This window comes from Cuculus canorus, chromosome 7, assembly GCF_017976375.1.
Source record: "Cuculus canorus isolate bCucCan1 chromosome 7, bCucCan1.pri, whole genome shotgun sequence".
NCBI classification, from domain to species: domain Eukaryota; kingdom Metazoa; phylum Chordata; class Aves; order Cuculiformes; family Cuculidae; genus Cuculus; species Cuculus canorus.
The window spans coordinates 18,558,803-18,630,891 of NC_071407.1; positions in this window are offsets into that span (position 1 = coordinate 18,558,803).

Here is a 72,089-nt window from a genome sequence, read left to right on the forward strand (position 1 = left end):
TCAGCAGCTGAGCCCAAGACATTTTTTTGTTTCAGGTCGACTCAAAAAGTGTCTTTGCCACAAACAAAGAATTTTATTGCATTTTTCAAATTTCCTTTGAGAAGTTTTAAAAAAGTTGTGATTGTCAGAAAAAAACACTGTAGGAGAAAACCCCCTTGTCTGAATATTTTATTTCCCTGATGTTAGTTTCTTTTGTAACCTATTGTCTGAGTTAGAGCAAGGTCCAAGAATAGCTTCCATCCTTTCAAAGCTGTCCCCATTCTTTTTTTCTTTTTTTCCCCTGCTTTCACTGATCATTAAAAATATTTTGCCCTGTTTTATGGCTGCTGCATCTGCCAGCTGTATGCCCACATACATTCTCTGAGAGCAAGGACCAGACATTCCTGGCAAACCTGAAAGCACCACAAGAGCTTACAGCTCCAGGAGCTGAAGAGCCTTGGAGCCCTGTCACCCTGTGCCTCAAGTCAGTCTGCACAGAGGGGCTGCCCTGGCATAAAGTAACTTAAAGCCAAAATCTGCCCACAGTGTAGCTGTTTCCAGACTCAAGACCCCAGATTCAGATGTGAGCCTCACTTCTGCTTGACCTTCCACCAGTCTCCCAGCCCCTAGTTTGGCAATTGCTGCTGTAGTTCGTCGAAAGTTTGTCAAAACCCATACAATTCCACAAACCCCATAGTTTCAACAAATCAGCAGTTTTCTGCTGAAACCTGTTCTGCTGGAAATTTCCCAACCCAGTTCTACAGAGAGCCATTATTTCTGAAATGCTTTTGTAAACATTTATTGCAGGGGTTTTCTTAATGACAGCAGCCACAGACTCTGGCTCAGCTTAATTTGGCAATTTGCAAATCTCATTCCTTTTTTGTGTTTGGGCCAGTAGGAGGAAAGGAAAAATTTTTTGTGTCTTTCAACACCACCACTGTGGCTTGGCTGCAATATGTGCTACAAAATATTTCCTGGAGATGTCCCTGCCTGACACAGCAAGACTGTCACACTCGGGGCATTGGTGCAGATAGCAGCAAAATGCTCCATATTTGTGTAGCATCCTTCTCTTACAAATCTTCACTGTAAGGGAAGGTTTCCCAGTGGATAGAGAATTTCAAGTAGGCAGGAAGAATGTCAGCCTGCGCTCGCTTCATAAATTTCCTTTGGTCTTTACTAGGGAAAGGACACCAAGGCTCACCCCAGGGAAAGAGGGGAGATCAGATCCTGCAGGCACTCACTGTTGCTCAAGCCTTTTCCAGAGCGACCATGAGCTTCACAGTTGTTACCATCTCCCTGTAGAGTCTTGCTTTCTACCCAAAACACCCTAGAAACCCCTCAGTCTGGCACACAAACCATAAGCATGTTTTGTAAGACCCTGGCAAGGCCTTGTTTGTGGGAGATGGCAGACGGAACAAGGGTAGGGGGAGAATCCACCTGTAGGATTTGCACCAGGACTGGAGGTGATGTTTCTTGTATGAATACCTAGGAGTGGGGGAGGGTGGTCCCAAAGGGCTGCTCCTTCTCCCTGAGAAGCTGGGCAGGGGACCCCTAAGACCCCAATCCATCCCCTCTCTGCCTGGGCAGGAGAGGCAGCCCAGCTTTCACAGCCAGATATGTTCATCGGTGCAGACTTTGCTGACTGGTGTTTCTGTCATAGAGAGGTGACCAGCAGGATACAGCCAGTCTGGAGATGATTTCATTAGCACTGCTTTGTGGGCTGGAGTGATGCTGCTGGTTTTCACATCATTCCTGGTTTGCAGCTGGGATGTGGAGGGAAAAGTTCAGCCTGCAGCCCTGGCTGGGGTATTGTGATCTGCTGTTCCTGTTAAACATCCACCTTCCCTTGCCCTCAAGACCCCTTTCCACACTGGTTCTCTCTGTGCCAGAATGTGGATTTGCTCTTTGTGATCATTACATTCAAGCCTCCTCCCCCTCAGGTTTGGGTTACCCTGATTTGTGTTCCTGAGCTCTTGACTCAGTATCTAGCACACCTCTGGGATTTGTTTACTCTAAATGTGGCCCCCATTGAAGATAAATCCTCACTGGTACATTGCTCATCCATTTGGCTGTATGTTCTTGAATTCGTCCACCAAGCTCCTCAACAGCCATTTGATCAGTCCCTTTGCAGTGCAAGAGGCCGTCTTCTACCAGTGAGTGACTTCCGGAGCATTTGGTTTCTTCCTACTGCCGGATCACGCTTTGAGCAGATCAATGTGGCAGAAAAAAAACATGCAGGGTTTTTATAACCTTGCTGTTCTTTCAGCATGATGGTTTAGTGACTCTAACACGTTACAAAGAACAGAAGCATCCTTAAAGCATAAGATATGCCCAGCGCAAAGCTTGTCAGTGCTTGGCCAGGCAGATGGGTCAGAGCTGTCAGGCTATCATGAGAGGGGAGGGATAGCCCCCTAGGCAGCTCAGCCACACCAGCATTGCCTCTCCAGACAGCAATCTCCAAACCACATTCTCATCATTTTGGCCTATGCACTGTATGGGATAATTGTCCTTCCCCTGTATGGGATCACACTCTGCACCGAGGGACAGGTCCCCAGCAGGGCCAAGCACGTGCAGCTGCACTTGAGAAGCTCTCATCAATTTACACTGAGCTTCTCATGCAATGTTGTGCTGAGGCTTCTCTCTGCCATCAGAGGACCTGTCCCCCATCCTTCTGTTGATCCTCTGAAGCTTGCAGTGGGGTCAAAGCGTTTCTGTCAGGCTCTTCAAGCTCCAGAAGAAAACCACAATGACATCTTTAAAAATGAGCCCCATTTCCCAGCCACCCACAAGGAAAGCTCTACAGCATTAAGATTGCCTTTCACTGTGAAAATCACACATAATGTACTTCTGTGCTGGAGCAGAAAGTTCAAGTATACTCAGAAAATTCCCAAAGCCTTTCACAGATGGGTGGGTTATGGCTTGTCCTTGTACTGCTATATAGGAGTCAGGACAGATGGAAGAAGTCTCATCTCTGCAGGGGTCCCTGTGTGTGTGCTGAGTTGGTTTCTAATTCATGCCTTTCTGAGTGCTGAGGCTGCTCTGCAGAGTGAGACGAAGTGCTCCAATCCAGCCCTTGTAAAGCTCACTTCAGGACTCCTTAACAGGTCCAGTTGCATTTAATATAAACACCCAAGTGAAAATAAGCAACACGTTTGTATGTTTAGGGCAGCAAACAGAAGAAGCAACAATGTTTTTAATCAGGTGCTTCTAATTTGTCCGTTTTTTCTGTTCCTTACTGTATTTATAACACTGAATTACAGTCCAGAACACACTCCCCTCTGAAACTGCTCTTTAGTGGTAGCAGAAACCACACAAAGCAGAACTTCATAACCCTCTCTCCTCCTTAAATAATTTCATATTTCTCAGGTCCTACAGAATGCTTTGCAGTTCAGGAGAACAGTCGCTCTGGAACACCACACATCCCATTTTAAATAATAGCCCAAGTGTTGCCTGGAGGAATATTAGTAATGTTTGCCAATTTTAAAAAGGTTTGTAAAGGAATTTCCCATTACAGGATTTCACAAAGCAGCCATTTCAGTATCATTTATGTCTTGTTATGTTTCAACATCTCTCTAAGTTTATATGTAATTTCTAAAATAAGAAAACACTTCCTCCAGTACCGACCTTCTAATTACCTCTGCAGAAAAGATTTTCTTCCAAGTGAGAATACTGTGGGGTTTCTGGCACCTTTGTTTGGATCCAGCTCTTTGGTCCTAAAGAATCATTATCATACTCCAAAGAGTGTCAGGACAGCTGCCTGTGTGGCTCACAGCAGGCAGGCCAGAAGGTTAGCAGTGAGGAGGGCTTGTTAAGCAGCTGCTATGAGATGCTTTGGTCTCCTGGGATGTATTCATGACTTACAAGGCAATGAGGTGGACCGCCATCAACAAATTGCAGGAAGAGCTATGAGCTCAACCAAGCTGAGACTGGTACCAGTTTTGGCACTGTGAATCCATGGCTGAAGGATGTTTCCTCTTGCACAATCACTTCAGGTGAGTGACAGACACCACAGACACCAGCTCTGGTAGCTGTAATGCAGCCATGGCATGGAGGAGAAGCCATGGACCCACTCTAAACACTGCATTGCTACGGTGTGGAGACAGAGGAGGATGCTGTCGTGGTTAGTCCAGCCTTGTCTTTGTCCTTGCCCTTGGTTAGGTGATTGGCTTCTGGATGTTTTGTCTTTCTTTTCCTTCCTCTGTTCTGTCCGCTCTTTCAAGCTGGCAGCATCGAGACTGGAGTTCTGCCTCCCAGCAGCTGCTGGCAGCAGTGGGCAGGGCAGACGAGGAGTGAAGCAGGAAGGCCCCAGATGGCTTTGTTGATGCACAGCTGGATTTGCAATTCTGGAAGGTGTAAACATCAGCACTCAGCTTATAGCAGGAGTGGAAGTAAGACAGCAGAAGTCCGGATGAAAACATTGATCTTCTTTGCAGAGGCTCTCAAAATGTTTCAGGTTAGAGTCACTAACATTGAACACCTGTACAAAACACGCTTTAAAACAGCTTCTGAGCGCACTCCAGGCTAGAGGGTGCTGCAAGTTCGAGTCCTCTCAGGCTGAAGAGGAATTCAAATTCAGGGGTCTCAACTCTTTCTCTGTTCATTTTCCATGTATATAAATGAAGGGGAAGAGGATGGCTCTTTTCTTCTCTGAAAAAATGGTAAACATAACATAATATTTGGAGTGTGAATATTTGGTGTGAAGTGTTCTCCAAGCATGCTTTGCCTCTTCTGGGATTCAAGAGAACAGCCTCTCGTTTAGGATCCTCCTCAGTAAGAAATAAGTGGATCAGACTGTGGGAATGCAGGCTTTGCTGAGAAGTGGAAATCTTGGCACTGAGGGACTATAAAGCCAAGGAGTAGAAAAGGTCTAACACATTAATTTGCCTTTACTGGAGAACACTGTCCTCTGTCAGTCAGCCAAACTCAATGTGTCCACGTCTCAGTGCTTCTGATTTGCAGCCGTGGTGTAAACCCACCTCTGTTGGGTGTTAAACCAAGGTACCAGTCTAACCACTGGAGCAGCTGTGGTACAAGCATGCTCTGTGCAGCTGTCTGGGGCCCGTAACCTTTAGTGCTGAGGCAAGGTAGAAAGCCATGGACAGTGACATTTTTGGCTGCTTTATGGAGCTTTTTCAGAGTTAATTTGTCAGAGCCTAGAAGTCTTTAAGTGAACATAATCTTTCCTGAGCAGAGCATCAGTGCTCAATGAAAACAATATATACTGAAGAGTATAACCACAACTTACAGTATAGAGAGCAGAGATGTCCTTCTGTACACAAAACAGTTGAATCTTCCATATTCTCCCAATGACCCAGACGTTTGAACCCTACAAGGGGGCTCCAAGAGCTTGGGGTGTTATCACCTGCATGCTTTCACCCTGCATCAAGCATAAGATACTGGGGCAGAAAGTGAGGGTGAGCATAATTGAGGTGGAGGGGAGTGAGTGGAGTGGACATCACTGCAATTACTTGGCAAAATCACTTCATGGTAACCATGCATCTAACTTACAAGCAACTTGACAATATAAGTACAGTAGTCAACACTTGGAACGAGCTGAAATGGCTATCAGGAAAGGTGACTGCAGGGGACTATGTGCTTTAGCGCTGGTACTGACTGTGTGTGTGATCTTGGCAGAAGCTGTGCCTTGGTTTCTTGTACTATGAGATGGAGAATAGTATATCCTTATCTCATAGTACTCCTGTAAATTTTTATTATGTTCCTAAATTACTGTGAGAGCTCAAGTAGCACGATCCATTTATGGTCGAGCTGAAAACAATATAATAATTTTTTTTCTTTTTAATAAAGCACAGCACAAGGTAAATATTTTGCAAGTGACACTTTAATTGTAATTTTGAAGATAAAATAGCCTAAAGAGCCTAATATTGAAACAAAGTGTTAGTTAATCACAGAAGGGCTTTCCATGTCCAAAGCTGGATCTGCAACTTGTGAACTCACAGCCTAGAGGCATGATGGCTTTCTATCAAATCTTCTACTTATTGGAATGAAATACCAATGACTACAATCCCAGGGAAGAACACAAAGATTACAATAGACCTAAATGAGAAGAAAGTGGGCAGCAGTGTACTCTGTGTCTAGGAAATGTTTACTTGATAAATATTTAGCAAGCTATGGAGATATTTTTGAGAAAAAAAATAGCACGGGTTCATGTTGATGAATGTTTTGCTACTGATTAAATCTGAGCCTATATAAACTGTGCAGTGACGAAGAAACCTGAGACTGTAGTGAGGAAACAGTTGGGTAGGATGTGAGAGATTGAAACCACAGATATTGCCATCCCCAGGAGAAATACCTTATTCTAAGGAGTGGAAATTAGTTTGGAACTATTGGATTCCATTCAAGGAATAAGTCCTATTATGTACAATATCTCCTAATCTTTACCCCAGAAATTGCCTTGAAAAGCCAAATCTTGTATTTCAATAATTAAAGGAAAACATATGTGAAACAAGACGTCTATTTCTTGTCTGGACTTTCATTAGGTCGTCCAGCATAAAACATTACTGTGTCTCCAGTCAGTACAGATCAACTTCCCTCTGTACGTCCCCAGATGGAAAATGGCTTTGAACATTTTATGAACACAGGATTCCCAAGGCACTCAATTTTGGTTGTGCAACCTGGTCTCATCCTTCAATATTTGTTTACTTATGCAGTTAACCTTGGTGCAGCAGTCCCACTAATTTCACTGAGACATTGTATTAAAGCAAGTCTCAAAGTTGGTATTGAAAGATATTGTTTGGTATGTTACTTTTTAACATAGAGGCCAGAAGTTTTGAAAACTGGTAACCTAAAAATGAGTTCCCTGGCTTCTGGCTTAGACCTATATTAAAGCAACACTGGAGGGGTGATGCTTCTGGACATTATGCTGCTAATATAATAGGTGCAGAAAACGTCAAAGCTAACTTAGCTTTGAAAATTTCTGTCTATGTGTAACGAAAAAAAGAAGAAATGACTTGTTGCAATACATTTATATCTTTCCAGAGTAAAGTCTGCCATACCTTGAGTAATTTCCCTTTGACATTAATAAACATTTTATTGCAACACACTTAAGCTATGTTGTATATCCCTGCTCAGCAATATTGACACCCAGAGGTCAAGACTGAGTGAAATGGCCTAGATCCCATGAAAATACAAATCGGATTTGTGGTCAACCAAAATTTGAGTTTCATACAGGCACAGACATAATTGACCATTAGAGTTTTGTGAGTATTTCCTTGCAAAGGCTTAATTTGTAGCTCTGGTGGGGGCTGCAAAATTCTGTTCTTCGTAAGAAAAAAAAATCAGCTATACTGATGTCATAAATGCTCAGTATGCAACAGGTGAGACTATGGTGGGTACAGCTAGAGCAGGGCAGGCTCTGCCCAGGCACAACCCTATTTGACAGTAAAGAATCCCAGGTAACCTGCATCACCTCCTTAGGGCCAGAGCAGAGGAGCGAGTTGACTGTCAGTAAAACTCTTCCTGCCCCTTTTGCATGAGTTGGAAACCCCATAAGGAGAAGAAATTGATGGTCAGAGACATTTCTAATGGTGCCCAAACATCTTCCTGATGGAATTTTAAATGACGGAAAAGAGCTGAATTGTCCAGGTTAAAACAGAAGCATAGCTGGGAAAGTTATGAGTTCAGAGGGGAGCTTTTTGGACTCAGTCCCTTCCTGTTTATGCTCAGCTCTCTCTCTTCTCATCACATCTGACATTTTTGAGCCTGTAAATGCAGATTACATTAGAGGGTGGGAATTGTGCTGCTGTTGATGCAGAAACATGTTCATTCGTTCCACAGTTATTTTTTTAAAAATGCTGTAAAATCTCCTGGTTTGTACAGATAGTCTGGACAACCACTATGTCTTATGCAGACCAAGGATTTGATTCAGATACTGGGACCTTTTCAGTGAACATAGGTGAGATTTACAACCAATTCCTTCAAATTATGGTGTGATATTGAAATGTTTTAGTTTTCCTCCTTTCCTCATCTGGGAAGTCTGTATTTCTGAAGTTACTCAGGGTAAAGTCTGAAATTTAAAAATAGACCAGTCCCCAAAAGGGAATGAGAATTGTTCAGCCAAGCCAGGCTGTTAGGTAAGGCTTTTGTAGGCATTTGCTGTTACGAGGAAAGGGTTGGATCCACATGCTATGCCATGACTAATGACCCTGAATCATTCCTCAGTCCCTTGCTAAAAATTTGTGCTATGCATAGAACAGTTTGGCCAAGGAGCAAAGCTTTAATTCCTCGTGTTTCTAAGTGCTCTAAAATCCACTTGTGTATTTCAGAAACTTTTTCAGAGGGGAAAACAAAAAGGAGCTAAATGGCTTTAACACACTTAAAAGCATTATAGGAATAATGGGGTGGACTGAGAGAGTGGTAAATATAGGTATGGATTATTGACTCAGGCCCAGAGTTGTAACAAAACCCACACTGTTTGGTGGGTTTTATTTTTCATTTAAAGGCAAAATCAAAACATTCAAAATGTAATATAAAAATCAAATTTTAAAAAATATCCCTTTTTAGGTTTGTTTCATTGTGTATCATTTGAAATGTTCCCTGAAATCAAATTTCATTTCAATGTTTTGTTTCGTCCCATTTTCAAATATATTTAAATGAAAGTAGAAACAACTCATAGTTGTCTTGAAAGAAATGGTAGTTTTGTCTGGAAAATGGAAAAAATGAAGCAGCTGGACCTCATTGAAGTTTTTCCTATTTCTATTTTTTTCTTTAATTTGTCATATATTTTTATTCCATGAAAATGACAGTATTGGTGGATATTTAAAGGGACACTAACTGCCTTTATAACACTGTTGTTCCACCTTAGCTCCACTGACATCCTTAGTCCTGCTTCCTGGGGTTCTTTGCTCAGGATGTTCCTCAGGCCTCATTATAGCAAGAAGCTGACTTTAATAATCAGACTTCTCTCAAGGCATGTGCCCAGGGAATTTGTCTTCAGAGCTGGTAGGACCTGGGGCAGACCTGGGAATGCAAACTTGGGATAATGTGATTACCTATTTGCAGGGATAAAGCAATCCCTCAAACAAACAAGGGTTTCATGTTAAAAAAAATAAAATTAAAAAAAAACCCCAAAAACACAGAAAGACCCCCAAAACAAAACAACAACAAAAAAAAAACACAAAAAAAAATACTCCAAACAATAAAAACAAACAAACAAAAACAAAACAGATTAAAATTGTTTGGTCCAAGTAGGCTGCTTCAGAAGCAATTATGATTAAGCTAGAATAGAGCTTGCAGTACAGGTCCTCAGCCATTACATGAACAGTTCCTCAAGGCAGAGCCTCTTTTCTCTACCGAGCCCAGGGACAGACAGCTCATAAGGCTACTTATCTTCCCTGAGTATTCAGACAACATAGAGCATCTTTGGTCTTTCTCTGCCCTACAAGTTATCCGGGGTACACAACTCAACAGAAAATCTCCAACAGTCATGGTTTACACAACTGGAATCTGTCAGAGACTGAGGATTATAAGAGAGCTATGCTTTGCACAATTGCTACCTCAGCTGCATCCAGACAACCTCGTCTATCCTCCCAAAACATCCCTCTTGATTTTGGTGAAAAACAGAAAACTGGAAAAGTTTGATATGTGCTAAATTTTTCAGGAAAAATGCTGACCAAAATGTGCTTAATCTGTGGCAGCTGCTAGAGAATCTGCAGACATGAACAGTGGAAAACATAGCAGTCTGTGTTGCTACAAGTTAAAACTCCAACCCTCCAGCAGCCAGAATCTCCCAGGAACAATCTAACCCTGTGCAGAGTGCTGCCTGCTGCAGGGTGCTCAGCTCTCTGTACTTCCACAGGCTGTTTTGAGCCTCAAGTACCTCCCATGAAGAGGCATGGAAATGGTGCTGAAGCCCTGAAACGTAAGGTATTCTGCTCACATTCCCGTCTATTTAGTTAGGAAAGTGGTAAACACTGCAAAGATTAACCTTGTAACCTCAGCTAATTCACATTAAGTTAGTAAAATGGAGCAGAATCTAGAAACAATCAGCATTTGTGGCTTTCTGGGCATTTTAAGCTGATTTCTCTGCAATGCAAACCTACCTCTCCAATGATTTGTTAGGTTTTCGGTCCTCTGAATTCCAAGCTTTTATGTTATTACAACTTCCTTTTACTGACTGTGTCTGTGCCAGCAGGTGCATGAACTGGGAAGCTCTTTGCAATGTGCATTTTATTACTTCCAAACAGACCAATTTTTTTTCTGATTCTTACAAGCTCTGGAGCCGTTACTTGATATTTGGCTCTTAAGGTTACAAGAGCAGAGATGACTCACTTATGAGCCTGTAACTGCCACTATCAAAAAGGCTACTGTATTTGAAATGTGTATGCCAGCTGGGAAAGCTGCACATGCGGAAAAATACCCATGTAAGTTTCTAAAAAGACATAATAAAAGCTGCTAAGAACAAGCAAAAGGTTTCAAACAGGATTTTTGTTTGTGTCAAAAGAAAACCATTCCACTGTATTAATAAATTAACCTCATCAGACCCTACACACTAGAGGTCCTGGGATGAGGAAGCTCCAGGCAGTGTCCTGAACCTGTCATTCAGCAAGGAGTGCACTTCTCTCCATCGGCTCCCAAGTAGCATTCCCTGTTGCTCACAAGGTGTTTGCTCTCCATGATGCTGCCTGCTGTTCCTGCCTGTTTTCAGTTACATGCTCTGATTTATCTCAGGTAGGAAATTACATGAGGGGATGGCTACAGCCAGTCAGACAGGGTCTCTGAAAGAGGGAATTCAAACTCTGGTAACATCATGAAAAAAACATAATAGAATCATAGAATCATTTGGGTTGGAAAGGACATTAAAGATCATCCAGTTCTAACCCCCCTGCCGTGGGCAGGGACATCTGCCACCAGACCAGGCTGCCCAAGGCCCCATCCAACCTGGCCTTGGACACTTGCCAGGAGGGGGCATCCACAACTTCCCTGGACAATCTGTTTCAGTGTCTCACTTCCCTCATTATGAAGAATTTCTCCCTAATGTCTAAGCTAAATCTTCTCCCTTTCAATTTAAAGCAATTCCTCCTCATCCTACCACTGCATGCCCTGGTAAAAAGTCCCTCCACAGCTTTCTTGTAGGCTCCCTTCAGGTACTGGAAGGCTGCTCTAAGGTGTCCCCAGAACCTTCGCTTCTCCAGGCTGAACAACCTCAACTCTCTCAGCCTGTCCTCACAGCGGAGGTGCTCCAGCCCTCTGATCATCTTTGTGGCCCTTTTCTGGACCTGTTCCTTCTTATCTGGTGGGAGGTGTCCCTGCCCATGACAAGGGTGTTGGAACTAGATGACCTTTAAGGTTCCTTTCAACCCAAACCATTCTCTGATTCTATGATTCTATGTTCAGCATTTCAGAACTGGACAAAGTACTTCAGGTATGGTCTCATGAGAGTGGAGTAGAAGGGGAGAATCACCTCCCTTGACCTGCTGCCCACGCTTGTTTTGATTCAGGATATGGTTGGCCTGGGCTATGAGTGCACATTGTCGGCTCACGTTGAGCGTCTCTTCAACCAGCCCTCTCAAGTCATTCTCTTCAGGGCTGCTCTCAACCATGTCGTCCCGCAGCCTGTATTGAAACCGCAGATTGCCCCGACTCAAGTGCAAGACCTTGCACTTGGCCTCGCTGATCCTCCTGAGGTTCACACAGGCACACTTCTTCAGCTTGTCCAGGTCCCTCTAGAAAACATCCCATCCTTCTGGCACGACAGACAACTGCACCACTCAGATTGGTGTAATCTGCAAACTGAGGTTGCTGAAGGTGCACTCAACTCTCACTGTCCATATCATTGATGAAAATATTAAACAACACTGGTCCCAGTATGAACCCCTGACGGACACCACTTGTCACAGATCCCCACCCAGACATTGAGCCATTGACCACTACCCTCTGGATGCGACCGTCCAACCAATTCCTTATTCACCGAACAGTCCACCCATCAAATCCGTATCTCTCCAATTTAGAGAGGAGGATATTGTGGGGGACTGCGTCAAAGGCTTTATGGAAGTCCAGATAGATCACATCCATTGCTTTTTCTTTGTCCACTGATGTAGTCATCTCATCAGAGAAAGCCACTCGGTTGGTCAGGCAGGACTTGATTTGCCCTTGGTGAAGCCATGCTGGCAGTCTCAAATCACCTCCCCATCCTCCATGTGCCTCAGCACAGTTTCTACGAGGATCTGTTCCATGATCTTCCCAGGCACAGAGGTGAGGCTGATAGGTCTGTAGTTCCCAGGGTCATCATTTTAAAGATTCCAATTTCCTCAGGACTCTGGGATGCATCTCATCAGGTCTCATGGACTTATATATGTTCAGGCTTCTCAGGATGACTCAGTTGTGTTGTCATTAATCTGTGTACACAGCCCTACTCAGAACTATTTCTGGTTTCTATTTAAACATTCCAAGAGCAGTGGAAGTCCATTTGCAGGAAATCACATAGCAGACAATAGGGACCTACCTCAGCAGGAAAAGGCACAGGCTTTTATTTACATGGAACTAATTCTTCCAAGCAAGGGGGAGTGACAGACACAGTGACAGACTCCCTTTCCCTTCCCAAATGGCTGCTAAAAGGGACAGACATTGCACTTTGTCAAAATGTTTACATATGACCTCCCCAAAAGCCAAACCTACTGTCACTGAGAGCCAGAAGTGAGCAATAAATAATACCGCTGACTTTCACCTTGCTGCAAAAGCTTTCATCTTGGAGGACAGGAAACCCTTTCCAACACATTTCACACCTTGAAAAAATGCCGTTGCATTAGTAGGTGGGAACTGAAATGACCTTCAAGAGAGGTGTTGATGCACAAGGGAACCTAATCCAGAGACCATTTCTGCATCCTTGCTCTGACAAAGGGTGAGGCTTGAGGAACTTGTTCCTTTAATAGCCTGCTCAGTCAGCCATTGCTTCTGCTTTTAGGAAGAGGAGGCTGTTAGGAAGAGAGCTGTGATTCTTTTTGTGCCTGCTTTTAAGGGAGTCTGGTGAAAAATAAATTTCATTTATCATGCATTAGTCCTTCCAAGCTATTAAAATTGCACAATTATAGTTGATGGTCTTGCTTACATTCACGTGGCTTTTGTAGCCTGTCAGTGCTCTTAGCAGGCTGAGAAGCTACAGGGTATTTACTGCAGGCACTTGTCCTCCACCAAACCTTCAAATAAAAGCGTTCTTACACCTACTTGTTCTTCTGACTCTCTCTGCAACAGCTCTCCTGCCTGCCTGCAGACTTTTATAGCCTGTGGTCTGTTTATGGGTTTAGCTTTATGGTCAGCCTAATTAGCCGCTCTGATAAGGATAATTAGATAATTGGGATAATTTGGATAGCACAGTATGAGGCTTTTCAAACCTCTTTTCTGAAGAGCTTTTTCTGCCACAGTGTAGGCAGTGACACTTATCTGGTGAATAGAACACAAAAATGTCCATGTATCTCTGAGCACAATTGATTGCTGAGAGTTAACATCCAAGCCAAAGAGCTAAGAATAAGTAGCCTTAAGACATACTATGTGAGGACAGAGCTGTAGCACTGAACTCGCACAGTCACAGCTGAAATACACATTCTGTGATAGTTCCTCCTACCTCATAGGTTACAAAATCAGGACCTGGATCTCTCTTCTTAACCTGCTGACTTTTGATAGAGTCGGTAATGAACCAGTAGAGAAATTATCAACAAAGTGAGGAATTCTCCCTCCATTAATATCTTTAAAGCCAACCTGGAAGATACACTGCAGCCGAATACAACTTATTAGCTTCGGAGTCAGGACAAATAGAGAGTCTGTCATTCCTCAGAGAGGGTAAGACTGCAAGGTCTCAAGCATCTCTTGCCTAAATGCCAATGAATTGATGGACTTTCTCTTATTCCCTTTTCCCTGTAGTTCCTAATCTAGCTGTTGTGAGTATGGAAGTAGGAATGGCAGAGGGATCATAACTGCAAAAATAACACCCTTTTCCTGATTCTTATTGTAATTGCTGATCAGTTTGCGTGAGGTTAGTATCCTGAATTGCTTCAAGAGGTGAAGTGTCATCGAAAGCTTAGGGAGGACTGAAAGGCAGCATATAACTGGGAATAAACAGGGAATTTGAAAAGAGCAAGGTGGGGAGAATGGACATCAAAAGTCTGGTTGAATTTTTAGCATTCGCTGGAAGTGAATATTGAGGAATTGATGGAGCCTAGGCTGAGAAGGAAGAAGGTGTTGGACCTATTAAACACACTGTATGCTCATGGGGAGAGGAAGAAATGCAAGTACTGATGACCGATGAAATTTCTAGGGCATGAAAAGACACAATGATTCAGCATGGAGAAAAGCAGCCAACTTAGCTCTGTTATTTACTGCTCTAAGTTGCCCACAAGAACTTTTCCCTCTGTGTCCACACTGAAATATGACAAAGCTGAGTAAGGAAAGCTGAAGGGAAGCAACTTTCACAACTGGAGCACCACATAGGTGTTCCCCGGGGGCTGGTAGAGATGCAGGTGCGGGACACTCCCCTTTACTGCACTGCAACAGGCAGAGCACATCTGGAGACAGAGCGGTGTGGACACCATCACAGCTGGCAGGTGAGACAAGTCTACGGAGCCCCTTGAGCACAGGGAGTTGGCCAGGGATCAGTCCTAACAGCTGAGCTATGAGAAAGGAACTGAAATGAAGCTGAAACACCAGAAAGTTCCATGAGAGCCTGCTATTCTTGTAATCCTGGGTTTGCCTGGGGGCATGGAGAGTAAAAAGCTTTCCTAACAAATTGGTTTACTGAAGTTTTTAACTGGAGACAAGTAAGGATCCAATCTATATAGAGAAAACATGCAAGATTCATGCCAAATGCAAACAGAATTATAAGAAACTATGTGCTGGAGATCCTCTAATTTTCAGCATATTAGACCTGAGGAGTCCAGGCAGCACTGGTGTGGTAGAAGTTTCCCAACTTCTTCATGAAGGCTGGTCTTGTCCAAGTGTCATTCCCGGAGGAGAAAAGGTTGCATGCTCTCTCACTCCTGCAAAGCAGATGAATCTATGGTTTCCTGGTTAGTAAGGACCGGATGTTCTTCAAGACCAGCAGAAATTGTTGGGCAAGGCTAAACGCCAAATCAGTTCTTAACTTCTTCCAGTGGTCTCCTGGGATCTTCAGAATTACTATTCTGTATAAATATATGCTGCAGTTAACTGGACTGATCGCCCAAACATCTATTGGCTATTGCAGTGCTTGCAGGCTTTCCAAAATAAAAGCCACTATCTGCTTCTGAATTGTAGTTCAGTGATTTGCACTATATTTCTAGTCTCAGATGTATGCCTCTAATCCATTCTTTCCATTAAATCACCCTTAGCTTTTAAGTGTAACCAAGGTTCACAAAAGACCTTACTCTTTATCAGTACTGAATAGAGCTGAGCAGCTCTAGTCCTAAGCAGGACATTTTTGCTGAAACCATTTTTCCCCCACAACATGTCGATTTGAGTAAACCGTTTTTCCCCCATAGCAGTCTGTAGTGATGATGACTTTTCTCATCAATATTTTTAACCTTTATTTTTTACAGAAAAGAAATATATATAGTGTATTTACTCATCTCTGGTTTTAGTTATTTGTTGACATTCCAGTGTCATTCAATCTTCCAACTGGCATGTCATAACCTATTGTAGAAGTGTTGTGGCAGTTATTATGTTTTAGGATGGAAGAGAAGGATGTGTGTACAGACAAGAAGCAAAGGGGAAAGTGGACATAAGCACATAGTGTGTTCAGCAAGTGAGATGATATATGACATAACAGATGGCACAGGATGTGATAGCTATGTTACAATACCTACTATACAGCCATTATTTTTCTCATTTATTATTGTACTGTTAAATAAATAAGGGCAGCTGCTACTCAGTAATATTTGTAACATCCCGTCTTTTCTGGATTATGTCTCCTACCAGTGTTAGTATATCCTAGCACTTGGAACAAAAAAGTACTCATAAATTGGACGAGCAACTATTGTTTAAAATATTTTAACATGATTTCCGTTGAAGAATGCATGACTATGTCTTCAGAAATGATGTAAAACTAATAAAAGTAACATAAGAATAAATCTATATGAGAACATTTCTTTTTTTTTTTCCCCAAATAGGATATTTTGTGTGAATGTGTAGGTTGCAGAGGAAAATATTTAGTGGGATTTTTTTCACTCTGGCTGAGAATGAAAGATTTTCAAATTTTGCATTGGTGAAAAAAAATACCTGTGCTCACATATAGAAGTGCCATGTCCAGATGGAAGTGCTATGATTTGCTGCTCCTTGGTGGCTCTTGTCCTGTTTGTGTATCCAAGGAAGTATTGCTATGGCAGCTCCTAGACTGAAGTAGACCTGTTATACTTGAGGTTCACATCCCCACTAACACCAGCACCTACTGCTGCTTTAGTAGTTGAGGTTCATCGTAAACCTTCTTTAGGGTTGAATGTTCCTTTCAAAATATATGTTAACCATATACATTATGGATTTAAGTATGATTGTTATTTCTATAAATGTCCTCTCTGTTTCTGAGTTCTTTGCCTCAGTGACATTGTCACTGCAACAAATTACAGTACTTAAAAATAAAATTAAAATGAAAAACATGTCCTTTTACTGGGTTTGAATTTGTTTCACTGAATTACCCTGTTTGTGGTTTTTTTGGGTTTTGATTTTTTTTTTCACATTATGAGCCAAGGGGAGCCCCCTCTCCCTTCCCTGACACTTTCGTAGCTCACACAGTTTTACCATGTTTCTCTTCTTGAAAAAAAGATGTTTAACAGTCTCTTCTCAGAGATTTCTCTTCTAGTTCCTTCATTACTTCATTACCATTCTCCAAGCTTTGTGTAAGGAGGATGCTTTTTGAGACAAATCAGCAGGAATGCACATTATAGCTTTGCTGTGTTTTCATCAGAATGATAGAAATTATTTTTTTAACTTTTGGTGAAAGATGCAACTATTTTTTAATTTGGAACGACTGAAAAATGTCAATGTCAAAATGTCAATAATTTCAAAAAAGTTCAAAAAGAAAGGGCTCCAAACAGGCATCAATCTCTGGTGGTTGGGCTGGGGCTGATGTTTCTCTCCAGCCTATGAGGACAAGCTGTAGGAAAGCTGTCTTATGCTGGGGGCAGCAGGGAGTGGACACCACCTGAAAAGCAAGCACAGTGCTCTTCTAAACCTAGGCAAAAATTTGTTTTGCCAGTTTTTGGCTATTAAATTGACATTATCCTGTTAAATACCTCAACAAGTCCAGCAAACACCTTGGTATTGAGACAGTTGACCTTGCAGCAATTAAATGATATTAATTTAAGTTGCAGACATTTCAGATAAAGCAACATGGGTGGGCAAATGGCACCATGAACTACATCAAAAAAAACAAGTCCCTGATGCTGTGAATTGTCAACTGTTCAAAGCTCCTACTAGTTTTGGAAGGAGGTAATTTTGTCCAGAGGCAACAACATTTGACCCAAATGGAGTATTTCAGAAGGTCAGACAGCCCTTGCCAAGCTGTTCTCCTTGAGCTGTCAGATAAATAGTGTTCCCCAGGTGTTATTAATGCTGAAAGCTTTTTGCTTGGACTAGCATGGAGAGATAGGGATGTCTCCTGGTAAGTTAAAAGGCTGCTTTGCACATAATAAAAGATGCTTTAATACCGTCCCATGGAGATTCATCTTGTTTCTAATCTATCAAAACTAATTTGTGCCACAAGGGCCTTTGGAACATTGCCCAAGTTGCCTTGCCCATCTCTCAAAGAAAGGAAAGTTTGGCAACATCGTTGTTTCATGAATGAAGTAGATAGATGTAAACAACACTGTAAGTTTAATGGGGTCTATACTTACAAGCATTAGTCCCACTCTGACCCCATACTCTAGACTCCTGCTGACCTGGGGGTTAGGCTTGTCTGAAGATAACATGAGTTTCTACACCAGTCCCCGGATTTCTTCAGGCTCATGTTGACTCTCAGCCTGTCTGCCTAAAATATACATGGGAAAGGACAGATTGCTTTCTGCACCAAGTGCTGTCTAAAGGAAATGTCTGCTGAGTTTTTGGTTCTGGGCCAAGTTTCCTGCTGTCTAGCATCAGGGCTTTGGCAAGGCACTCTGGGCCCTGTCAGAAAGAGAATCTATAAAAATGTTTTTTTCTTGTCATCACACATAATTAAAGACAACATTTTAATCAGGCTGCTCCCACTTAATTGCAGTGCTTTGCGCTAGCTACCCTGGACCTGCTCTTTTAAGTAGATCCAGTGCATTTGTCAGACTAGGTCAGGCTGGGAAGATGAAACCTCATCGGAGATATGGAGAAGCCCATTATTTTATAAGGAAGGAATGTGCTCATGTCATGGTGTGTTACAAAATAACAGCGGTTAAATGCAGGAGGGATTTGTTGCTGTGGTACTGGAAGCAGTCAGCTTTAAAGTCTGGTAGCTTGCTGTGGTTTGAAAGACCACGTGGAGAGCTGAAGGTATCGAAAACAAATCTTGGGACTGGACAGGCAATTTTGATGATTTGTTTTATTTTATTTAATAAACAGATCAATGAAAATAATTTGTAGATGCCTCCTTGCACATGAAAGTTAGCCCTAAAAACTCAAGACCTGTTTTTATTTAGAAAATAAAAGAAGAACTCAACCAGGAAGGCATGAACTATGACCTTTTGATCTTTTGCAGCTCAACTGCTCCAAAACATTTTTACCAAAGATTTTTTCGCAGAGTGCCTTAGAAGTCAGCAGTTTTAGACCCTGTCAGCTCAAGGCACAGGAAGGAAGAACATTTTCCAGCATCACAGAGACCTGCAAGAATGGCTGCCCACAACACTGTATCACAAAACAAACAGGACCATCAGACCTGCAGATGATGAAATATCTGCATGAACGTCTACATCAAGAGAAGCTTGTCTCCAGCAGTACCCTGTACCACAGTTTGTAGAGAGATGGAGATAAAGCAATTCACTGCTCTGCAGAGGGATGTTGGCAGCGTAACACATCACAACCTGGGTTTTTCAGACTACCATCTCGGGCATGCAATTAGCGGCTGTGGCATCTGCTGTTGTGTCCATTTTAGTCAGGTATAGATTACGTAGTAAAAAGGTGGTGGCATGATGACAGCTTGAGACTCTGTCCTACTTATTCATTAGCTCCCTCCTCCTGGTTCCCTGATATTGTCTGAGCACTCCTTCATGCTGTACAAAACAGGGGTTTCTGGGGGCCCAAATCTGGAGAGAAACAGTGGCACTGTGAAGCAGCCGGGAAGGAGAATATGCATGAATGTATGTTATAGCCTGCATAATATAGAACATACCCTGTGTCCCTTCCAACCACTGTGGGATCATCCAGCCCAACAGTGTGAGTGATGCAGCATGTCACATAGCCCTCTGTGGATGCAGGACCATACACCAAGCCCTACGATCCTCTTGCCTTTCACCTACAGCTGTTGCCTTTGGGTGCTCGCCAGTGCCTTTGTTCTCGTGGGATACAGTGTGCTGTGGCACACATACAGGTCTCCATGAAAGGAGCAAAAGATTGGCCCTCGCTGTGATCTTCCACATGGTACCTATTGAGGCCTCAGCAGTTTTTCAGAGGTTGGAGAGCTGGTGGGGAAGAGCTGCCAAGCTGACCTGTGTTCTGCCTGGTTTGACTGACAGTCCCCAGTGAGATTCTAGGCCATGGACTTCTTTCACATGAGCTCGCTCAGAATAGGCAGACCATGTCCAATGAGACCGCACCTTGAATACTGTGTTCAGTTCTGGACCCCTCACCACAAGAAGGATGTTGAGGCTCTGGAGCGTGTCCAGAGAAGAGCAACAAAGCTGGTGAGGGGGCTGGAGAACAAGTCTTACGAGGAGCGGCTGAGAGAGCTGGGGTTGTTTAGCCTGGAGAAGAGGAGGCTGAGGGGAGACCTTATTACTCTCTACAACTACCTGAAAGGAGGTTGTAGAGAGGAGGGAGCTGGCCTCTTCTCCCAAGTGACAGGGGACAGGACTAGAGGGAATGGCCTGAAGCTCCATCAGGGGAGGTTCAGGTTGGATATCAGAAAAAAATTCTTCACAGAAAGAGTCATTGGGTACTGGAACAGGCTGCCCAGGGAGGTGGTCGAGTCGCCTTCCCTGGAGGTGTTTAAGGAACGGGTGGATGAAGTGCTTAGGGACATGGTTTAGGGAGTGTTTGGAATGATTGGACTCGATGATCCAATGGGTCCTTTCCAACCCTGTGATTCTGTGATTCTGTGATTCTGTGATGGGACCTGCAGAAATTTCAGAAATGCACTGCTCTGGGATTTCTAATCCTCCCCTTGGTGGTCAGTTCAAATTATTAAAAGTCAAGCCTGCCAGCCATGTTGGTTTCTTGTCAATGATTTTGCCCATCACTCACTGGAAACTTCTTTCCAAATTCCTGCCCCAGCCACAGATATTCACAGGAGAGGAATAAATAACTGGATTGGCCAGAAATAGGAGACTGGGAAGTAAGCAATGGAAATCCCCTCTTGGCAACTGCTCTGTCTGTGAATAAATGCTGAAGGAGAACTGTGCAAAGGGAACATCGCTGTTGCCAGCAGTGGACCCCGCTGGACACTCTGTACTGGACTATATTTCAAGGACATTTGTAAGCACCATCCTTTTTCCCGCATGTCAAGTTCTTGACAGGACCACAGAGGATTTACATCTAAGCAACATAGGAAGGATCAGCTGAGGAGATAGTCGTCTTCATCCCAGGATTGAAGTCAGGCTTCCTGGAGGCTGACAAGTCTTACAGCCCAAGCATCCACAATTCCACATTCTCCTAATATTTTACAGCACGAAGTTCCCTGGTGCATGCATTATCTTTGCAAAGAAACTCAATGGAAGCATTTGCAAGAGATGTTGTTATATCTCACCAGCAGTGAAAATAACTCCCTGCAGTATTATCTCAGTAGAAGGAATGGACAGGTGGGCCAGTAACTTCTTATGCCACACCAGCTGTATCCTCAAAAGGACCTGACTTGGCTAGAAGCCTTGGATTTTGATGGAAACAACCTGCAGAAAATGCAGACAAGTATTCAAAATCCCAGGCAATACAGTCACAATTACTAAGGATGTTTGATTGCCTAAGTTATGTATCACTGGACATTTCCCATTGCCATGGAGTTCTTGAACTCAGGTCACAATAAGTTGTTCTGAAAGTGAACACCTGACTGCCGTGAGGACAGAGCAGTGACAAAAGCAGCTCCAACACCTAGAAGGAGATGGCCATAGACACAAGTGGTAAAACCAGCCACGTTCTGGTGAGGGACAGCTACTGCGGGAGATCACCCCTCTCATGCACATCCCTTGCACTGTGATCAGAATTCGTTTTTGCCAAACAGTAAACTGTAGGCAGAACTAACACCCCTGGAGAGAAGCACATAGTTGACACCACTGAAGCATGCTCCTGGTTTGTATAAAATGTGCACACTACAGAGCATGAGCTTATCTGCTGACACTGTGCCACCATGGTTTCCTGACACTATTGGAAGGCTTGGCTATGTGTCATTTCTATGTTGTCAGCAGTTCCTTGGGATTCCTTTTCTGATAGACAAAAACCTGTGCTTTAGAGGTAAAAGGATCAGTTCTATACCTGCTGGTCCCAAGAAGACCTTAATGGCTGTGATCGAGAGCAAAATCCCAACACAAATAAGCTGCCGAGCCACAGAGCACTAAAAGAATCAGCCTGGGTTGTCATGTTTCCCACTGCCATCTAACTCTTCAAGCCAACAGCTCATTTCTTGGCTTTGAAAACCTCTAAGGTTGTTCAGTATATAACTATCTCTTCAGATTTGTTTTTCTAACTGCAAGTCAAAATATGGTTTCAATTTCATCAGAAAAAGTCCTATTTATACAAGTGTTTGCAGTGGAGTTATATGGTCCTTTCCTAGTTGGATCAGACCATTACATTGCGTTCTGCCGAAGTTTGTGCCATGTGTGCTGGAGCTAATGCTGATGGGCTGTGAATGCACCTTACATTCAGCACATCACTCTTCGTTTTTCTTTTTATTATCACTGAGGGAAATGATTGGTAAAAAGCCAGCAAGACTCCTTAAGTCCTATTTCCAAGTTAGGACCTGGGACGTGGCCAGGTAGCTTTCAGTAACGTGTCAGGGAGCCAGTTTCCCACAAACCATTTCAAGAATGCACCCTTCGTCTTCACAGTCCAGTTTCATCACAAATACTGAGGATCCATGCACACACACACACAGAACAAAGCAGAAGAACACATGGCAAAGAAATCAAATATAAAATATGGGAGTTCTCGCATTTCATTTTGTCTCATTGTTTTGGATTCTTCCTTTAGAGAATTCATTTGCTTAAATGCATACAGTTGTTGTGTTACCTGCTATCATGGACAGTTTCAGCCTTTTATCAGCACATTGTTCTCTGCCTCTTATTTCTTATTTCTTTTTTCTTTCTTTTTTCTTTTTCTTTTCTTTTTTTCTTTCTTTTTTTTCTTCTGCTTGTCATGAGGATGGGCCTTTATTTATCCACCAGCTTGTGAGAAGGGAGTTTGCATCATGGCTCATCAATTACTCCCATCACTTCTCCAGTCCCTTTATCAGCAAACAAAAATAAATCAGAGGAGTTAAGCACAGGGAGAGAGAGACTGAATGTGCAAACACTAGTTTTGCTCAAGGGATTGTGTACAAGTCAATAACAGCAATATTTCTCTAAATGCAAAATCCTTTTTTTGCACCAAAGTGGTCTCCATATCTGTAGCACCACTTCAGTGCCCAGGTAACTAGCTGTTTACTGCAAATGCTTAGTCCTAAGTAAATCAAAGAAGATATTTCAAATTAAGATTGACAAATGCATTATGAGACACTTATTTTGTTAGAACATGGCCTCAAAAACAGACCAAATTCATCATCATAGTCTAGCCACAAAAAGTAACTTTCCCATCTCTTTTTCTCAGTGGAATGTCAACAAGAAGCTGTGCAGCAGAGTGTAAAATTGTACTTCGAAATTCAGCAGGTTAGTTCCTTGGCATGCATTCTGAAGCAAATGGTGCTTTAATATCTATGAACATCTAACTCATGAAAATAGGAATATCAGTTTCTCAACTGATCAACCGGAACAGTAACAATATGTTTTCAAATCACATCGAAGTGCTTATGATTATTTTTCTTCTTACCACTAAAAGATTTAAAAAATGCTCTTGTAGAACAATGTCTTTTCTTTACTAAAAATAATTTAATTAACTTTAGGGACCAGTAACAATCTTAAGAAGTAAAACCCTATATTCTAGACTATATTACTGCAAAATTTTAGTATTTCTCAAAATTTATATAAAATATATAACATTTATATATATTTTATATATAAAAATATATACATTTGTACATTTTCTGTCACCACAAATACAAATTTCTTGGTGGAAATTGGTTTGCCTAAGATGATATGATTTTCTCAGCATCTGTGACTTGGAGGAAGCAGAGAGATTATTTTGAGCATTTAAAGATTTTGATATTCAAAATACTCTTTCATATAAAGTTTCTCTAACAGTTTTTCCCTAGTTCCTCAAATGAATTTGAGGAATCAGTTCAGTGAAGACATCCAAGATTAATTTAACCATGACTTAAGCATATATCTACTCACAAATCCAACTCATTGCTGTGTCTAAATAAAAAGAAAGCTCAGCAGCACAGTGTTGATATCCTCATTTATCTGAGCCATAGCTCTCACTAAAATATATCGTTCCCTATATAAACGACCACAGCTAGAATTTTTTCACCTCAGTTAAAACGCAAAAACAAAGCAGGAATCCCTTTTCCAGCCCTTACCCTGTTAGATTTATGATCAAAAAAAAGATGTGTCTCTCAACAGGGGGAGGTCACAGAATGGTCTGAGCTAATATTGGATCCTGTGAAAAAATGCATTGTTGTTTGGTTAACCAGTGTCACACAATTAGGCAATTCTCAAAAATCAATTAGTCATAAACTGTAGCCAAAATGGCATGTTTTTCTAACTGTGGTATATTTTATTGCTTCTTAAAACCCTGGTACTAGTTCTAAGCAAGATGCTTCTAAGTCCTGTATGACTTTAAAGTAATGCTTTCTTAGAAAAAGAAGTTTTTTCAAATCTGGAAATGATAGAGTACCTAAAACATCCAGAACAGCTTTAGAACAATTGCTTTTGTCTCCTCTGCTCTGTATTTTCAAAAGCTTTTAGGTCAGTTTGTCTTTCTTCTTTGTATTCTTTTTTTTTTTTTTTTTTTTTTTTTAATTTAACTAAGATGCAGCTGTGAAAACCAGATTCTTCTTTTGAACTTCTGTATTTACATTTGCTTCTGGCAACCCTGAGGAAATGTGATTGTTTAAAAGCTTGCTGCAGAGTTTAAAATATTTTAACACAGGAGGCCAAAAGTAACATGTTACACAGTTTAGTGGATTTAGAGGTCCATACTGCCTTAATCTCTGTCTGTGGTGATCAGGTGAAGCTGGGGAGTAATTGCAGCATAGGTATGCTGGTGATTTCTAGTGACTAAGGCAATTAATAAAGGATTAATGAGGGAAAGAAATTGTTCTGAGCTGGATCAGACTTTCCCCAAGGTCATACCATTTGTGCACAAGGCGATGCTTCTAATCTGTCTCGACAAGATTTTACTAGGTATAGCATTTCTATAATTAACCTACATCTTAAGGCACATGGAAGCCAGGACGGTTTTGGTCAAGATGTACCAACTAACGCACTGGTCAGAGTAACACACAAAATGGGTCTCCTGACACAGGTAATCCCTACTGCAGAGTAGCCATCACCACAAGGGAAGCTGGTTACACTTGTGGCATGAAAGTGAGCAGCCACCAGCCCCAAGTAAGCACGACCCTGGGCAGAGGCAGTGATTGTCAGCCTGTCACCTGGTTTCCTCTGAGAACTGGGGCACTGTTGTGGTTTTCTGTGTGCGTCATGCATGGAGGAGGACTTAGAACTCCAGCTAAGAGTAAAAACCTAAAGCCTCGGGCATGGTTTCTTTCCTCATCTCAGTCCTAATCATAGAAAGAAGTTGAGTTTTAGTCTGCTAGTCAATGCAAATCAGCATAAATCCACTTAAATGCTGTCATCTTACCAAAATGAACAGATTTTGCTGATGAACTAAAGGCCTTAAGTTCGGTCCAGAGAAATACTTAGGCACACCCCTTAATAGTACCTGGGTAAGTAGTCCTACTAAAATCAGTGGAACTATTCATCTAGGAATGCCCCTTTCGTACAGTGCTGGATCAAGATATCAGGTGATATATGACTGGTGATAGATTATATGTTCCAGCCAACACAGATGGTGTTATGGGCAAACTCTTATTGTATTTTGATCACTGAAGCTTTGATCTTACTTCAGCTGCGGGTAGTAATCAGCATCACTTGGCTCCACATGTGCAGTTCCAGGGTCTGCTCTGCAGTGAGGCAGTGGGAAATGCTGCTGCAGAATCTACAGCTGCTTCCTCCAGAACACAGCCCCTGGAATGAATTTGCAAAAATCCTGGGCTGGTAATACTATTGAAGAAGGGCAGTAAAAATGTTATGAAGATCCACATCTCCTCTCTACTTTTTAATTAACTAAATGACTGTCTGTGTCCCGATTACCCTCCTCTTCTGGTTTGTTTTATTTCTAGTAGGAATAGATTGCATGCCAGACTCTCTTTCATCCTTTTTTTTTTTCTTTAACTTGAGGGTACAAGCAAAATCTCTTGGACAAGACATAATGAGCTATTTTGTTGCATCCTACAATAAAGGACTACCTAAGTACTCTGGCTTTTGTGGTCCTAGTTACAAGTGGTTCCAAAAGTGTGGGAATTCATTGTGAGGAGCTCTGTCCTAGTTAATTCCAACATCATCTCCTCAGATTCAACTCCATGAGCTAGTGAGAAAGTGATATTAACCACGTCACCAACAAAGGTAAAGTGGACTGGCACTTAAATAGTTATTTCTGTATGTTGATGTAAATCAGCTAGATCCAGTAAGGACCACACCAATTTACCTTTATTAGATGTATGAGTCACACAGAGAAAAGTTACTCTGGGTAAAATGGTAATATATACAACAGTTTTCTTTTCTTTTTTCTTTTCTTTTCTTTTCTTTTCTTTTCTTTTCTTTTCTTTTCTTTTCTTTTCTTTTCTTTTCTTTTCTTTTCTTTTCTTTTCTTTTCTTTTCTTTTCTTTTCTTTTCTTTTCTCTTTTCTTTTCTTTTCGTTTCTTTTCGTTTTGTTTCTATTTTTCTTTAATTCAAAGTGCTTCTCTCTCTACATCTTGGTACCAGGAGTGGGAAAAGAGACTGATTGTGTCAGGATCCATTTTAAATCTCCTCAGTACAGTACGCGCCTGGCTTAGCTGGCCTGAGTGTCACCGGAGAGGAATGTGTGTGGGCCATGAACTACTTTCATCAGCAATATTCGCTGGTCACTGTGGTGCTTACAGTGGCAGGAGATCACAGCAGTGCTGCTTTGGGGGATATGTCAAGGAGCATTTGGGAGGTAACTGTCCAGAACGGCGTGCTCTGGTGTGTGAAAGGGCAGGGGAGGAAGCTGAGTTACTACCAGCCCCCTTTAGTAAAAGGAAAAGCAGATTTTCATAAGAAAAGGACTCAATGTCCCAGGGACCGGTGTGAGAAGCCATGGTCCTCTTTTTCCTACTATGCTGAGCTTTCTACTATGCCAAAGAGTATCACCCTGGTACGATGAGGTCTTGATCTGTCAGAGCTCAGGCTGGACTATTTCAGATGTTAAAATACAATTTCTCTTTCTAGTGATAGTGATGAGCTGAGCAAAATCTCTGCAACATTCAAGAGCAATGTTCTGCATTAAGTGTGAATCCACTGTAAGCCTTAATACTCGAGAACCTGAGAATATGAAATAGAAATACCTGTTTTATTTTCAGAAAAGGTTTGCTCTTAACAGACCTTCTTTTTCCTAAAAATCTTCTAAATCTATAAGGAAATAAGGACCACTGGAAAAGATGAGACAACACCCCCATGGCATAACTTCACTGGGTACTTTGCTCTCCTCATAAGGAGAGCTGTGAGCAGAGAGCAGCAATGATGTGCATCACAGCCCATGCCTGGGAAGCTAAGTTCTGGCTTGGACAGGTTCTTGAAGCATGCGTATTCCTCACAAAAGGTGGCTGAGCAAAGGTCATGGGTATCCCAATCCTTCTCCAAGAACACAGTAACTAAATCTTTGCTTTGGGGTAATATGCAAGACGCTCTGTTTGATATCTTGTTTGTACATGATTTCCACTTATCCCCTTCCAGAGGAACTTGCTGTCCTCTTGAAGAGAGTCCTGCCTCCTGGGACACAGCACAGACCCTTGGTGGGTGTTCCTCTGCACATATGTTTTTAGATAGTAAGTTTGCCAAAGAGAAGTGTGTGTTCCCTTCTACCTACTCCTATGTTGGAGGTTTTGACAGCTGCACTGCAAGTTTCTGTCACTGGCAGGAGGGATGGGCTGACAGAGCATACATAGAAGGCTCTATCTTGCACAATTCACTTCTCTTTAAAATATGCAAAACAGTCACCTTAAGCTAGACATGAGCCAGAACTGGATGCATAAGATTCAAATTTTGTCTGTCTTCTGGAGTCCGAACCTTTGCTTCAGCCTTGTAAGGTAGCAAGGTTTGACCTAGAGTCAAGACACCTAAGAAGTATGCATCACAGCCCTGGTTTAGCTTTGCTGTCCCTCTCTGTGTCAGTGGCTGGGAAATGACTTGTGGGCCTCTTCTAAATCGCTCATGGTTTTTCAGCACTTCCCCACTGGTGCTTGAATTTCTTTTTCCTTCCTGCAATGAAGAATCTCTTGAGTCCTCAATAAGATGTTCAAAAGACCCTGGGACATTACATATTGCAAATTTCTTATTTCTCCTGATTTCTCATTATCTCCTCATTAGCCTTTGATGTTTTCCCCACCACTAGTCCTCACTTTTGGGCATTTATTTTTGCCAGCTGACCTAGGAGATAACAGAGAAATAGGACTTTTTTGACATTATACCTTAACTATCATTTACTTAATTTCTTGTAACGATTCTAATTGTACATCCTGGTAGATGTGCAAATTTTCTTCTGCTGCTGTGATGTCTCTCCTTCAGACACCCAAAGGTGCTTGTATTATGGCTCTGCAAATCATCTTTTCTTCCATTCATTTTTGGCCAACACAGAACACGCAATTCTTCTGCTATAGCCCCACATAAATCAGTCTCTCTAGCCACTCCATCATTTTGCTGTGTTTCTCTGAATTCCTTCCAATTTATTCTCACTACTGTTACTCAGCTGTCCAGAACTGAACGCAGTATTAATATTCCACATACTGTATACAGTGCCTGCCAGGCAGATTAGGAACTTTGTGAAGACTTATTATTTAAACCTCCCAATACCACCAGTGATCATGGAGTCATTGACTATTATAACCCCAAATTTGAAAAATTCCACTCCTCTACTTATCAAGGTCAATTCACGGTTTTGATGGTTGAGTGAAATGCTAGCTTTCCTTATCCTCACTGCAGTGAAAGGTAAAGCCAGACTTTGGCATTCAGCCCCAGAAAGTCTCATATTCTAATAACATTACAGTATTCGCAGGCATCTAATGAAGCTGCCAGCCCCGGGCTCAGTATGTGTGCTGCCTGGGAGCATGGGAGGGCTCTGTACTTCAGAAGTCAACTGCAAACCGACATGCTGGGCAAAGAACAACTTAGTGAGCAGATGAGAAATGTTAATGAGAAACACAGTTCTCAAGTCCCTGTTCCTCTCTGGGATTGGAATCTATCTCCACCTTCACTCTCCAGAATGCAAATGTGACATGGAGGTATGGGACATTTTACACGACCTCCCTGAGGTCAGTATTTTGTAAAGAATGGGTAGAACTAAAACATTTTAAAATTGGATGTTAGAACAATTGGCTCTGTGTAAAGCTCGTTGTAATAAGATCTCTATTTAGTGGTGGGACATGCTGCAGTGTACAGGTGAAGAGTTCTTTAAGTTACTACTTACAGGTAGAGATGAGAGCTAGGCTTCAGGTTTTGCTAGTAAGAAACCTCAAAACACACCAGAAGCAAAGAACCTAGACTCGCACAGTTTATATTGTTGCAATGATTTCAAGGAAGCACAGTTATATAGTCTCCTTTCCCCAACTGCCTTGTGCTAGGCTTCTGAGGGGTATGTCCCTCGGTCATACCCTGGGCAGGGTCTCCCATGATGGATTCTGTAACCCTTTGTGCAGTAACACAATGATGCATCACACAAACTGTAGTCAGACAAATCTTATGCGGGGTATATGTCCCATCCCACCCAATCTTGTCTTCTGCATGAGATGCAGTAGAGATGGGATGAAAATTTCCAGTGCCCTGTTTTCACAAAAAAAAAACCCAAAAGAAAGCACAACAAAACAAACCTTACAAACAACCAAACAAAAGATAAAAACATAAAAATAATTAAGAAAACTATGTATTTTTCCACTTCTGCAGAAAGTGCGGTTTATGTTTTAGTGAAATAAACCTGGCTTACTCAGATAAAACTCTGACTCCAGCACACACTCTGTATAGTTCCTCGCACATTCCAGTAAGGGATCAGCAGTTCCTAAAGCTTATTTGTTCCCTTGTCATTGAGAGATGAATGAAACTTTTCAGCCATGGCTGTGCTTGGGAGTCCCTCCTGCTGTCCTGCCCAAAGACTTAGGCACTGTCATAAGTTACTGAATAACAGTTGCCACACAGGCTCCCAAGTTGCTGAATCCCACTGTGAGATCAGTGGTACTGATTCACTTAAGCTTCACAAGTCTAACCCAGCGCTTGACATCATCAGAGACTGTAGTGTAGAAGGGAGAATGATCTAAAAATATGCAGGTGTTTTGCTGGAAATTAACAGAAACATGTAGATTTGCCATGAAGTAAAAAGCAGCTTAACCACTTCCTGGCTTTCCTCAACATTTTTGTAGATGATAGATGGGAGTAATGAAATATAAAGTAGTGTGAAGTTGATGTCTTTATTACTAATATCCATTTACTTAAGACAGGAACCTATAATACTTGTGTTACCAAGGGGGACTGTATTTGCAGGGTGGCACTAGATTTGACTTCAGATGCTCATGATTTAAAATACCACCACATGTGCACTTTTCTGTCTCACTTCAGATTCAAGTGTACCTGAAACCATCCAGACAAGTGCTTGGGGCTTGCCTGTCTGAACTTCTTGTGGACCATACGGCAATCACCTTCATTGAGTAGATAGAGCAGTTTGTGCTGCCACAGAAGCATGACCACAGATATCAGCATAAACTTAGTGGAGCCACTGACTGATGTTTTAGGAGGCTGAAAGTTAGCATGATGGCTCAAAAGTGTCTGGTCTGAGATCCTGGTGGTTCTGGAGGACGTTTCCTACATTGGGGGAACAGAACTGGTCTGAAGCAAGTCCAAGTTCAAAATCAAGTCTCTGTTCTGAAGGAAGTAATAAGTGATAAGGGTGAGATACGAGACTGAAATTATGGGCTGCTAACAACTCACAAAGTCTTCTAGATTTAGTTCCTGGAGTTATCATGGGCCAGATGTTCATGCCAACAAGTTTCCTGAGGAAAAAATTTCTGTTCTACACACATCGACTAGAGAGCACTGCAGAATTGCCACAGAAAACCAATCCCTATGGAGTGCTTTCCAAATGTTTTTGAAGTTAATGGAAAGAGTCCAGTGATTTAATTGTGCATAGTCCATCACCCCTCTCTGAAAGGCTGCCTGGCTCTGTTAAGCTCATGAAAAGGACTAAACCAAACGCTCCTAAACTCACGCTCTAGAAGTAGAGGAGGAAATTCCCAGTTAACCTCTGCTCTGTTTCCAGATGTCGTTAATCACAATTCTATCACTAATTTGCTGATTTAATGATTTCTTCAGAATGTCTTCTAGTAATTCTTTGTGCATATTGGAAGATTACATTGGCTTTGTGCAGCCTGTGTAGTTTTTATAGCCATGAGCAGTGGTTTCAACTTAGTTCAGAAAGATAAATTGCTGACAGAACTTCATCATCACTAGGTTTCAAAAGAGACATCAAGAATAACTTGATTTTTCCTGCACACTTCTCATGCTATGAGGGCCAAGCAGCATTTTCCCAAAGGAAAAGATTTTGAAGAATATTAAAGGGAAGATTTGGGACTTCATTTTTAACCAAATTTTTAGCTACACCAATGGCAATAATCTATATTTTTTTGATGTTGCTGGCATTTTTCAGAGGATTCAGTCTGTAAAGTATCTCTACCAGCTAAGGACTTCAGCATTTTCACATAGTTTCTGCCAAATGCAGCTGCCTGCCTGCATGCGACATTTTGCAGGCAAAACAACATTTAGATATATTGGCCTTTATGTATAAACTGGGATATTAAAGAACAATAGTGGCTAGAAAAAATATCAACAACAGTGTGAAGAGACCTGCCTTCAGGATATTTTTTCTGTACATAGAGCATTAGTATTTGGAGCCCTGTGCAATCTATGACTGAGAAACTCTCACCTCACTGGTTAGTTTTTGATGTTTCAATGAGGCATGAAGACAGCAAATCCCTTGGTGGTTGGCAGGAGACATTGATTCATTTCATGGGTCTCAAGAGGGCAAAGACCAAACTTAATAACCTGAGAAGTGAACGTTTTGAGAAGTCTGTTGTGGAGCTGGGCCTCCTATTTGAGCTCCTGACGCTTACTCAGCTGAAAATTGTTCACTTTGTGGAAATTTCTGAGAAGGCCAAAAATAACAGCATTCTGTTCCTCTTTGGAAATCCTTATTCCCTACCCCCTTGCTTTCCATTCAGGAGTTCAGGTTGCTAAATCAAGAACCCTACCTAACCTCTGCTCCCTCCCTTTCCAACCTTGACTCCATGCAAGGATGTCAGTGGAGGTAGGAGCAATAACTCTGAGGTAGTCTGCCATGGTTCATTGTGGAAAAGGTTGATTTCATGAACAATGTACTCATGTGCTCTTTTTTAAGCTTCTGATCCTGGCACAGACCACTAGCTCTCTCTTTCCCGTGGCCACTAGTACACAATTTTGGGAGCATTGAAAACCACTGCTTCTATCAGCTCATCCCTCTCTTTCCAGGAAAAGCAGAAGATAGAAACTAGGAGTAGGGATTTTATGGTCAACTTCCAGAAAGTATCTTTAAGTTTCCATGGGAAATAGTATTTATTTACCAAGAAAGAACAACGGCAAGTTTTTTACAAGCAAGAACTGAGAGTTTGTTTTCCAGCCTACCAATCTTATTTTGATTTGCTATGCACTGCTGTGGTGCAGGTAGGAATTTGGCAGATGCATAGAAAATGCAAGGAAGCTATAAAAGAAGCAAAGATTATTACAAATAGAGGTTTTGAAAAATGCTTAAGGTTATGCTTATGGTGTTTCAATGAAATTTAGGGCAGCGGAGTGACTGGCATTAAAGGGTACAGAAAAATATAATGTCCTTCCCATGAGAAAAAAGTAATTTCAGCACTAAGGACAAACAAACAGTTAGGACAAGCATTTGAAATAAAACTTAAATGAGTTTATTTTTTAAAGAAAATCATAGGTTTAGAAATGCTGAGAAGCTGCCTTCAGTTTTGAGTTTGACCTTATTCTTGGCATATCCTTTCCCCACAAGGGGCTGTGGTGCCCCATGGCCCATGGGGTCCTGTGGCTGCCTCTTGCCACCCCTCATCCTGAAGCACTGGCCAGGCCATGCAAGAAGCTTCTGGGCAGAGTTGCACGACACGTCCCTGCAAGGCTCCCACAGCGGAGTGCAGACACCAGGCATCATGTCAACTCTGAACAGAATGTCAAGGGCCTTCTGCACTTAATTTTCTGCCTTCTGTGGAAAATTCCGCTGGAAGTGATCCATTTCAAGGGAAAATGTTTATGATATTGAAAGAGACACATTTTTGATAAGAGAAAGTGTGGGGGTTGGGGGCTGCTCTGCTCAAAATATTTCAATTAAGCCTAACAGAACAACTACTTATCTGACTGTTAGTCTAAAAACAATGGGTTTACTATATTTGTTGTTAAATAGTGTTCCAGGGAACTAAACCCAGTAATGAATCAGGAATAAAACCCAACTTGCATTTATTTTTCATCCAAAACTAACAAGCAACCATAACTTTGAAAACAATGAGTTATACTGCTGGACAGGCTTAATTTCTCATTGTTTTGTTTCAAAACTGTGTGTTGCCAGTTAATAAAATGGCCTGCCTTGGAAGGACACAGTATAGCTTTTTAAATAATTCAAGGTGATCAAAATGTTTCAGGTTGATCCACATTAATTCTTTCAGTATGTCTTGCTTTTCTGAAAAATTCAGAAATGTTTTGGGGCCAAACTATGTTAATGTAGCTCTAATGACTACAATTCAATGTGATTTGTAATGTACTTAAGAAAACAGAGCTTATCAACTTCAATGAGACTTCACCTTCTCTGGAACAAAAGATCTTATGTCACACCTGTAAACAAGATTCCTAAATCTTTTGAATAATTCAGAAAATCTTATCTTTTTTCATACATTTCCTGCAAGGCAGGTTGATAATTGTGCACAACCTATTACAAATGAATGGCTGAATAGAGCAGGCACAACTGCAACAATGCCAAACTAATTCCTCCCAAAAGACCGGAATACCAGATCTACTATTCCTGACGGCATCAGGCCACAGTACAGAGTCATTTATACTTGACTGGTGATGGACTGGAATGATCCGTCCCTGCAGCTCTGACCTCAGGGTATGGCAAGGCCCAGAAGGAGTTGGAGTTCACCAAGACATCTCTTCCAAGTTTATTTCAGATTTGGTGGAGCATGAGGTCTTCTGTTTAGGATTTTATTATCTAATCTGTTCTCTAACATGCTGCATTAAAAACAAACACTCGTCATCTGTTTCCAGACACAGAAATAGTCCTATATTCCCTCCAACTTTGTACAATGAATTCCAGCCACAAACACTGTTTTTCCACCATCCCTGACGTCCTGTTTAGAATGAAGAATGACTCTCTGTTTGGCCTGGATATGGTTATTTACAAGTGTTTGTAAAACGTCTAGGACCAAGAAGGAAAGGAGAGAAAAAAGGCCAAAGGTACTGAAGGTGGGAAAGGATCATTAGCAATTGTTTGTTTTATTTAAAGTAAAAGTTCAGTCTGGTGCTGTTTTATAAAAATAAACCCATGTACTTTACTGCATGTGCTTGGGCAAGCGTGGACTGTTTTGGGGAGGGGACTGCAGTGAAAGGGGGGATCTTTTTGCACTGAAAATATGCGGGGTCTAGTTGGGGTATTTACTAACTGATGCTTGTGAGAATCAGGGTGGCCGAGCCATCTGGGTACTGCCGTTAACTTTTCATGTTTCATTTATGTTTCTTTTAGTGAAATCTGTAAATGACAGAGCTCATGCATTCACCAGCCCCAGCTGGTACTGTGCAGGAGGTCTTGCTCTGGATGGCGAGTCATGAACACGAGTGGAATAGCAAAGCTGGCTCAGATGCTGTTACCAAGGGGGCCTGACCCTTCTCTGAGTTGGAAACCTCTTGGAGCAATATCCAGCTCATGTCAGCTCTCATGCTTCACCTCAGGTCTGCAGGGAGTGGGAGCGGGCTGAAAGGGTGGCCACCTCGAGTCCCTGTGTCAGGGACAGCCCCAAGCTTTGCTGCTTGGTGGCACTTGCAACATCACAGCACTGCTGTCAGAACGAGAGGACCGGACACAAACTGAAAGTCTGTGTCTCCCTTCCCTCACCACTACCGCATTAACGTCTCAAGCAAAAAAAAGCCTCTTTAAATGTTCCATCCTTCAAACTTTCCTGGCTTTCCTGCAGAAGTGAGCACTTGCTTTCACTTCAGAAGGCAGTTTGAAAATAAACATAGCTTCTAGGCCCACTTAATCAAGAAGTCTTCAGCCTTTATTTATTTACTCAATTTTGGGGGCAGACCAGTCTTGAAACTCTTTGTTTTCAGTAGTTTTAGGGGCCTTCTGGTCCTTCTGTAACACTGTTTGCTTAGTTCTTTCTCTCTGCCCCCTGTCTTCCAAAGCTCTCTCTTCAGACACCTTCCCATCTCCTGAGTCTCCCTTTCCAGGAAACAATATGTATATTAACACAAGCTGGGGGGTTCCCATCTTCATCCGTCTGTACTCATTAGCCTCTTCAAATGATGGTAAGGGAGGAAAGAGAGTGGAAGCGAAGAGTGGGGAAGAAGGAAATGTGAAACCCTGCCTGCTCCAAACCTTACCTCCAGATAAAGCTCAAGTTCCAGATGTGGGGCCAGAACGGTGTATGTCTTCAGCAAAAATTATCACTAATCTGTTTTTTCCAACATACACACCCTTCTCAATTTCCATCTGGAAAACTTAACTTTCCTAAAATGTGATATGTTCAGAGAGCTTCTGTTTTTGATAAGGCTGTATTTTCTGTCAGAAGTATTTTTCAGTTAAACACATTTGATCAGATCCAGTGTTGCAGATATGCTACTTTGCCACTGTGTCTTGGACAACTTACATAAAAACTCGGAACACCCAAAGGTCTTTTCTATTTTTCAGATCACTGTAAGGTAGAAAGTTTTCTCTCTCTCTTTTTTTTTTTTCTTTTGACAGAAGGAGAATACCAGAGCACAGTGAGACTTGCCTTGTTTCTGTTAGGTTTTTTCCCCGAGTCCTGATTTCTTCTGAACAACCCAGAAAATATTTCTGTTCAAGGTAGAGTCCTGCATAATCACTCAGTCTTGTCATCTTACTGCCTGATCTCACTGCTGGCTTGGAATGGGATGGGGGATTTCATTATTCTTATTATTCCTTTGAGGCAGAGAATTCACGATCAAGGTGAGTGAACAGGTTTTAATGCAGAAAAAACCAGAACTAATGTTACCATAGAAGGCTGCAGCAGTTCTTCATGAAAGACAATGTGCAGAGTTTACTGAGCCATACCTGTTATAACCTGCTGCACTGTGATCAAGGTGCCTGCTGGTAGGCTTCCAGGGGTTTATATTGGCCGAATACACTTAATTTGCAAGACAAAACAAAAATGTCAAGATTTTTGTGTGTGTGGTCTGACTGAGGAGTGCTGTTTTCTGAGTTATTTGATTTGGAAAGAGGAAAAGCATATTGTGGGCCAGTTTATTTTACTGCTCAGTAAAGAAATGCCTTAGGGGCCTCAATTAGTGTGTAGCAGTATCGCATGGAGACTGCAGTAGGTAGGACAGAGAAGTAAAGTATTTCCACTCCAACAATGAGGAGAGGTTCTCAGCAGGGAGGAACACCCGAGTTGGAGTTGATACTGGCCACCCTGGGAGGCATCCATGGGCTTGGTTTTTCACTTTTTACTATGTCTTATTCAGAGCATCTTCCTTCAGGCTTGTTATGGTGCATGATGAATCATCAACCTGCGCTTGATACACAAGCAGAGGATTGATAGTATTGACGTCATGTTTGAGACTAATCCACTTCCACTGGGTTCCAGCAGCACTGTGGTTCTGTGGAGAACACGCATCTCCTGTGGCAGGCAATAGCTGCCCAAAAAGAAGAAAACTTGAACTGTTCATCTCCAGGTTAACAGTTTCGACAGATGCCCAGGGGAAAATGGGTCACAGGACTGATGAGTATTGAATCTAACAATGATAACATCACCCTTGGCTGAAGCCAATGCACAGAGTCCTGGTTTTGTTGCTGCCTAGCAATGAACTGGATTTTCAGTGAATCAGCATTTCACTTCTGGTGCTAAGACTCCAAATTCCTTTAAGATACTTTGTTTCCAATATTTCTCTTAGAGGTTCTGTGGTAATGCTTCCTTATTGCACCATAGCCGCAATGTGAATGCACTGTGGGGACAGAAAGGACTATGAATAAAGGGATTGAGGGATGCAAAAGAAACATCATTTGAGTTCTTGGAGCTCCCGGAGGATGGCAATGCCCCTGGGAGAGCTAGAACTATTATGGGCACTCTCCATCAGGCAGCCACAGCCGATCCTATCCCTTGGATCTGCCACAGGCAGCTGCAGCCAGAAGCATCAAGCCACAGCTGGCAGTAAGGCTCAAATGGGAATTCTGCATTTATAAGCAAGTAGAGTTGCTACCAGGGCTGAATAAAGACATTTGTTTGAGTCAAAAACAAGAGGAAATGCAAACAATTATAGATGCTCTGTACAAGCACTTAAAGGCACTGGTATAGCACATATCATCCCAGACACAACTCAAAAGAAAGAGTTCTCCCAACACACATATAAAATTATCCCTGCCTTTGCAGCTCAATGGTGTAGCCAAACCTAATGTGCAGTGAAATTCTTGGGTTCACAGTGGGGACCTCAGCTTTAACTTTGCCAAAAGACATAGCGTCCTGGAAGGGAGAGAGCGGCCCAGCACAGTGGTGGCCAGTCAGGGAGTAGTCGATGGATCTGCCTGGGACAAACTGTTCTCAGTCCCTATGTGCAAAACTGTGTTGTTTTCGTTTCATTGTTTCATACTCTGCAACTGAGTCTGGCCAGCAAGAGCATGATACTTTCCTTCCACACTTTCAGGGGTGAAAAACACCTTAGGGAAGATGCGTTTGGCATTGGAGGGCTTCCTGTCCACAAAAGCTGCCTTCTCCTGAAATGTCTTGCTGGACCTGTCTTTCTTGTCCTGAAATGGGCTTGCTGGACTTGTACACCTGCAAAGGGAAAGGGAATGTAAGTAAGCCTTGCAACAGGCTTCAGTAACTACCTATGTTCAGGCAAAAACCCTATGGGCCCTGGGCACTGCTGGTGCCTGGGCTGCAGCCTGAGGATTGCAACTGGAGGGCAGCAGTGCTGCTGAGTATAGTGGAGTGAAGGAGCAGGGAGGGTGAAGCATTGCAGACTGACATCTGGCTATGGTGCTATGCTGAGCATTTCTACATCTGCAGAAGTTGCCATAGTATTTACATAATTGTGGGGGATTTAATGGCCCTTCTGGACATTGGCAGCACTGGTACAGCTGCGTTTGTGCCACACACACCATTGCAGATGATTTTCTAGTGAGATTCCTTTCTTTTAGAAACCAAGGAGGAATCTATTTTGTGCTTTCTTTTATGAGCCTCCTATACCAGCGTATTCACACACGTTGGTAGGTCTATCTTTCAGTGTTCTCTGCTTACAAGTGTACTTTGTCTCCAGTATGCAATATTCTTCATTTACAGCAGGAGATCAAAGCAGATGCAGTGAAAAAGTGAATTGTGTACCCCTACAGGATGTGAACAAGTCCTTCTCTGTCCTTTTCCAGTATCTGTCATTCAGCTCGGATGTAGTCAGAAGCATCAAGTTCCATTCAGCAGAAGCATCTATTCCATTCAATTTTCTGTGCAAAGTGGCAAAGAAAAAGTGGCTGTTCCCACTCTTCAGTGGCCTTTGCAGCTGCACGTAGGAAGCCTTCAAAAAGGTTTCTCCCAATGCGCAAAGCCCAGTTGATGCCCCGTGGTGAATGTGGTTTCTCTGGTTTATTTCAAAACTTCTCCACTTCAGGCTGGTACAGAATGTACTGAAGAATCCAGCTTCAAAATGCTACCCTTCCAACTGTTATACAGTTGTTTTCTAGTCCTTTCCTCTAATTCTTCCTGTCTTTTGATAGGGACTAACAAGAGACTTGGGAAACCATAAACAGAAATATTGTTTAAGTTTATCTTAAGAGAATATGGGATGTTGGCTCAAGGAACTTTGTTGATTATCTTGGCTAGCCTTGAACATTTCCTTTGGCATATCTGTAATTGCTTTAAGAAACATGTTCATGTTGAGCCAACTTCTGATACTGTAGATTTCATATACGCAGCCACGTTTTGCCCCCTGCCTTATTGGGACTGCCCCAGCACAACAAAAGTGTAATTTGTCCCATAGCTCTCAGGTATTTGATTTCTTAATTATAATTTGCTTATTGCTTTCAGAGTATTTGTGTCTTGGACAAAATTCTGGTAGAGGTTGTTAATAGGAGGAGGAGGGAGAAAAGGAAACTACACAATGTATCTAATAAATATGTGACATCTCATTTAAAAATCTGTTATTTTCTTTCAACAAAAAGGGGAAGAAAGAAATGCAGCCATATTCCCCCAGGATATTGTTGCAAATCTTGAAACCACTGAAATTTATAGGGAGATGTAATTAATTAACTTCAAAACCAGATTAGCTCATGGATTCAATATATCTCCGTTCTGACGTGATGTAAAAAAAAGCCTTTGATTGATGACCACAACCTTGCACAGGTATTTGAGGACTTTTACTTACTAGCAACAGTTTTTCTGAGATTCTATATCATCAGCCCACAAAATGACTTCAAAGTCAGTGTCTGGTATTCATTACTGGTACTGCAGATGAAGCCTATAGGCTGCAGCCTTGGCCCTATTAAGTCACTTGCAGTTTATTCACTGACTCAGTTGCACCCAGGTTTCATTCTGGTGCTTCTTTTGATAAAATTCTTTAACAAGCAAAACCCAATAAAACCTACATGACCAAGGACTATTGCATAATCTGAAGAGTTTGTGGAGTTAGGAAGGAGGCTGTGTCCTGCCTTAAAAGTTGATCCAAATCACAGAGATGGAGGAATGGAGAAAGACAGACTGGTCACAAAGGGAACACAGAGGCAGCTGCAGGGGGTTGTCACCATGTATAAGCTCTGTAGACTTTGGGCAGTTTGCTGTCTTTCAAATAAAACTTATAGTAGGATGCTCCTACAATTTCAGACCCGCCCATGGATTCTGCTCTCTCAGACATAGCAGTGGGGCAGGTTTGAAGGTTATTTACACTGCTGCAAATCCAGCACTCCTCCAGCTAAATTCATAGCTGACTCCAGCTGCAGTCTATTTCTTACAAATCATATCTCAATGATGAAGGACATGATCTAGCCCTGAGAATAGAAGTACCACTACTGCCATCTATTAACAGGCAAAGCAAAACACAGTCCTGTCCAGCCTAGTCACTTGTAATGTCTGAGCTAGGGTTGCCTACAGAGACGCTGATTTTGCCTTGTGCACAGGGTGACTCCAGCTATTTGATGATGAGACATTTTAAAAGTGGTAAGTCCATATCGTGCAACTGGATCAGACTGCATCACCCAATGAAAAGTCCCCCAGCAGCTGCAGGCCAGAGAACTTCCAGGTCAGAGTCTCTTCTGAGGTTGGTTGCAGAGACTTCCCTGCTTTGTCCTCTTTGGGAGTGAGGTGTTAATATTTCCTCTAGAGGCAAAACAGGTCTTAGAAGCTCCTGGCTCTGGCAGATCTGCTACATTGCCCTGCCATTGCCTGTGGACAGCATTTGATGGAGGATTCCTGCAGCCTAGGTAATGGTTGATGTGCTTTGGCAGCCTGCGTCCTTTCACTGATACAACTTATGAGGTGGCCCTACCCGAGTGTGCCTAGGAAAGCCCAAGCACAGGCAAGGCTCAGAACTCTTACATCAGTTTTGCTATTGAAGACAGAGCTGCTTCCTTAAGTTTTTCAGTCATACCATCAGGGAGGTAGACCTCATATGCAGCAGATGCAGTTCAGTAAAATGATGAAGCTTTGGCAGTCAGTAGCTCAGACATGTACAAAACCTTAGGTTATTTTCACTGTTAAGCCTAGTTTAACTCACAGGACAAAAAAAACCCCAGGATGGGTCACATTCCTGGCTTTTTGGGGAACATTGATGGTTTTCATGGGGTTTTCACTGGTTAAACAGAATGAATTTCCATTGCCAGCAGGAAAGACCAAACATCCTCTTCCACGCTGATGGGAACGTGTCAGGGAGCTGTGCGCAGGGTGTCTTACATGTTGATCTTTCTAAGATACATTTCAAATGAGCTCTGTGGTCCTGATTCCCTACCCACTTCAAACAGTATAAATTGTAAGACATCCTATGGAAACGATAGAATGTTTTTGTAGAATACAGGAGAAGGTAGGTCCATGGTTAAATTCCCCTTTAAATATTGCATCAGGACTCCTGTGCAATATGGTACAGAAAGCAGACACTTCATTAGGAAGTCCTTTATTTTGTTAATTGCACCTCTGAAATAATAAATTCCTTATGTTAAAAACCATAACCTGATCCACTGTCAAGCATGTGGAACAGGTTCTGCTTCTGGGTCCAAATGAAATAGCTTAATAGTCTGTTACAGACAGTCCTGTGAAAATAGGTGGATTTTTTGGTTCAACCTGCAGTACTAGGAGGGCAATGACTCTGTCCCAGTGGTATTATACTTTGAAAAATGAGTGCTATTGCATAACTCCAGTCTTGAGTTTCCTTGCACTGACACTGTTCTTTTCTCCACACTTGTTCCATTCACTTCCACTGAGTTTTTTTTTAAAAAAAAGACTTTTAAGTCTGAGCATTGCTGTCAGGTCTCCTGGCTGCTCTTAGGAAGGACCTGTGTAATTGCCTACTGGATGCAAATCATCATGGTCTTGTGAGAGCAGTCTCATGAGCAAAATGTTAAGTTCATTTATGTCGCCACGTTCTGGCCTGCCTTGATCAATTCCCCCACTTCAAAGCCTGACCGCAGCAATGAGTTTTAGAAAACTACTGCCATAGTTCTGGGACTCCGGCAAGCCTTCCAGGCGAGAGTCTGATTCTGTGACCATGCTTTGGGGAACATTTGCAGAAACATTTATTCTGAAGTTTGGAGCAGCTCTGTGGTCAAAACCATTCACAAACGGTTTCCATCTTCCAGTCCCCTTGCAGGCCCCTGCCAATCACTTAGGTCTGTTTTATTTTTAAGGATTATTCACTTTTAAAAATAAAAGCTAGCATGTTAGCAGCTTTGAGCATGTGCCAGGAAGAGATAAGTCACCCAAAGCTCTGATGGCCCACCAGGGTGCCTTAAATGGAGTCAGACTCCCATCTACACAGTCCTTATTAGGATCTTTCTACCCCTCTCCCTCTCTCCCTCACTTCCTTTTGGCAATTGCTCTGTAAACTGAACAGCACCTGAGCAGACATCTTGGACCTCACCAGTCTTTATGAAGTTCAAATCGAGTTCAAATGTTCTAATTAAAATGTGCCCTTCCTCTCTGTCATTAGATAGATGCAAACAGATGACTGGAGCTTCCTGATTGGGAAAAGCTGGTCAATGGCCTTATATCCAAGGGGTGAAACATCTCTGCTAGGAAACAGAACTTGACTCAAGCGATCTGTGTAAGACATCATTAAGTCAAAGCAGTAACAGGCGCATTAAGTCTTTAACTCTTCTCACCTCAGTCTTGTGGGAAAGGATTTTCTCCTCCACAGTTGGTATATGGGTCTCTGACTTCTTGCTCAGACCTGATGTGAGGGACTGTCTCTTTGCCTGCAAGCATCCAGAATAGTAAGCACATGTTAATTATTGTCTTTTCTTGGAGTTAAATTTGCTCTTCCCACTGGAATAACACCGGGAACTCAAGGCAAAAAAGGAAAAAGAGGAACTTTGTGAACAACTGACTTTCTGCTACAGCTGCTAAAAGAAAGAACTGGGTCATCCCAAATTGAAAAATGTGCATTCTTTTCAGAAACGTGCTGACTCTCAGTCATGCTGCACTATCTCTGCTGAAAAGCAATGATTCATTAAATTTTTTGGCACTTTTCTTCCTTTAAAGAAATGAAACACCAGTCTCCATGGTCTTAAGTTTTCTTCAGAACGGGCAATGAAAACATATTCCCTCAAAAAAATAAAAGCCAAATATTTTGAAACCTTTTCAGTTAATTTTTTTTAAGCTGAAACTCAATACAGCTCTGCCACTGGCAGCACTAGCACATTTTTCAGGAAATGATGGTTACAGTTGAACTGTTGAGCCATTCAGAGTGCACTTCAGTTTAAGCCTGTGCTGTTCATATTCCTTCATTGCTTCCTATTTCAAGAGAAGAGTACAAGATCTGCCCTATAGATGGGTGAATTGTAGCCCAAACTCTTCTCAAATCACAAACTAGAAAAGAAAGAGATCTGGAGTCAGAAAGCACAGAGGAACTGTTTCCCATCAGACTCTAGAGGTGTTTGAATCGCTGTAATCTCAGTCCTGAGTTTCCCATTTGCCCCTTAACCCGTGCAATACAACCCACACCATGGCTAATATGCCAAGACTGATCAAGGTCTTTTGAGCCTTGCGCTGCTACTAGTTTGTAGGAAGAAATGTGTCTTCATCAGCTATAGCTGTAATGGTCCCATTACCACTTCTGAATGAGGGGAGGGGCAATCCTGCAGGGTGCTCAGCAGTAAACCACTGATGATCTCCTCTTCCTAAAGGATTTACTGTACCCTTTGCAGAACTTGATTTATTCCTCCTTTGACAGATCATGTGTTTACGTATTTGTTTGGGCTGCGGGTGCATAAGCAGCCCATGTTGGCAGGAGCCGGGGCTAATGCTGAAAGCAATAGCCCCACTCACTCTGCCTCTCAGTTCTTTTTTCCTTTCTTACACCAATGCAAGAGGTGCATCAACAAAAAAAACAGAGTTAATTTTGCCTTCCTAACCCAGTGTACGGCAGACTGGCTGTGTTTCCTTTGGAAATAGGGCTGCCTGAAAGGACTACGGGACAACATTTCCCCATGGAAGTTTTCATTTCAGTTGCTGATGCAACCCATCGCTAAACAACCACAGGCTCATTTGCCTGCAAATGTTTTTATTGCAGTAGTAACAATGTTGAAGCTGTGACGAAAGGATATAGACCAGTCAAGGTTTGCAGGGAGAGATAACATCTTTTATTAGAGTAGCTAATACTGCTGGAAAAACCAGACACACTTTTGGAAGCAATATTATCCTTTATTATCTCACTGTTCTCCCTCCCCTGTGACCCCCTACCATCCTTCATCTGAAACAATAAATACTTGTAAAGTGGAAGGAAACCTGACCCTCTGGGGCAGGTAAGAGACAAAGGCTTGTGTCTGACTCCTGATCCTCAGACCTCTCCCACTGGTATTGGTAAGACATCCCCCAATGCTCAAGGGCAATTCACGGCCCCTGCCTGCCCTGCTGTTCTGTGCCAGAAACAACAACAACGAGAAAACCCTCTCACAGTGGTGTTGGTTGTGAGTCTTTCTGATTAGGGTCCCTAGACTGGCCTCTTTTTGCCTCTCCATTAGCACCTTGTGTGTCAGAGAGAGCCCACTGGAAGCTGGAATTTACGGGCTTATAATGTCTTAGCATGAAGGGAAGAGATGTTAAGCTAGATATCAGGAAAACTTTCCAGGGCATGGCTACTGAGGCACCAGAAAGGATTTGTCTGGGGTCATTGCAGAATCTCCTTTGCCAAAAAGCTCAAGAAGTTAGATGAATATTTGTCAAAAATTACTTTACCTAAAAATACCTTACGTTGCCTGGAGGCAGGGAGATGGACCAAGTCAAGATGATGTCAACTCCTTTTCTAGGAGCCCATTTTCATTTTGGGGCTGTCCATTTGCCTGTCGTGTCTTTGCAGTCCAGTCTCAGCTCTGCAGTCTTGCTCTGCTGATTTGGCACAGGCACCAGGGAGCTGATTTCAGTGCTCTGTGAATCTGGAGATGCATGCTCTCCACCTGACTGTCCCGTAGGGGAAAAGAGTACTGAGGAGAGCAGTCACATGTAACCTGACAAGACTGGTTTTGGGCCTTCCTACAATTTTCACTCAAGTGAGGCATCTCTAGCTTGGAGTGATGTAGCCCTTAAGTCCTTTCTCAGATAAACAGAGAAGAACATTTCTCCACAAACCATGGTCTCCTCACTCTTGATGAATTTCCAAGAGGTTTTTAGAAATGGGTAGAGGAGCACCTTGTCAGAGATGACAAGAGGGGAAGAAGGAAGGAGAGGATCACAATGTAGGATTTGATGACACTTTTCAACAGCACCAGAAGGGTATAATAGAGACCAGGCCTTAAGTAATTTGCTTAGACTAGGAATAACATCTACAAGGGGATGGTGCAGAGTCTGGGGTGACAGTTGGATGTTAAAGGGGATGCACATGGTTTAAATTAAATCAATATAAGGATTTTGAAAGTGAGGAAGACTCATGCTGATGGGGACAAAAGTGCTGCCAAACCTATTCAGGGCAGAATTTCAACTGCCTGAATGACCACATGCTATGTTATCTCCCTGTTATTTCATACCACAGTAATCACTTCCATGCTCTGATTGCTGCCCAGGGCAGAAATAACCCAGGAACTCTGCTCAAATCAGGGAATATTGCCTCATTTCAGGAGCCAGGGACAGTCGATACATGTAAGGACAGGCTACCCAGCTTTTGTTTGCAAATGAAGGTAACCATCACTAGAAGGTCTTCCTTTCCCAGAGAGGTGGCTGAAAACCTTTTAGCAAATACCTGTTTGGTTCAAAGAAAGAAGGGAGGGAAAGAAGAAGGGAGAGAGTGATGGAGAGGTTGTGAAAACATGTCAATTTAAACCGAAACTTGTTTTCATTAGTGTCAAAGTTTTCTTTTTAGCTCTTGTTCTGATTCTTATCAGCTTTTTGACTATATTAGAAATCTAGATTAATTTCATATTAGTGTTTTAGGTTATGTTGGTGTTATTTAAGCTGTACAATGTTTTTAAACAAAAACCCAGCTACCTGCCCTTTCCTTGGATGTTATTGTTAACCTGAGTTCTTTCAGTCACTGGTTTTAATTCCTTTCAGGTTAACTAAAATGGAGAGGTTTCCAGGCAGTAAATGTAGAACAGCTTGTTTCTCTGCCAGTTGGCACCCTTCAAACTGTAAAACTTATGTCCTATGTGGTCCTCCACTTGTAAAATTTCATAGCACACTTCATGAAGAAGGTGGGTTTCACTAGGGCCTGTCATCTTCTCTTGTAGGTCCCTGGGAGTGAGCAGATGTTTGTGAAAGGATTTTGAAAGGCTTTTAACTAAGAGGCTAATCCATAAGATAAAATTAAAGAAATAAAAATGAACAAATTCAAAATGGATCGGAGGAAACACTTTTCTAGCCAATGCATGATAAAGCTACAAAACATCTATAATATTGTTGGATAAAAAACATATCAAAAGTTGCAAATAATGAATGGTAAATTTGTTTTAAAGGGTTATTAAACCCTCTGGGTTTAGGTTTGAGACTGATCTTTATTAGGACATGTAAGGAGACCTTCTCGAGAGTTGAGCATTTGATTGTCTCCTGCTTTGAAAGGTATCTTTCCTAAAAGCACAGAAGCCTGCTAGCTGTTGTCAGAAGAAAAGGAGCCACACTACATGAACTTCCTTCTACAACACTGTCTTATTCACACTCTCTAAAACTGAGCAGACATTGAGATAAAATATTTGGCAGTAATTAAAAAGGAGTGGATAAATCTGTAGATAACAAAAATATCCTGAATCTCATTGATCTCTTTTCAGGGTTGCAATTCTGTACTAGATAAATTGAGATCTTCCTATATTTTCATTTTTATAGAGCAAAAGGCTCCCTGGGGCTCAAAGATTGTCTGCATATTTGCAGAGCCCTGTGGCAGTCTATCTGTCCAGTATGTAGGCAGAGCAATGACAGGAGGAACAATTTAAGGTCAGGATATGGCTGCCTAAACGGGGATTTCAATTCTTGCATGATGTACCCCAAACATCAGAGAACCTAATAAAACCTTGTGATTAAAATGACCTGCAGTATGCTCCAGCCTATTCTGCCTGCCAATGCAACGTGTCCCCCTCTCACAGAGCTGATACACTGATAGGCTCTATATTATTTTACATTATCTCTGATGTCATCTGGCTGGTCTAATTGGAGCTGACTGTGTCTCTGATCTATTGAGACTACACATCTCTGAATTCACACCTCTCTTGGCCACAGTAGCTGCTAAAAAGAGCCCTAGGGACAACTGACATTCTTGACTGCCAGCCCAAACGTGTCAGCTGGAAGAAAGACTATTTCCCAAATGACATTCCCTCCCCCGCAGAGATTTTGGCAGTCACCCCTTGCTGCCATATCCAGTCAAGAACATCTGGCGGTCAGATGAGACAGATGCAGAGCTCTCTGTGACTCTGTGACCCCTGATCCTGGCTGCCCTGTCCCTACCCCTAAAGAGAGGGGAGCAGAGTGGGGGGCTGCTATTGTCTACTGAAGTGGCCGGTGGCCTCAGGCTGGTTCCCACGACCATCCTTCCACCTGGGTGGCTGGCCTTGAGTTGGCAGCCCTAGCTGCAAGGTCAGGGGCTGAGAGGGGCACAGAGCTACCCACGAGGCAGCATTCCCTCCAGGAAGCTCTGGGGTCCCTTTCCCCATGTTCCCCCCCATGTGCTGGAGGAAGCCACGCTCAAGCCATGCTGCATGCAGGCTGCCCTGTGCTGCAGTCAGGCGGGTCCCCAGGGCTCTTGTTCCGGCTGATGCATCAACAGACACTTATCCTGCTACAGTGGTAAGGTGACACTGGGTCAAATTCTGCTGTTGGTCATGTTGGCAAAAGGCCAGACCAACTGCACTCAACTCAGAAGAATCCATTCCTGTGTGACCGGGAATTACAGTTTGTGTGCCTGTACTTGAGTCCTTATCACAGAGAAATCTCCGCCTTTGCATGCCCAACCGAGAATACAAGAGTTGAGGGAATTAATGTCACTTTTCAGGTGGCTAAGAGAAAGCAAAAGTCCCTAATATACCTTAGCTTCCAGCCAAGCTGCATTTAAGCACTTATGCATCAGCAAAAAAAAAAAAGTCTGCTTAGAGCCTTAGCCACAAAGTTTCCTCCAGAGTCCTTTCCATTGTGTGCTGGGGGTTCTGCACCTCCCCATTATCTTTGCCTTCACTAAAATTGGAGTCCATCTGCTCTGTCCAGCGCACTGCAGCTCAGGGAATCTCATGTCACTCCTCTCTCAGCCAGAGAAGAGCCTGAGCCGCACATTTTTGGATGGAGATACTTGTGTTTGTTTCCCAGTTGTAGATTTACGGTATGAAGAGGGGAGTTGTCTCAACTTTGCCCCAGTTCCTTAAAAACAAAAAGCCATTAAGAAAAATGGCTGCAGCTGTAGACAGGGCCACATCCCTGCTCTAAATAGCAATGGGCTGCTGCGTCACTCCCGGAGAGTTAAGAGGTTGTTGCTGCAATGGGTAAATGGGGAATGAGGGTTTCCTTACGGAAAAGGAGCTCATGGTGAAGGCGTCAGCAAGGCATCCTCCACGGCAGGGCAGCCTCTCTGCTGCCTCTCCTGCGTGCGCTGCCCAGGCCATGAAGACACTGGGAAACAGGCTGCTGTCCCTGGCAGACAACTGGAGAACCAAAGGGATGGATGGATGGATGGATGGATGGATGGATGGATGGATGGATGGATGGGTGGATGGAAGGAAGGATAGATGGATGGATGACCTGAGGTCCCAGCACAAGGGCTGGAGATAAGTCAGGGGGCCAGTGCCCTTCCTAGTTCCATCACGGACTGTGTGCCTGGGGCATAGTGACCCTCCCAGAACTCTGTTTCTGGGGGACCACTTTCTGCCCACTCTGCTAGTCCCTGCCCTTCAGAAAGGCAGAAAACAGAGAGAGGAATCAATGCAAAGAGGGAATGAGTCTAAGAAATTGCTGTGAAGCAGATGTCTGGGAATCATTACGAGAACACTCTCAATCTTCCCAGGGCAGCTGAAAGCTTTACTGCTAACAGCACTTGGCTGCCAGTCTCCCATTGCTGTTTGAATGATGATAATTGTCTTCGCTACTTCTTCTCCACACGTTCTCCTCCTCTCCCTGGGGGTGGGCTCTCCTTGGCAAACACAAAGCTCTTCTTATATATAAGGAGTTGTTGGCAGTAAGGACTGAGATTGTACAGAAGAGGGAGAGCGGGTAAGGTCGCTCCTCAAACTAATAACCACCAGCAATGGCCCCTGCTCCAGCATTTTATGCTCATTACATAGCCACTCGGGGTGCCTTTAATAGGCAACACTTGTCTACTAACAAACACTGAGCTTTGGTAGGGAGTGAAGGGTCAAAAACATCCAGTGCCTGTAGGAAAAAAAAAAGAATTGCCTTTTTCCTTGTGGTAGCACCAACCAGAATCCATTGACTCAATCCCTGGCACAGGAGTCTAAGAGGCAGGTACCCTCTGCCATGGCCTATCACTTATCTTTGCAAGGAGCATGTTCCTACAGCCCTCTAGTTCTCAAGGCTTGTCTCAACTTTGTGCAAAGGGTCCCTGCCCCTGGACTTAAACCCAGAACTTTCCTCACTTCGTACTTCTTTCAGTGGTATTGAGGCTCAAGGTTTGAGCTGAGGCTCAAGGGTTTACTCTGCAGCAGCTTGAAAGACCCCTTTCTACATGGTACCCTGCTGATGAAAGGCTGTCTGCTCTGCACTCTGAGATGTTCCCAACAGCACGCTGAGCAATAGTAGCATAAACCCACCAAGTAAAACCTTTGTGGATGTGGAATTATTCCTTACTGCAAAACAGCGAAGCAGAGTTTCCTGTCCTGCAACACCTCTTACTCTAAGTGCATGCAGAATTAGAGACACTCACCAAGATTCCTAGAGGTGAATTTCTCCCTGCAGCAGTAGTGTTCCCACCCTTGCCTGATATATGAGAGCAAATGACTTTTCCACCTATAGGGTTTCAGGCTGTGGTGCTTGTATTTCAGACATGAAGCTTGACAAATAATAGCAACAAATAATGAAATATGCAGAGATCTGTGGACATGTTTAGATTGTGCCCCAACCCATTTACCTGGTAGATTTAGTTTAGTCCAGAGGAACCCAGAGTTCACAGATGACACCTCTGAAAATTAGTTTTCTGTCTGTAGAGAAGGTATAGAGAAACAAGCACCTTCCTTTACAGAGGGTAGGGAACTATTCTGACTCCAGATACAAATCCAAATTATGGATGATCCAAGTTTGTCATTTTCTTGGATTAAAAACCCTCAGACTTCTCCAGAAACTTTCAATACACTTTTCTCACACACGGGTCTGTTAAGCACATGTGATAGCTCTAACATCAGCCCTACTAAATATATAAATTAGTATCAGAGCTACTGAGCAGAAACCTAGCAGATCCAGTTGTCTCACTGGCAAATAGCAAGATAGTCATAAACCAGTGAGCCCTAAATTGTCTTTCCACAGTAGCCATCTTCCTGGTTCATTGGTGTGGTGTTCTGTGTGGATTTTCTTCTGTCAGCCACCTAGGCTTGAATACTGGGCCCCTCGCTCCCTGTGGGACACAGAATTGTTGGATTTCAGTAGACTTTGGCATGAGTAAAAGGCAAGTGATCCCTCCTTTGACTTACTCAGAAATGAGAAGCAGGCACAAGTAGGCCTGCACAAGCCAAGAAACATTTCTCTGTAAATCTCCCAATGCCTTTTGGTGGGATTAGTAACAGCACAGAACTATTTTGCAACACAAATGCTTATGTACTCATTTTGGCCACTTTCAAGCAGAGGAAACACGCAGGGAGCTTCATTACCCACAGAGAAAAGAAAACTTAATGCAATTACTGGACTTCTTTCAGATCAAAATGGTGCAGTGCAGCAAACAGATAAACCCCATGCCAAAGCATTTCCTAAAGAAAGCTCTACTACAGCAAGGCTCTACTCTCAAAGCCTTTCATGTTCTTTGTACTACAAAGCCATGGGCTCACTTATCCAAAGTGACTTGGCCTCTAGAACTGTGTTGCTTCTCTTTTGTTGTTTTGTTATAAAACCTCGAGTTTCTTAAATCTCCTTAATAAAAGTTCTCAGGGGGTTGACTGGAGTAGATGCGAGAAGACATCCAAGTACAGCATCCACTAACAGCTCTTCCTTCACACAGTGGAAGACTTAGAAACTGTGGTTAAAGGTTTGTCTCAATTCAGGTTAACTTCCCAGATATAGAGCTATAAGGCCAAAGATCCACCACACCTTTCTTCCCACCCCGCCTTGATCTCTACCTGCCAAGCCTGTCCTTACTGGGTGCTGACTTGGTTCTGAGCAAGCATCTTTGCTCTTAAGGCAATATGTAGTTTTTACTGAAGCCATGGGAGCAACTCCATAGTGCAGCTTGTGGTGGTGTTTGCAGTGAAGGAAAGACTCAAGCTTCTTAATGGTGGAGGTGCTGATTGGAGCACTGGTTCTGTTTTTCTTCACAGAAACAGACCCCTCCCCAAAAATTAATTAATGAATATTCCAATGGAAATTTGTCATTAATGATAAAAGGGTGACCAAAAGTCAGACCAAAAGTCAGATCTGAAAAGCTGTCATGCATAGGAGCAGCACCTGGAATGTTTCGTGATGCTCTTCTCCACTCCTTCATGGGCTGGGAAACATGGGTGAGCCATGACCCTCAGTGTGCAAGGCAAGTTGGGCTCCCAGCCTCATCAGGGAAGCTGCACACCCAAACATGAACAGCGGCACTTGGATCCATTTCTGAAGACTGAAGGGTCATCAAAATGCAGTGGCGTCAGAAGAAAGACAGGTGGGTCACAAGTAGTGGCAATGCTACATCCATCAGTTTGCCCTCACATGAAAATCCTCAGGTTTTGCTGGAACATGGAGTGGCACAGTACAACCCAGGAGCAGGAAATAATCTGTTTTTAGATGTCTCTGTTTTCCTATTCTTTGCCAAAACTCATTTCCCTTCTCTCGCTGACCAGATCTAAATGAGGTATACTTAAAATTAAAGACAATGCATATTACACATGTTGAAGCTGTATTAGATCATCCCACATGGCTTTGCTACAGAAGCACTAAGGCTGCCTGTATCCTTGGGGATCACCCCCATTTCTTGCTCCTCCCGCTCCACTGCCTCTCACTTCGCCTGCAGTGATGTGCATTACTGCATAGCCACATGGACACCAGAGAAAGGTAGAGAAAAGCACACAAAGAACAGGAAAGGAGAAAAAAAGCCAGGGGACTATATTGGTGTACTGAGCTGCCTGACAATCCTTCTGGGGGCTTTAAATCTTTTGTTTCAAGTAGGGGCTTTCTTTGAATGACAATGCCTAAGTAGGTTATCTAATACACAGGTGTAAAACCCTCAGCAAGAGCATGTAAGGTAGAAAATACAACTCCTGTGTCCCCCAGGACAGCAAGAAACAGCTGCTTTTGCAGGGCTCCTTCTGACCATGTAAGTTATAAAGCTTTTCTCCTAGGAAAAACTAAAGAAATGTCTTGGTTTTTAAATGAATGAAATGCTGGAAAGATGGTTGTCTCATATAGCTAATGCACTTTCAGGCCCTGTGGTGGTACTCACTGACCTGTCTCCCCCTACATGTAAAAAATCCAGCACCAGAATTGCAGCCCTGAGCTGAAAGGTGGCAACCAGCAAAAAAGCAGAGATGGCTTGGGGAGAAATTTTGCCCAAGACATTAGGATGTTCCTCATGTTGCAGGTTAGCTCTGCTTCTCAGCAGCTGTGAGAACAAGAGTGATGTGAGAAGGTGTGGTGCGTTGCTGTTTTTTTATTTGTGGTTTTAGAGATTTGCATGCTTTACAATCCTGGTGGTGATTAATAGTCAGGTTTGGCCTGATCTTTAATCAAAAAAGTGTCAAAAGTTTTGATGAACTGAAAAAAAATCAAAACCTCTTTTAAAGCATACTTTTAATAATTTTCAAATTAAATCAGGGTTTTCCAAGATGAAAAACTCTTTCAAATTACTTTTTGTTTTGAAAATGCCAAGAATTATTGGCTTTGTCATGAATGGCTTGTAGAAGTGAACAAGTCTGTATAAATTTTTTGTGAAATATTTTGGTACTACTGAGTATATGTGTTTTGCTTCACTCAGAAACTGGCCAAAAACCTTTCCAGCATGGGGCTAATCTGTGAGTATTTCATAAGTAGTTCATTCACTTGATGATACTACTGAGAAAGCTGAGAAACTCTTCTTGGCAATAACACCCAGAAATATTTCACAGCTATCCGCCCAGACCAAAACACTTGTGACCCAGATGCTGATTGGACAGATAGTGGCTTTTTGTTTTTTATTTCAGGGGTCCATTTGTGTATTAAGGAGAACAATTACTCCTGGCTAATGCAGAATAAGCTGAAAAGCATGTTTAGTCTATACAGCCCAAGGTGTGCTGTCTCATACACCCACTCTGTCCTCCTCAATATATGTGTGGTCTCATTAACAACCTTTGCTCAAAATAATATCGTGTGATGTTTTATAGAGCTGGATCCTGATCATCCTGATTTGCTGAAATCAATGTGTGTCCAGTCTGTTTTTTCTCTTGCCTTGCTCCTCTACTGCAGGTTTTGCAGACCAAGCTTTTGTTTAGAAGTGTTGCACTGTGTGATCCTCATGCCAGGGTTAGTAAAGCATCATTGGCACAGAGGATCTTGCAGCCTAATGACGGATATAGTGCTGGAGCACGTGGCATGAGAAAGATTATCTGAAGCAGGGGATACCATACTGGAAGTAGGAAAACCTGCATTCAATTCCTTGCAAAGCAGCCACTGACTTCTTTACTTTGGCTAAATCACTTCATCTGCTGCATGCTTCAGTTCCCCATTTGTGCAGGGTGAATAATATCTCCCTCTACCTCCAACAACTGCAGCCATCTAAATCTTTGCAGGCCCAGGGTATTTTGAGATCACAAGGATGAGAACAAGGAGCAGGGAAATATGGACCCATAGAACCATGGGCTGCTTTCAATTAAATATTTTAATACCTAGTAAAATACAGACTTGGTAAATACCACAAAAGCAAGATGAAAATGATAACTAGGTGTGTCTGATCGTTATGAACCGGGATCATATTTCCTTAACCTGAAACATTGCAAAGGGGAGAAAAATCTGCATCAGAAAACAAGGACTTTATTGAATTTCATATCTTTCTGGGGAGCCAGTTAGGTTAAATAACTAGTTCAGTTCTTCCTGGGTCTGGGGACATCCGAAGATAAGGAAAAATCACATTAATAGCTAGAACTTAATTTTCACATTAACACCTCCCCAACTCATAGAGACACCCGCCCCTTCTGGTCTGTATACATATTTATACACATCATTAATTACCACATTTCTGGTAGTGCGTCAAATGTGCAGTTTCTGAATAGTGACAGAACCTAATTCAGGTAACACTGGGATCAGAAGGAACCAGCTATTACCTTACACCACAGTTACCCCTAGGAGTAGGCTAGTCTGCTGAGGAGTGATGATTACATACTGAGTACACAGCAGGATGGGGCCTTAGGAATCCCTTTCCTAACCAAACCCACATCACGTCATGCAGTCTCTGAAATATTGTTAGCACTAGTTTTTTAACTCCATAATAATAAATATCTCCAGTTTCAGCCTCTTCTCCATAAAGGAGAACAAATATTCCACAAGTTCTGCCTATTGGTCATCAAGCTTAATCTTCTGCAGTGACCTGTGTTTTTCCTCATAATGATATTTCTGCTTTTATTGTTCCTGTTATGACGTTACCTGCATAGCCCACCAAATAACAATGTTGCCTTCAAAGAAGGGGTTTTGTACATGGGGTTGAAACAAAACCATTAGGTGTGGGGGTTTTAATCTCTCCTTGTGTTTCTGTGCAAGCAGCATGAGGTGGTAGTGGCAGGAAAGGATGTTCCTGGGGTGAGGTAGGGGGTGGGCAGCTAAGACAAAAGTCTTCATTTAGATTAAAGTCTTCATTTAACACCATTTAAATGTAAATTGTAGTGAAGCATGTTAGTGACAGAGGGGAGTTATGACTGATCAGATATGAAGCTTTGAATCATTTGCCAAACCAAACTTCTAAGTATTTTGCTTCTTTCTTATTTGCATTTTTCTCTCATCACTTTTGATCCATGACATGTACAGTGATGGCTGTTATCAGGGAGTCAGCAAATGAAGCTGCCCAGATCAGGAGCAGGAGTAAGGGATGCAAAAGAAAACTTTGGCTTATAAGAGGTGTTCAAGTGCAGGGAGAGCTTCAAGGGTTTTCTTCCAGAGATAATGAACAAACTAATGAAAAGTGAAACTGAAGGCTAAGAAAGAAATTGAGAAGGAGACCTGCAAACATTTCTGCTGGGGAGGAAAAGATCTTTGCTGAATGAAAAAGAGATCAAATAACAAACCGCTTTCACAGCAGAAAGATCAAACCCAAGCAATAGTGGCATTTTTCTTCTATTCACTTCAGATGCAGATCTTGAGCTCAAACCAGATATTGAACTAATTTCTGACAGAAAAACTTTCTGGGTGTTCATACGGTAGATAAGATCGACTCCACAAAACTAGCTGATATGCTGGTGACAGCATGAAGGGTCAAATACCAGCTTTGGAATGAAAGATTCTAAGAAAGTTGGGTTATAAATGTCAAGTTTTGAACAAAATATGGCTCATTTTTTCTTTGCTGTGCCATCTTATATCATACTGACATTATAAGTATTTTGTTATCAATTCCCTCTGGGGAAATCCAGAACAAGCCCTTGTTTAAATGACAGGATTTTTCACAATGAACATTTTGAAGAGCTCTGCAAGTAATGAATGAGGTCACAAGTTGCCCTATGATTGTCCTGCTGCAGAGAATGAGTTCTGGACTAAGCTAAAATCCTTTGTATGCTATTAATATTTTTTCATGACATTCCCACTAGAGAGATATATCTGAAGATAAAGCCTTAGTTTAAGAGGTCCATGTAGATAAAAGGCAATAGAGTAAACTTCGGTGTCTATGAACATAGACTTCCCAAAGATCAGATTTGTTTGTTTTCACCAAATCTCATAAAAGAGCAAGTGTGATGGAAAATAGAGACCAAGGACTTCAACATCTCGCAGTCTACAAAAGTAAAACTAAAGAAAACCTAAATGGCAGCTCTACTTCAGTGTCCTAGTGAATGATGTGAAGGGTTGTGCCGGCCGTTTTGTTAGCAGATTATCAAAATCTCTGGCAAAATGGAGTAATCATGTAGGCACAGCAGATCGGAGAGAGAGGTCTTCCAAGATCCATCTGGCTGGCTGTGCTGCTGAGCCACCTAGGGCTCAAGCAGCACCTCGTGCTCCCTCTCAGTGTTTTCAAAGCCAAGGCACAGGGAACTGATTCTCTCTGTGGAGAACCTGGTGTAGTTCACAGCTTACATAGGGATTCAGGATCCAAAAGTTCTGAACTATAAGAACTCACTTGCTGTTTCCTTTAACTTAAATATCTCAGTGTTTCCCAAGTCCTTTGCAGAAACTGTCATGCATTGTCTGAATGTGGCCTTACGTTCATTTGTGCTGCCATTCTGAGAAGGACCTATTATGTGTTGGCACACACTGATCTCTGACTGCTGATCTTATGGATAGATTGATCCTAAAGTGCTTTGGTTTTTACACATTCAGTAAATAATAAACTCCAGGGACAAAATCCACAAGTCATCATGCAGGACTAAATCAGAAGACACAAAAACCCATGGAATTTTTCCATATTTTTGTGCATATACTTATGATTAGGTCTTGGATCATGAGTAGTCTTGGTTAGGCCCTTACAGTCCTGGGACATTTATCAGCCACAATTTCAATTCAGTGGCCAAGGTGCTGCTTGACTGCTTGACTGCTCCCACAGTCACCTACTTTTCTGGTGGCTTGAATTTGTAAAGCCACCAAAGTCTTTTTCCTGGACTGTGTTTAGTGCATTACCTGTAGCTCAAGTTTGCACTGAAGGATGGAGATACTCAGGTGTGATAGTTAAAAGAGAAATTTCCTGACAGATTGTCAAGGTTTAGCCTCGTATCCATCATGGACTTTCAATCTGTTGAGACCATTATCAAAGACATTAAACTAGAGGGGTTTATTGTGGTGTTTCTAAATATCCCATATGGCCCCATGTCTCTACACATCTGAAAGAATTGCATGAAGTTAAAATCTCGTCCTGCAGAAGCCTCCTTGTGAAAGCAATTAGATGTCCCACAGATTTAAAGACCATCATTTTTCTAAGGAAGCCATATTCACCTGACTTCAAATCATGGCTCTAAATCATTAAAAAATTCTAATCCTAACACACATGTTTATGGCATATTCAGTTGAATAGTACTGTCTCTGAAGAAAACTATGTAATTCACAGTTACACATGTTATTTCTGAGTTGGGAAAATTTTCAAACTTCCAGTGACCAGTTGAGAAAAATGCAGTATAAGGTAATGCTCTGCAGTAGAAACGTGGAAGCTGACACAGAACAATGTAAACCATACCTACCTCATGCAATAGTGCTGCAAACACCTTATCATATTTTGACCTAGAAACACACGTAGGAGGATAACCAATAACTCATTCTTGGAGTAAGGCCCAGCACTGATTTATATCTTGCAAGCGAATAAATATAAAAAGGCTGCAAGGGTTAATCGTGTAAATCTTAACCACCTCATATGGTTTCATTCTATGAAGTGAAAAATATGAGGAAGAAGGTGGTTTTGCACTGTGAATAGCTATTCAGGAAAAGTGTTATTTATTGAACTCTGTGGGAGGGAACTTAATTTCAGAAGTTATAAACATGATGAATTATAGCTACTATCTTGGAGAAATTAAATGGAATTGAAAGAAAGGTCCCTATTTTCATTCAAATAACAATTGGGGTCAAACAATGTTAAATATAGGCTTACACCTGCCTGGAACTGGCTGACTAGCAATCTTTGAATGCATCACTGGTTAACCAGAGTGGGGACCATCTCAAAAATCAGTGGCATTTGTGTTTTGTGTGTTCGGTTCTCATGGGGATTCGTGGGACCATGCTGGGTAATAATTTCAGCCTAAGGGTGGTTTGTGACCTGTTTGCTTTCACTTTTTGCTATTCTTACTGTGTGGATGATCACCTAATAAACCTGGCAGTGACTAGGCTCCTAGAGTGAACACTGTCAAGCTGGAAGCTGGAGGGAAGTGGGAGAATAGTCCCATGATTACTGTCAGGCTCAATGCAGTGGAGTTTATTACCCTGAATTTGTGAATACAGGTCTTAAGGCTGTCAGGTTGGGTCATCTAGGGCAAATCACCTTTAGCTCCATTTCTGAAGTTCTTCCTTAGCTTGGGCATCTGTTTTGAGATGCTTTGGGTCCATTTTTCAAGAAGATTGAACATTTGTAAGTCGCCACACACATCTTAGGTCTCACACACTGAGAAGGGCAAAAGGAGAGGTTGGATATCTGGATGCAGAAGTGAGGATGTTACATTAGGAAAGTGGATAAAGAGACATGAAACTGGGCAGCAGGAACACTAAAGAGGAAGGTAGGGTGGAGAAGAGCTATGAGGCAGGACAAGACAGAGGACACGGGGATATTGAGGTAGGATGGTGCTGTTAAATAGGCAATATGAGGGAGTAAAGATCAGCAACAGCAGAGCAGAAAAATAGAGGCAGCTTAGTGTTGAAGAAAGTCACTAAAAATACCTCCACTCATTGGATTTGTGAACTGCTGGTCTTGTATTCAGGCTGGAGTTTAAGTTTTAGTGTCTCCAAGCTACATTCCCTTGTCCATTCACACCTTATCCATGTCCAGCACCGGGCACATGCAGAGGTCCATCCCTATTCATACACCCCACACACACCTCACACAGATCACCCGTGTTTGCCACTGCAAGCATCAATGTGCACAGGTCCTCAGATTTGCTAACACAGAGATCCCATTTGTCACAGCCCTGAGAGACTTGCAGGTGTTTGCTCTAGGAGCAACATTTCGTGGCTCCCAACACACAAAGACGACTCAGCCTTCCATAACCTTAATGTCACAAGCCGGTGCTAATAAATCTGAATAAGTAATGGACAGATACAAATCTGGGTAATAGAGTTAAATATCCCTTCTTAACTCAAACACAAGCCAGATGTTTTCCATCTACTAGCAGGCCTCCACAATTATGCACACTGCCTATGCCGCCCCACCCCCAGCTCCCTGCTGGCTCCTTTCTTCTGGGTGATGAATATGATGCATCGCCATAGCTAGCTCAGGGATCAGGTTGCATTAATTCAATAGTACTTTGGTCAGGCAGGTTTGTTGTGTGTCTTTATTCAGCTGTTTTAAAACACGTCCTGTTTTGTTTTGCTGTGTTTTGTTTTGCTCCCCACAATCACAGCCTCTGCTTGGAGTCATGGTTTGCTGGAGAACTCAGCAGTCACTTGTGTGGAGCCTGGAATAACATTTGGTGGTTTATTCACAGTGTAGAGAGTGATCTTTGTGGGCAGCGTACAAGCTGTAATTAATATTTGACTTAAGCTGTGAGAGAGAGCTCTGCTGACAGAGACAAGGTGTAGTTGTTACACAGCCCTTCAGAAGCAGAGATGGGATTCGGGTGCGTGCTCCCTTGCACAACCTCTTCGTGTAATGCAAGTGCACTGGCCCTTCCTGCCATTTGAGCAGCTCAGAAGAGCTACCAAGCAGGTAAAATTGGCAGGTAGAGGTCTTCGTGTGCAGTAGATTCGAAAGTCCCATTTTTTTTTTTTTTTACTGTATAAATATGTTATAATCAACAGTGAGTTCTCATAATGCTCCTGTGAGCTACTGTGCTGAAAACTGCCACTGCAAGCATCAGCATACGGCACTTGCAGTGCTTCAGCAGCCCATGCGGCAGTCTCACAGGCAGCACTTACTAGAGTCTTTCTGGCCAGCTTGTGACTGCAGCCAAGAGGTTATCTTTACATGCTGAAGCAGAGGAAATTCATTGATCCATGTATCTGGGATTACCCTGACGTAGATGAAAAGATAATGCTGAGCTAAACAATAACCTGGCAAGAAACTCTCAAAATTGGGCTCACTTACTTATTTTTTTAATTAAAAAAACACTTTTTTTTTTTTTCTGAAACAAATTGACAGCAGTTCAATATTGTAATTGTATTTCCACAGCATTGTGCCAAGGCAATCAGAGTTGTCAGAATGAAGCTGTCTTCTTTAAGAGTTAAGTTTTATTAGCAAGCTTGCTTGCAAGTCAGCTACTTGAACTCCAATTTATCCGTTGGACCCACATAGCAGAGCCTCAGCTTGAGCGTCATCAAGTGTTGCTCTATATCAAGAACCCTTCCAGTAGGATAATTAGAATAATGTGTGCAAAGATAGCACCAAAATTGAATTTAAAATGACACTTTTTGTTGGAAACAGACTAAGTAGAGCAGTTCCCGTTGCAAAAGCCAGCTTGCTTCACTGGGCCAGAAAGCACAGTTTTACAGGAAAAGCTTGTTATGGGAATTGCGTGACTTGGACAGTAGAATCTGAAGATACGGTGTCTAGAATCTGGTATACGTGGAATGTTTGAAGCAAAATTAATTTTCTGACTTTCAAACACTGTCATTGTCTTCTTCCCCATCTCCACTCTCAAATTCTTTGGAACTCAAGGAGTAATCTTAATTGACCATGGTGGGGCAGCCAATGCCTTCAGAAGGTCAAAGCTGGTTGGATGCAAACCAGATTCAAGAGCTCTGACCTCGCCATACTTAGCAGTCGCTAAGGAGAATCCAAGCAAAAGTGAAGAGTGAGCATAGTCTTCTCCAAATAGAAATTCCCTCCAGGGCAGGTTTGAGGACAGGAAAATTTCCATTGCTGCAGCCTGAGTTGGACCTGTTCAGCAAATATTTAGAACTTCAGGGTGGCTTTCTGACTTCAGTTGGACTGAAGTTTGATCATTGCTTCTATCCTAGGGATTTCAGAGATTTCTTTCCTAGCACCAAGTCCAAAGAAATTAATAACATTCACATTTAAAAAAAAATAAAATAAAAGAACATGAACATCTGGAAGTCAGTCCTCACAAATGGCTGTGTATAATCAGGATTAAGCCATTACTGTGTCTTGCTTCTTAAATGATGGAAAATTGAATTGTTCTGAATTCCAATTCTCTCTGCTAAGAACTTGTTACAGACAGAAAAGAAAAGAAAGCATTGCTTAAACAGCAGCAAAAAGAAGAATTTCAGCTTTTGAAAAACTCAGGTTTCCCCTGCATAAACCATTCAAACACTGGAATGTAAAGTAGTGATGAAAAATGAAAGCCATGTCAGCCCAGAAAGCGATATATTAAAGCAAAGTGTTTGGGAGTCAAAGGCCCTTAAATAAATCTAAAATACATACTTTATTTTAAGCCCTAAATCTGCTGCTGCTAATCCTCATATATAAAACCAGAAATCTGTTTTCCTGGAAAGCAGCTGAAGCAGGATGGAATTTGATGTGACAAGCCTAACACTAAGTTATTGTCTTCAATATTTGTTGTGTCCATCACTACTGGCATTATACCTCTTGATGTATTGTAAAATTACTCTAGTATCTCATTGTACTTCAGTGAGTAGAATATAACACAGCATCCCAGCTCCCTGTACGCTGCTGCAGTAAGTGCAGAAGTTGTAGGTGGTATCCTAACCTGCCCCATTTCTGTTGCTGACAGTAGTCAGCATTCACACCTTGTCTTTTCATCAAACTTTGCGTGTTTGATCCTGTTCCAGTTGTGGGGCTGGCAAGTCTCTTTGTCACCTTTTTACAGTGGAAGGGACTGGAAAAGTGAGGTTCGATGAAGTTCACAAGGGCATAAATGGAGGTGATGCTGTAAAAGTTAGGAACTGGGGTAACATAGTCCTGTGGCTGTGGCATATGCCACATTGGGAGCCAGGAAATCTGCATTTGGTGCTCACTACAGCAGAATGGTGGATCTTTCCTTTCCTCTGAATATTAGTTTCATTTTCAGCCAAAGAGGACATAGTGCAGAGGGACTTTCCTCCAAGTGCCTCTGGATACTTCCGTGTTATGGTTGTAGAAGTGAGAATAGCTGGTTTGAGTTGTTACTCAGAGATCTACAAGTTATCATCTTCCTTACTGTTTGAGCAGCATGGAGGAAAAAAAAAGGATGTGTTGCTGTGAGATTCTGGTACATGAATTTTGGGCTGTTCTGTGCCCAGCATCAAAAGCGTTAGCCTTTGGGCAGAGCTGCACAGAGCCCTTTGGACCCCATGGCCAGCCAGGGCAGCAGGAATCTCTCTAGTCATCAGTACAAAATGAAAAACTGTCTGCAACACGAACCTCTAAACAGAGCACCTGGATCACTCCCAGAACACAGAGATTTTCAAAATTTCTGCAGGTAGAAGTCTTTTGGGGAAGAAAATCTCAGTCCTTCTGGAGGATGGTGGGAAGTCATAGACTGCAAGCACTCCTGCTGGAGTTAATGCTTCCAGCTTCAGTCCACATGCTTCAGTCTCAACAGATCTTTCAATCTCTATTTCTCCCTTCTTTTAATACAAAATCCTATTGTTTTAGGTTAAAATCAGAAAATCCCAAGAGGCTCAGTAGGAAGGGACTAATTAGCCAGCATGGACATAATCTGGTCCACACAAGCAGTGCCTAACTCTTAACATACTGCTAATGAAGAGACCTTGCCAATAAATGAAACAAGGCAAAGTTTTCTCCTGCCAAGTAATACATTTTTCTGCCAAAAATATTTGAAATAAAATAATCCAAATAATTCTGTTGACTTTCAGTCCCAGGTTTTGATTTTCACTGCTTTTAAACTTCTCTGATCTTCGAGGGGGAGATAAAGGGACAAAGGGCCTCTCCATTTTCCCACAGATAAGGGAAAGAGAGACAGGAGAAATCAGAGAAAAATGCCAGCTTTCAAGTATTTCTCCATATCCTCTCAGATATTTTATTTTCCCTCTTTTCTGGGTGGAGATTGCAGTAGGAGAAAATTAAGTTCATTCCTTTTATATCCTGTTATTTGATTACTTTCACTACTTTTTTTTACAAGAAGGTAAGCGATTGGATGAAATTATACTGAAAAATCACAAATTCAAGTACTGAAAAGCTAAATTCAGTTAAAGACTTGTTAGAAAACACTGAATTAAAAAGTTAAATTTTGATTTGCTGAAAATATTTTTTGGGACACCTCTTACAAAAAAAAATCTTTGCAATAAAACACATACTTCATTGGTAGGAGGCTATAATTGATAAAGGAAGGAAACAAAAAAAAAATCAGGAATGCCTAAAATGCAGAAAAGAATTATTAAAGAGCTTCATTCTGGATTCTGTGACATTTCCCATACTATAGAGTAAATCTAGAAATACCTGTTAGTCTAAACCTTCAAAATACTGAGTTTTCTCAGCCCTTTGTCATTTCCAGTGGAGTGAAGCAACTTTGGTACTTCACAGTATCTGTCCCTTCCCCCCTCACATGTGTCTGATGTGAATTTGCCCCAGGCTTCCTCCTTATGAGGCTGCAATGCTCTGGTCATGGGAAAGCTGCTCCCTGTATCCAGCCTTCCTGAATCACTTGGTATAAACGTGACTGATGTATGAGAAATTTAGACAACCCCAGTCAAGCTGTGAAAATTACAAACCTCGAGATAAAATAAACCAACATACAATTATTGCCATTCTTGCTCTTGCTGTAGTCAAGGGAGTCTTCAAAATATGTTTCCAAGTACATGCTTCTCAACATCTCACCTCCATAACTTTGTTTCACAGGCCTCAGCTATAAATCACAGCCCTCCACCCAGGGATGTTGATGATCCATTCTATACTGAGCCTCCATCACTGTATGTCTAAGAGCCTCTGTAGAATACACAACGCAAGCAATGCTTTATGTAGTCGAAGGAGCCTGATGTATTTTTTGGCCAGTTAGCCTCACCTTCATCACCAGAAAGATGATGTAACCACTCATCCTGGATATCTTCTCTAAGCATGCGGACAAAAAGATTAGCTGGAGTGGTCACCAAGGGGAAATCATTCTTGAACAATCTGATAGCCTTCTATGATAACATAGCTGGCTGGGAAGATGAGAAGAGAGCAGTGGATATTGTCTACCTCGACTTCAGCAAGGCTTTTAACACTGTATCCTGTAAAAGTCTTATAGGTCAGTTTAGGGAGTGTGGGTTACATGAGTGGACAGTCAGGGACTGAGAATTGGCTGGATAGCAGAGCTCAGAGAGTTACAATCAGTGGCATGGAGTCTAGTTGGAAGATTGTAGCTAGTGACGTTCCCCAGGGGTCAGTACTGGGCACAGTCTTGTTCATCACATTCATCAATGACCTGAGTGAGGGGACAGAGTGTAAGTAAGTTTGCTGATGACACAAAGCTAGGAAGGGTGGTTGATACACCAGGAGACTGTGCTACCATGCAGCAAGACCTGGACGGGCTGAAGAGTTGGGTGGAGAGGAACCTAATAAAGATCAACAAAAAGAAATGTAGAGTCCTGCACCTAGGGGGGAATAACCCCATGCATCAGTACAGATCTGGGGCTGGCCTGCTGGGAAGGAGCTCTGTGGAGAAGGACCTAGGAGTCCTGGTGGACAACAAGTTGAGGGCCATAAAGATGGTTAGAGAACTGGGGTACCCTTCTTATGAGGAGAAGCTGAGAGACCTGGGTCTATTTAGCCAGGAGAAGAGAAGACTAAGAGACGATCTTACCAGTGCTTAAAAATATCTAAGGGGCAGGACTCTTTTCAACGATGCCCAATGACAGGACAAAAGGCAACAGGTACAAATGAGGCATGGGAAGTTCCACCTTAGCATTGAAAAAATTCTTCACTTTGAGGGTGACAGAGCACTGGAATAGGTTGCCTGGAGAGGCTACGGAATCTCCTTCTCTGGAGATATTTAAAACTTAACTGGATGTGTTTCTGTGCAACTTTCTCTAGGTGAACCTGCTTTAGCCTAGAGGATGAACTAGATGATCTCCAGAGGTCCTTTCCAATTCCAACCATTTTGTGACCTTGGAATGATTGAAATGACTCTTTTGTGCTTGAACCAGCCAGCTGATATTGTCCATGCTGGGAAGATTTATAACAGCTCAGGTTTTTATTTCTTTTTTAAAAGAAATAAGCAGAAGGGACTGTAATCTGAAATTCTTGGGTTATTTATTATAATAGGAGGAAAGAAGAAGAAATGGGTGATTTAGACACTCTTACCAGATGACCACTTTGTCCCTTAACATCTCCCTGTCTTGAAACTGAGCTACCCACTCACCACTGATATTGAGAAGCATCTTTTGTTGCTCTCAGGAAACCTTTGGCTGTATTTGGCAACATATGAGATGTTAAACATTTCAGTTCCCTTCTGCTGAGCAGGTACTTCTCTAACATCACGCTGAACACCTGTGTGTGTCCCTGGAGCAAGAGGAGAGGGGTTAGACTTTCTGCATTGCTTTCCAGCTTCTCTCCCATGCTCTGGTTTACATCAGACCAAGCATGCCAGCTTTCTGGTCCCTTTCCTGAGGAGTCTCTCTCTGGTGGATTGGACTGAGTTGTTTCTTTTTTGGGAGGTCTTAGTAATCAAGCACCACTGGAGGATTTGAAAGAAACCAGGGAGATTTCATAGACCTCTTTGAATACTCAGGAATTACCAGCATCTCTGAGGAGCCAGAATCATGGGAAATCAGGGAAGCTGAGCCCAACCTGGGGAAGTTGTGTGGACTCTGTGGGTATCCGTGTTGCATGGAAAGTGCCACTGAGAAAAGGATGTGTCTTCCTGTGCACTGAGACCAGCAGGAGATGCTGTGTGATGTACATGCAAGTTCTATTGCCCAGGACTGTGCAACTTGCAGCCTGATCCATCAGCGTGTCCAGAGAGATACCTCCTCCCAAATATTCCCTATTTCTGCTGGTATGCTGGTTTGATTGCCCCAGTGGGAGTCAGAGCTCCGTAATGCAAGTACAGAAACTGTGAGATAGTGTCCCTCAGTGAACTTTGCACCCAGGAGCCACACTGTCTTCCTCATCCTTGGGCCATACACAGTTTTCATGGCTTTAGTGCCAGCTTCTGTGGAGTAGAAATTACTCTTCCCTTCTCCACTTATACAGCTGCTTAGCAGCCCCAGACACCAAGGGATAACAACTAAGACAGTAACACACTTTCCTGTCCAGTTTAGACCCCCTGAAATCCAGTTTCCAAATTAAACTAATGTCTTCTCCATTTGATTTCCTAGCAGCCCATCTCAGAGACCCACAGGTCTGTGTTGGCTTGTCCTTTGCAAGCTGCCTCCCTCCATCAGGAGTGTCTGGTGTGACCCTATACAGTGCTCATCCCACTCAGTCTACAAGTAATAATAAGGGAGAGGAACCTCCTTGGATTAATCTTTTTCAGCAGTAGAAAGGGGAAAATAAGCCCTCTTTTTGGTGAGTCAATGGGAAAAATTAGATGAATACATATTACTTCGCCCCCTTTCCTGCCCCTCTGCATTCCCATTCTGAGTCAGGGGAGTGAGAGTACTAGTACATAACATAAAGCACCCACTTTATTTCACTGTTACTTTCTTCTAGATATTTTTGGAGCGAGATGTTGCAAGTGGCCTTCTCAAACATGTTGATTACATGTATTACGAAGGACAAGTAGAAAAAGGCATGATTAGATTTTCAGAAAGGAATTGATTGATAGTCCTCCGGGAGGCTGGTGTACTTCAGCTGTAAAAATTTCAACCCTCTGATCAAGATGGAAATAGCAGTATGTGACTCAGACACCACCATCCTGAATAGCCAATGAAGACTAGGAGTCAGTCCAGCTGAGCTCCATGAGGAATGTCCGGTGTGCTGGCAGAAAGCAGGATAAGCTCACAAACAACAAGCAAAAGGGCAGAGAAGAAATGACCACATTTGTACTGGATACCATGCCTCAAACTCTACTTTCACTTCTATCCATGTGTTGTGCAAATGCACCTGACTACTCCAAATGTGAGCACTGCTTGGCCTAGAAGACTCGCTGAACGTTTTGACCAGGCCTACGAGCCGCAGTGTATGTGCCGTAGGCTGTAACACTGCAGAACTGTCTAGTATTGGCAAAGAAAGAGAACCTCATGTCTTTTCCAACTGCAACTCTTGCAAATCCGTGGGAAAATTTTCCTCTCAAATGTATGCACTAGTTTGCTATATTCTTTTTTTCTGGCTGGCTTATATTTCTGTGTGCACACAGTTCCAATGTGGTTGCTTTAGCTACCCTCCATTTTGATATGAAGCCACATATTTTCAACCTTCTAATATTTGTAATTAATATAAACAGAGGTTGTGCATGTATTTATATGTGTTAAATGTCAAGTTGGCACGTGTTCTCTTGGCTCCGCCAGCGCCTGGAGACTTCCCTGCTCTGAGTCCCTGCAGGCTGCAGGGATTGCTTCCATCTCAAATAACAACTTTTCCTTGAAAGCCTCCCCAGCACCTGTGCTATGTCAACAAGGGAACCTCGGGATCCTGCCAAAGCACACGCGGTGGCTGCACAGTGGGAAGCGAGCACTGGCTTTTGTCCACCTGTCCTGTAAACACGTCTGTGCTGCGAAAGCAGAACCATGCATGCAGCCCACTGGCAAAGCCTCCCGGCACCACGGGCTCCAGTCTACTGCATGCCAGCTCCCGAGTCCCCATCACTTCCCATCTATAAGGTGTTCTCATTGCCAACACTATAATGGTTCTGCCTGTGATGGGACAGTGCCTGAGCACCCAAAAGAGACAAAAAACTAGCCTTATCTTTTTCTATTTCTCTCTTTCTCAGTCCTGCTCTGGCTTCCCCTGCTGAAGTGCCCAAGCACCCCCCAAACCAAACAGCTGCCTGAGAAGTCTTTACCCCAAGGCTGATAAGTCTTGGATGCTCTTGGATCTGCTTCCTCATTCTGTATTGCTCCTCATACATCATCTCATAGCAACACACTCTTTGAATTCAGCACTCCAGCAGTAAGTGACAAAAGAGTTGATTGCAAACAGACCTTTTTGGTACATGTACATATGAATGCATACTTATGTGCAAGACTGGAAATCTTTAAATTATTTTCTTATTTCCTCATATTTTTCCTACTCATTTCGTGTTCCATTTTTAGCTGTTCTTGCAACTTATTTGGAATCTTCCCTCCTAAGTCACATGGATGAATTATTGCTTTGCTTTTTCTGGGAAAATAATACTATAGAACAGTCACCCCAGCATACACAAGTACTATTGGCAAGGAATATGTAGGTAGTTTAGATTTATATGGCTGTAACTGAAAACAGAACTTGGCGATATTCTGCTTGACCGTAACGAAAAGAGATAGTCACAATGGGCTTTTGTATGAACTTGGCTTCTAGAAATTATGGCAATAAAAGTAACAGTGCCATCATTTGTTAATTCTAATTGTTTCAGAAGTCAAACATACAAGCCTGTTCTTTAAGGGATGTGCTGAACTGGAAAATCTAAAAAGAAAGTAGTAGTTCTCTTACCAGCAGAATAAGGGCAACACTGAGTCCTCTGGGAATTTATATCTTTGAATGCTACAGGTTCTTCTAGACATAAACAATAATGTTTCTCTTCCACTACCCTTGAGATAAGCATTTTTTTCATGCTTGCACGGTTTCTGAAGCAAGCTTCTGTTACTTAGGTGAATTGTATGTAAACAGAAAGAGACATTATGGTGGCTGATCCATGTCTTGGTCGTCTGTATACAGAAATGCCACCAGCCAGGCTGTGAACCTGATATCTTCGCAAATGATGGTCAGTAGACCACAGCCAACAGGAATCAGAAGGAAGAAAGCAGTTACGAGATTTTTTTTTTTCTATTGCAATTTTCCCGTAGAGCCTTGGGACTTTTCTCACAGATTTGATCGGTATCCAGACCTTATCCATCTCCTGTTCTTATTGTGCTACATACAGTAGTAGCACTGATTGACCCTTTTGTGTCTGTTAATTTCCACTTAAAAGTATTTAATATCTAAACAATTCCAAGCAGATCACTCAGTGCCTTCCTCTCTCAGTTGCCTCCTCTACAATTTCTGAACCCACTGGCCACTCCAGTAACATTTGATAAAGTGGGAGAGATATCAAAGATAAGAAATTACTATAAAGCAGCGATAACCAGAGTCTGTGTAGAGGACGGAGAACCCAGTTGTTGCCCTGAGTGAGGGAAGGACTGTGAAGTAAGAGCAGTAATTATGTCTCCCACTGAATGCCATCTGGAAAGGAACCTATTCCAGAGAACCAGTCATCCTGACCATGGCTCAAAACAGGCTGCGGCACATGCTGGTTTTGGCTCCCCAGGAGTTAGAGGGCTACTAGAAAAGAGATGAGGGTCTGTGAGGTATTTCAGGCAATGCGTGGCAAACATGAGATCGTGTGAAATGGCAGGCCATGCAACAAACCCAGGCTTTAAGAATCTACATTCTATTTGGTTTCTACTAAGATCATTGGACTTAGCCGGCTGCTGGCTCTTGGATTAATGACCAATATCTCCTTCCTTCATGCGTCCCACTTAGCCTTTCCCTGGAGAAAATGGGCAGCCTTCAGACCTGCAGGGATCTGAATCACAAACTACTTTGGACATTGACCTTTCCAACACTGCATGAATTTTTTAAAACAGTTACTGAAAGTTCAACTAATGATTTATTTATTTTTTAATTAGTCAGTCCTTAGGAAGAAAAAGGGATAGACTCTGACATCTCCTTGGTCCCAGAGCTGCTTATCAGCGTGTGCAGTAAACAGGGAAAAAATCATAAATACAACATTCTGCCTCAAGATAAGGGATTTTAGAGTGAAGGATTGCTTCCCAATAGCAAACTTCAGGGCAATGTCATGGAAATGGGTCACAGGTTCGTGGAATGCAAAGACCATCTTGGGTGTCCCCTGGAGCAAGAATTTCTCTCTTGCTCCTGCATAGCTTCCCTACAGCTCCCAGACAGCTGTACTTCAGCATGGGAAGTTAAGACTGCAGCCTCAAAGTGTCTGCATCAGCACCTGTGTCAGTGATCATTAGAAAAGGAGCGGAACCCCATTTTGTTTCTCATTTCAGAGAAACATAGAGTTTCCCAGCTGAAAGACTGGTGTTCAGGTCTTCTGCCTGTGTAGAGATGAGGTATTTTTGCCTGCTATGGGAAGAAAAGTATTTTGCAGGCTGAAGGAACCACACTCCCCATGGTCCATGCAGTTCCTGACCCTGCTAAGGGCTCCCTCCAGCACTGGCTGCTTATAAGTGGGAACTCAGCAAGGCCCAGACCAACTCCAGCAAACTCAGCCAAGAGAGAGAGAGGAGCTACCAAAGTCATAGAATCATAGAATCATAGAATAGTTTGGGTTGGAAGGGACCTTAAAGATCATCTGGTTCTAACCCCCATCTCACCATGGGGGTCCTCTGGGCAGGGGTCCCACAGATGACAGCAGGAGGTATGTGATGAACCACCTCTGGGAGAGAAACAATACTCCCTCACCTCTGCAGGAAGCTGCTCTTGTTCCTGGCTGTCTTTAGCATTCCCAGTGATGACTTGGCATGTTCATGTTTCTACATAAATCCTGATAAACTCCTAACCTCAAAAACATCCTGTAACTAGGGGCCTCCATGTCTAGTTGCCATATTGTGTGAAAAAGTGCTTCCCCTTATCGCTATTACTTTTGCTCCTGCTGCTGAGTTTCACTGAATCACTGTGCTCTTGTTTTAAAGACAATATAAATATTAATTCTTTCCTCTCTTAACTGTCCCACCCATTTTCTTCATATGTCCCCTCATATTAATCTCCTCTTGATTGTAACTCCTCCAAAGTTTTTCAGTCTCTGTTTAAGGAAGTTTTATTTGCCCACATCACTACTGGCATCAGCCATTTTCTGCCTGCTTTGAATAGGATTGCCAGCTAAAAGATCAAGGTGGCTCTGTATCATGTTATTAAAAAGTAGATCAACCATCACTTCTTTTAATATGGCTACAGGAAAAACTTAAACGAAAGTCTTATGACAGTATCTTCTCTCTCTGTTTGCAGCATAATTTTACTATTATTATGTTCTGTACAGAAGGGAATATAGTTTTATTGACAAAAGCATAAATAGCCTTCTAAGCTTCTATTTAAAGAGCTCTTGGCAAACTGCATACGGGCTAGAAGAATGGTATTTTTTAAAAAATGCTTTTAATACTTTCCCTGACAAATTCTCTGACTTGAATTTTTTACATTTTGAAGGCAACTGGTTTTATGGTTTACTTTGTGATGCTCGCTGGTAATAGCATCCATCACATTTTTGTGGTATCAACGTTGCCTGTTTTCGATAAGCGTGCCATCATAATTCAAAACAGCAGCTTTCAAATATGTTTTGCCTCAGCCCAAGGGAGATCACATCACATCACAGTTTTATACACTGTCAGTGAAACTGTGTTGACCAAAGTGTAATTTCCCTGGCCCTTCCAGTCTTTAATGCTTTATCAAAGTGTGCTGGCATTGTTTAGATACCTATTAATTCTACTAATTTTCAGCCTGACTGTTAAGTAACTGCAGCTGCTTTCAAAGAGGCTGCATTTCAGCCTCTTAACAGAAGAACATATATACCTGGACTACAGCTTCATTTGCAGAGCCACCTTGTTTGTCCCACTGCACTTCTCTAAAGTTGCACCTTTAGGAAGGAGGAATTTGAGGAAATCATCTTTGTGTTACTACTCTTCTCTCTTCATTATGAAAGCAAGACTCTTTCCTTCTTCCTCCACTTCTTCCAGTTTCTTCCCAGTATAAACTTCACTTTCACTACAGAGACGTGACATAGGGCAGAAAAGCTTCAATTTGTGTGAGAGCTCCAATTATGATGAATCAGTGTAGTTTAATAATGTAAAGGAAAATTAAATATTTACAGGTTTTTGCAAGATGTAAGATGTTAGTTCTGCAATGAGGAAGACCCCCTGAATATCTTATCTATCCTTTCTCAAGTATCCTTCTTCCCTCTAAAATCATAGTCCTTCTGAACTTCTGCTAGAAGTATTTGCATTCCTAGAAGCCACACCATGACTAAAGCTATTAATTGAGAAGCTTCTAGGTAAAGCTATCACCTTGAAAGTTTGTGTCAGAGTCAGTGCTGAGAGCAGTCCCTGGTTGTATTGCGTTTATTTTTAATGTACCTTTAAAATGAAAAAGGCACAATTAAAAATAATAATATGTGAAAACACAAGTGAAGAGGAAATGAATAAGCTTTAAGCTCAGAACAATGGGATGGGTCACAAATGATTCTCCAGGCCAAAGGAGATTTGTGGTCTTGGCTCCAGACCTTCAGGGGCTTCTGCATGTGCTTAACTCTATTTCTTCTGGCCTAATTCTGCATGGATTATGTCATTAGGGTCCAAGGTTCAGTAAGAGCAAGAACAAGTCCTAATGAAAGCATCTTGGGCAGGCATGTCTGTAACTTGAGGAGCAGAAGAGTGTCTCTGAAGTCACGCTGGTGCCCTGCTGAGGGAGAATTTAGTTTCTCCATGGGCTTGGTGACAACCTATGGGATGGCCTTCCAGAAGTGGACTGGTAGAGGTCAGAGAATCATGGTTTCTCTGCAATATCAAAAAGAGCATCAGGAAACTGTATGTAATAATGGGTATCAGATCTTCAAGTATTATGGTGCATCTAGGTATCATTTATGGTGAGACTGCCACATGTTGGAGTGGATTGTTGTTTGTCTTTCCCAGTAGCCATGTTACATTCAATTTGAAATCTCCTTACAGTTTCAAGAAGGCATTAGGCCAAATCACGATCAACTCTTTGAGGCTGAACTGCACATTGATCCAAAACAGCCCCACAGAGATATGGAGG